Here is a 71543-nt window from a genome sequence, read left to right as displayed (position 1 = left end):
TCTCTCATGAAGATAACTTATGGAGTTATGGAATGATTACATTAATCATTAAAACGGGCATTGCAACCGAATGCTTTTTTAGTAGGCATGTAAATGAACCAAATGCTTAGTTAATCGTGTGGCCGGAAGTTCGATTATTTCCATTTATTTAGTAAACGAAAGAACATGAACAAATTTTGTTGTTTATTTATGTTAATGGTATTTTATGTATTAGGTTAAAAGCCCATTCATCATGTAACTAGCTAGAAAGCCCATGGGCCCAGTTTGGGTTACAATTAGGGTTTGTTACTTGTATATATAGGTGTACTATCTAGTTTATTATCAATCAATATACACACCATTTCTTTACATGGTATCAGAGCTACGGCTCTCGATCCAAACCCTAGCCGCCACTTAATCTGAACCGAACCAGCCGGCCCTAGATCTGAAACAAACCCGTCTACCTCCTGTCCAGATCTCGTAATCCTTTTTCGAGATATATTCCGCCGTCACCCGCCTCTTCTACTGTCACCACCACCCTCCGATTAGCCGACCCTGAAAATCCGCTGCCGCACGCGCTCCCACGCGCCACCCGAAGTCCGCCGCTGCCACCCACGCGCCGCCGCGTGACGGCGCGTGACACCACCTCCGGTCACCGTTTTTCTTCCAGGTTATTTTTTTATTACTTTCCCGACCTTCTTATGCTGTTGGTTTTTCGATCCGGCAACTTTCTGTTTTCTGTTTCTGTACGAGTGTTTGTATTCATTCGGTCAAGAAACTATCAGATCCAATGGCAGAAAAAAAGGCTTCAGAAAATCAGATTGCTCCACGTATTATTAATTATTCAGCTGTTCTTTGCATTCCGGTCAAACTTGATTCAAGTAATTGGGGGCCTCTTTGTTCGGAAGGGTCTTACAAGTGTTGGCAAAGAAGACCATCTCACTACACGACCCGCTGATCCAATCTCCCGAGAATGGCTCATTGATGATAGCGTAATACAGATGGCATTGTGGAATGCCATGGAGCCACAAATACTCACCATTACCCAAAATTTCTCCACCGTAAAAGATATGTGGGAACATCTTTCCTCATCATTTTCTGATAAGGAATCTCTCTCCCATGCATACTCGGTGGTCGAACAAGGAGACTCTTCTTTTACTGATTACTTTACCCGTTTTTCAACAATCCGAGATGAACTTCGCTTCATGTTTCCACCCACTACCAATTTGAAGGTCTAGGAGGAGCGAAACGCTAAGATGGATGTCATGACATTCATTGCCGGTATATCACCTAAGTACTCAAGTGCTCGCCCTTTATTGTTGAGTAACCCTGCTGCCACCTCTTCTATTGCATCAATGTACCATCTACTACGTGAGATGTATGGTCCTAATGAAACTCACCCTTCTACTGATACATCCGCTATGCATGCGTCCACTGGTAAGGGTATTGGCCGAGGCTCTCATCAAATTCACAAAAGGGGAATCGGACGAGGTAGTGGTCTTATCTGTCACTATTGTAAGGAACCCGGTCATACGAAATGGGATTGTCCTAATTGTCCTCCTGGAAGTCAGCCACCTCCTAGACCCAAAGCTCGCATAGCTACTACCGGTGAGGCTTCTGATCCAAATGCTACCCCAGCCTACACGTTTAGCGAAGAAGATTATTGCCGACTCCAGCATCTTCTAGCTTCTCAGACAACTCCCCCTGCTCCAAGCGCCAAAGCTGCCAATTCAGGTACGTTTCCTAGTCTCTCCTCATCTTGGGTTATCGATTCTGGAGCTACTCATCACATGACTGGGAACTCGGGTATCCTTTCCAACCTCCATAACGTTTCCCACCAACCAGTACGCCTCGCTGACGGTTGCTCATGTCCTGTCCTTGGCGTTGGATCCATCAATAATTCCACAAACCTAAACCTCTCATCTGTTTTGTTTGTCCCTAAATTTCTCGATAGCCTCTGTTCAGTTAGCCAACTCACAAAACAAAATAATTGTTCGGCTAAATTTTATCCTATTCACTGTATTTTTCAGGAACTAGGGACGAACCGTCTGATTGGCACAGGTTTTGAATCAGGAGGTCTCTACCGCTTATCTTTTCCGTCACAACCTACAGCAAATATATGTGATTCAAGAATCAAGGAGGAGCACTGTAGGTTGGGACACCCCTCTATAGCGGTTTTGAAGCAAATGAGACCAGATTTACCTTTTTCGTCTTTTAATTTTCATTGTGAGTCATGTCAACTTGGTAAACATACCAGGCGTCCCTATCCCCCTAGAGTGTCTAATCGAGTCTATTTTCCTTTTGAACTTTTGCATTCTGATGTATAGGGCCCTTGCCCTACGAAGACTACTTTGGGTTTTCAGTACTTTATTACCTTTATTGATGATTATTCTCGTGCTACTTGGGTTTATTTGTTAAAATCTCGTAGTGAGGTGTTTTCCACCTTTTGTGAATTTAAGGCTTATGTCAATAATCAATTTAATACATCAATTAAGACTTTACGATCCGATAATGCAAAAGAGTATTTTTCCACAGACTTCTCTTCATATTTAAATTCCCACGGAATTGTTCATGAATCCTCGTGTGCATATACGTCGCAACAAAATGGTGTTTCTGAACGCAAAAATCGACACCTACTAGATGTTGCTCGCACACTCATGTTCCAGTCCCATGTTCCTCACAGATTCTGGGGGGACGCCGTTCTTACTGCCTCTTATCTGATTAACCGCATGCCCACACCTGTCCTTCATGGTAAAACACCATTCTCGATCTTGTTTCCTAATGGCACTCCTTTTCCACTCGAACCTAAAGTTTTTGGTGTGTTGCCTATGTTCATGACCACTGTCCGAAAGTTACTAAACTCGATCCTAGAGCAATTCGTTGTGTCTTTGTTGGTTATTCTTGAGTTCACAAGGGGTATCGGTGCTATAGTCCTTCACTTCATCGATACTTTACCTGTGCCGACGTCACTTTTGATGAGTCATGTCCTTACTTTCTTACACCGCCCACTCCCGTTGCTGAGCCATTCCCCGACCCTGATCTACCCACATCTACACTTATTCCCACTCTTCCTATGCCGAGCGTATCATCTGATCCTCCGGTCTCCACTGCTTCTGATTCTCCCACCATAGACCCACCGACCGGATCTCCACCTTTACTTTTTACATATAGTCGGCGAAGGCAGAATCAGACTTTAGACTCTCCTGATTCTCAACCATCCTCTACTTCGCTACCTTCTGGCTCAACCGTCCCTTTACCTACTCCACCAGCCCCCACCATTCCCGAACCCACTACCACCACCACTTCTCATTATGACCCTCCCGGTGCCCCCTTTCCTGATATACCTATTGCCTTTCGCAAAGAACCACGACACTGCACCCGTTACCGTATTCAGGATTATGTTGGCTACTCTCACTTATCTCCTGAGGCTCATGCCTACTCCACTACCCTTGATTCCTACCCGATTCCCAAGAATGTCACAACAGCTCTCACTCACCCAGGGGATGGCGACAGGCAATGGAAGAGGAACTTGGGGCCCTCAGATCTAATCATACATGGGATCTTGTGACGCTTCCTGTGGGGAAGCGTTTTGTTGGTTGTCGTTGGGTGTTCACGGTTAAGCTACACCCGGATGGTTCGTTACATCGCTTGAAGGCGGGGTTGGTTGCTAAGGGGTATTCTCAGGCATATGGCATTGACTATGAGGGAACTTTCTTCCCGGTTGCTAAAATGCCATCTGTTCGTATCTGTATTGCCTTAGCTGCCATTAATCATTGGCCGCTCCATCAGCTATATATCAAGAACACCTTTCTTAATGGTGTTCTTGAGGAGGAGGTTTATATGGAGCAACCACCGGGTTTTATCATCGAGGAGGCGGCCTCGAAAGTTTGCAGGTTACGACGTTCCTTGTATGGTCTTAAACAGTCTCCCAGGGCATGGTTTGGTCGATTTTCTAATGTTATGGAACAATTTGGGATGACTCGTAGTGCTTATGATCACTCTGTTTTCTTTAGATACCAAAGAGGCAAACGAATTATTGTTGTTTATGTGGACGATATCATAATCACGGGTGATGATGCTGTTGGGATTACCGAACTCAAACAGTTTCTTCAGACTCAGTTTCAGGTCAGCGACTTAGGTCGACTGAAGTACTTTTTGGGCATAGAGGTATCTCGGTCTTCACAAGGAATACTTCTTTCTCAACGGAAGTATGTCCTTGATATGCTGACTGAATATGGCTTACTAGGTTGCAAGCCAGTTGATACTCCGATGCTTCCTACAAGGAAGCTCCTCCCAGAGGAAGGGGATCCGATGAAGGATCCAGAACGATACAGACGTTTGGTTGGTAAACTAAATTATTTGACTGTCACACGACCGGATATTTCCTTTACTGTCAGTGTTCTGAGTCAATTTATGGCGGCACCACACACCAGTCACTGGGATGCTACCCTTCGAGTCTTAAGATATCTTAAGACATCACCAGTTTTGGTATATTATATTCTGATCAGGGTCATTGCCGGGTGGGTGCCTTCACAGAAGAAGGAGATGGTCGGATATCAGTTTTTTCAGACGCAGATTGGGCAGGTTGTCCGATATCTCGACGATCTACTACTGGATATTGTGTGTTTGTTGGAGGAAATCTTGTATCATGGAAAAGTAAGAAGCAACACACGGTATCCCGATCGAGTGCATAATCAGAGTATAGAGCCATGGCAGATGTGACATCAGAGATGACATGGGTACGTCGTCTTCTCATAGAGCTCGGGGTTGTTTCTAATGACTTGATGCGGTTATACTGTGATAGTCAATCAGCCTTTCACATAGCCAAGAATCAAGTATTTCATGAGAGGACAAAACATATTGAGGTCGACTGCCACCTTATCAGAGATCGAGTAGTAGGCACTCAAACAGATCCTCCATCCATTCAACCAGTTCATGTGAAGACAAACTTTCAGCTAGCAGACATTCTAACTAAACCACTCCGGAAAACTCAGATAGATTTTATTTGTAACAAGTTGGGCATGATTAACATCTATGCTACAACTTGAGGAGGAGTGTTAATGGTATTTTATGTATTAGGTTAAAAGCCCATTCATCATGTAGTTAGCTAGAAAGCCCATGGGCCCAGTTTGGGTTACAATTAGGGTTTGTTACTTGTATATATAGGTGTACTATCTAGTTGTTTATTATCAATCAATATACACACCATTTCTTTACAATTTAGTTAACGGACGAACATGATTACATGTCTGTTCGTTCATTTAAGTTTGTTGCCTTATGTTCGTAAGTTCACGTTTGTTTAAGTTCGTTCATTTGCGTTTGTTAATATGTATTTAAGTTTTATAGGTCCATTACGATTTAGTCTAATTTTAATAACCTTTTAGGCCCAACACATTGTTATTTACATTTACTTTTACTTAGTTTTAGTTCGATTATGTTCGTTCATCTATTTCAGTTTTGTTTGTTCGTCTACGTTCGTGAACCGTTCGTTTATACAGTTAATGAACGAACACATTCATTTTCTTAACAAACTAACATGGACAAGAAAACCTTTTTGTTCAATTGTTCGTTCTCGATTGTTTGTTTGGTTAAAATTTAACGTACGGACACGAATATTCTCCGTTTTTCCGGTTCGCTTACAAGCCTAATTATTTATTATAAAAAACTTCTTCATGATATATGATCTTTCCATCATCTTGAATTCAATTCCTCATCCTTTTTACTTCATTTTATTTTCTTCCAACTTTAAAGATCCTGTCTGACTATTGAATTGCTTATGATATGATGTTTAGGTGAAAGAGATATTCAGTTACACTCAAGATGATTTAACTACCGAAGACGTACTAATACTTGATTGCTACACGGAAATTTTCGTGTGGGTAGGCCACAATTCGGTTGTTAAGTCGATGCAACAAGCGCTTTCTATTGGTCAGGTATAATTAGCATTTTTATTGCATACATTCAATGACCCAACATTTTTCAACCCAAATTAAATGTTCATTTAAATGTATATTTTTGCTTAAATCCTTTTATTAGAAAATATGCTTCTTTCATCCTTAATTAATTTGGATAATGTTAAATGTCAAATTATTGTTAGTCATTATTACTTATTGTCTTTAGCCCATGGGTCTATTATAGGTTTGTTTAGGGTATCTGGTTTCCTATATATTGAAAAGCTTCTCCTCCTTTGTAAACACACAATTCAGTGACTTCAGTCTCTTTTACGAATAATATCATTTTGAAATATATATCACTTTATACTTGATAACACGCCACAAAAGAATGTATAATAATCTTTATGAGATGGTAGCTATTTTCTTTGTTTATTTATGTGATTGATGTAATAGAAACTGAAACTTTTATCAATCAGATGAATTTTCTATTTGGATCTTGAAAATTCTCATTTGACAGGCGTTCCTCAAGAAAGATGTTTTGGGAGAATGTTTAGCCATGGATACTCCTTTATATGTTGTTAAAGAAGGGCATGAACCTCCGTTTTTCACTTGTTTTTTTGAATGGGATGCTTCAAAGGCAAATGTAAGTGAAGTTTTGTGATGACCTCATGCTTGTTTTTTGCTTTTTTATAAGATGTTTTAAGCTTGTCATATATATAAATAATCTTGAAGCTTGATACATGTTTGGACTTGTTATGGTAGATGCTTGGCAACTCATTTGAGCGGAAGCTTGCTATTCTCAAAGGCCAAACACAAAAACTCGAAGTAAGCAACTATTCGACATTAATTTAGAGGTGGCGGTTTTAATCCATTCTTTAAATGCGTCGGTTAACTTGGTTTGGGTTCTGTTTTATCAAAATGGGCCAAATAAAACAAAAATAACTAGAAAGGGATTGGTTTGAATGGATTGAAAGTCACCCAAAGAGTTTTTCGTAAATCATTTTAATCAAAGATTTGGCGTGTTTTAGTAATCATAGACTCATAGTTAACAGATTAATAAAATGGGCAAATACTGTAAAAAAAATCAACATTCTTTCTGGTTATTTTTTCCCCACAAAAGTCACTTAAAATTGTGTTTACAGATTGAAGTCCCTTTACATGTAAAATTTCTACAAAATCGTGAAAGAAATTTGGAACCAGTACTTCCAAATTGTTCTAAATAACAATTGGGATAAAAGAAGTATAGAAGACACATAAGAAAAATAAAAAGGACATGTAAGCGAAACTACCGGATGTACTGGTTCCAAGTTTCAAAAAAAGGTTCACACTTTTGTTCAAATTTATCGTGTAGAGGGACGTTAATTAGTAAAATAAATATAAAAGGGACTTTTGCGAGGAAAAAAAAAAAGAAAGAAAGTATGTCAATTTTTTATGATATTATCCCTCAATGAAATTTATAATCTCTTTTAAATTCAACATTATAATAATAAAAAAAAGGATATAAGTTGGAAAAAGATATTCAACCTCTATCAACCACCTAAACCTGTTTTGACCCGTTACCTGACCCGACCATCTTCCCACCACCTCTTGGCATTATTAGATATTTAATACTTCATTATTCTATAAATGCTAAAAGTTCTAATTTTCAGTCACCTTTAAGAAGCTCTCCAAGTGTTCACTCCAAAGAGACAACACCAAACGGGTTAAGAAGACCGTCTCCAATTCCAAACGGGTTTAGAAGATCATCTCCAACTCCAACTTCAAACGGGCTGAGAAGACCGTCCCCTCCTCCTAACGGGTCAAGAAGACCGTCTCCAGTTCCAAACGGGTTGACTAGGAGACAATCTCTTGATTCCTACACTTCTCCTACTTTCTCAAATTCTGATTTTAATAATGTGAATACTCGTCGGTTTTCAAGTCCTCCGGTTCCAAGAATTATTCCATCTGCATCGTCCCCTAATTTTCGTGCAGCAGGTATTTAAGCTTCTTAATGAATAATCTAATTATTATATTTTGTTAAATCTTTACGAAAAGAAGTGGTACTATTTGACTTCTGATATTGAAGTGGAATAAACTCCAAGATCATAAAAGTATTTATGCAATTAGTCTATTTAATATGATTACAAGTTATATTTTTTCTTTTCTTAAAGTCACTTAACACTCTTTTATAAATGTTAACCTTTTTAATTAGCGTGGTTATTATATAGTGAAACATTTTTCTCAACAGTTACCTCCTAGTAACTAAGTTTCATATATATTCCATTTGTGCCTCTTAAATTTAAAAAAAATTATTTCAAACGATGGAACAGTTTTAAAACTTGAGTGGTTTTGTTGGATAAAAGTGTGAACGATTTTAGTGGAACATTGAAGAGACTTGGTTGGTGGTATATTTCCAAGCAAGGGATAAAATCATGAAATAAATAAACAAGTTTCAATAAAGCCACTGTTATTTTTACAACAATGGGACAGTAAATGAAACTTGAGTGGTTTTTAACTTTTTATAGTAAAAGTACGAGTGACTTTATTGGAACAACATTGAAACTTGTTTATTATTTCATGATTTTATTCATCATTGCATATCCAAATTTGCCATTCATTGGATGCATTTATATCTATGCTGATGTGACAATATCCTTGCATGGTATTCTCATTGTCATATAAACACGCGGTGCATTGATGCCATGTGTATGTCCAGTCAGCAGCTGTGTCAAATTTGGGCAGAAATTGACCATATTTGGTATCATTTTTTTGAACTAATTTAAATGTGATTAAATTGTTCAAAGTCATATCATATAGTCGAATCATGAACCTTACTAAATCTCAATAAAACCCAGGTGAATTTGGAACGGGAAAAGTAAGAGGGTTGACCTCAAAAAGTCAAAATGATAATATATATTTTTGTGTTGTGTTATGTACGACCGTGTGTTGGTGACATGAAAATGTTTATCTCTGTCTTTGACTTAGTCTTATAAACGAACAAAATGTTTAGTAAGTTGTTCATGAACCGTTTAGCATAAATTTTGTTTGTATAATAGATGAACATGAAAAAAGTTATTCATTTGGTTAAGCGAACAAAGTTGAACACATGTGTTTATCTAATCATCTATGTTCAATTATGTTTGGTGATATTGTCAACGAGCGAACATAAACGAACACGAACATGTTTATTTTCCTACGAATATGAACAAGAAAACCTGTTTGTTTAGTTATTTGTGTTCTAGCGTTTGCTTAGTTAAAATTAAATGAATGAACACGAGCATACTCAATCCCTGTTCTATCAGTGGGCTCCACTAGTTCCAACTCTATGTGATAAAAACCAAACCTTGCGGAACTTGTTTGAATATTTGTTATTGGAATTATGATCCCAATTCGTTGCATTGGACCAAAAGTTTATGACACAAATCAAATAAAACGGCTAAAAAATTTTAGAATGCAAAATTAAGGCTCAAATTAATTATTTTTGGACTAGTTCTTTTTAGATCCAATTATTTCAAGCCTAAATGCTAAACCAAATAGCGACTCTTAACTGAACCGAAAACATATGTAAAATCAAAACTGGTTGGATTTCCAAAGTTAACTCTTAATAGTTTAAATAAAGTGCTATATTAAGTCTTTTATTTTCTTTTGTCAAATATTTGTTTCGCTAAAAATGGAATATATCATTCATCATTTCATCTTCTTTCAGATATTTAATTCTTGTTTCTTGAAATAGATCAGCTTGTAGATGTAACAAAGATCACTTGAAAGAACTTTTACCAAATCATATAAGTGATAGTTACGTATTAGGAAATGCCAAGTTGACCAATTAATTTTAGATACTTTTCACACACTTCTGTTATTATTGGTGATGGGTTAGTATTGAATGAAAGTATATAATTTGTTACCTTAGTACTACAAAACATGATAGTAATTAGTAAATATACGCTTATATGAGATTATTCTAGCCATTTTTTTATGCACATACACATTTTATATAAAGACATGTCATTTTGTGAACTTTTTAAATTTTTTTACAACGAATTTCTTTTAATTCTTGTTGTCTCAAATGGACTAAACAAAAAAACAACAGCTATTGGTAAAATCTGGGGAGGATGAGATGTTGCTTTATAGTGAGACCCTCAACTCCATATAACACTAGCATATCAAGCAATTTAGGGCTGTTAATTCAGGTCTTATCGTGCTTTACAGATTAGAAAGCCACGCTTAACACAAGTATCTAACATGAATTACGACTTGTTTAACTACTTTAGGTGTCATGACTATAAGACAGTTTTAAGTTTCATGTACCAATAAGAAGAGGTGATGGAGCCTAGTCTACTAATTCCATATACCAATAAGGAGAAATGACAGTTTCAGGTTTTGTGATCTCTTACATAAGTCCTATAATACACTGAATTATGCATTTACCTAGCACACTTTCATGTATGACTTGAACGTTAGAATGATGAAATGCTTGTCATGTGTTTTTCACTAATGTTTCGTTTTTTTAAAAAAGTTAATTGCTAACAATGTCAAAGCTTTCAACATTATTAGCACTCAGACCAGTGTATATTCATATAAATCAAATTATAAATAAATTAACACATATTACTAAATAACACAATTTCTCTTGTTAAGAATGGTTCATTTTGGTTTATCAAACAAGGTAGATAATTTCTCACATATTCGTAGGGTTACTTTATGGTGTTACTCAAAAAATGAATATATTAAAGAGTCAAATAAGAATACGTAGGGCTAGGGTACCTCCACTCGTGTCGTCGGTACCTCGATCCACTTATTTATTAGGATCGATGCTTCCTTGTCAAGATATAGCAATGCAAAGATTAGCATACTTTCTAGTGCTGTACATATGGTGATTTGAAAAGAATTTACGAAAACTTGGATGGATTAAAACATGTTTGTTTAATGATCCAGCCAAAGAGAGAGACTTTTGTTATTACGGGAAAAGTTTGTTTACGGTGACAATATGAAATATATGATTTGTCATTATATGTATATGTAAGTATATATAGGTGAACAAAAATGACATATATGTAACATGTCATTGTATAGTTACAATACCTTTTTTGAATGATATATATGATTTGCCTAATAATGCCTATCCTTATCTGTCACCACTCACAATGTCATGGTCATTGTGATTTATGATGAATTGAAAAATATTAATGACCAAATATTTAAGTATATTTCGTAGAACATTGTGCATCACTTTGTGTTATTACCTTCCTTAGTTATCTCATAGTTTGTTAGGCTAAGACTATACATGGTTCAATGGATTGATTTATTTTCATTTTTTAGAACAAAGAATTTCATTAATAAAACAACTAGCAAGACGCTAGAAAGTTTCTAAACAAACCTACACATTTCCATTTACATTTGCAAACACGAATTCTTTCCTTAATATCTTCAACGCACTTTGTTTCAAAAATTTACAAAAACGTCATACCAACTTGCATATCAGACTTCTGTTTATCTTTTAAAAACACTCCATTTTCTCATATTGCCAACTTTTTTAAATTATCGGGGCCAATGTTATACTTCCAAAACTATGAATAATTTTTATAAATATCTTGCATAATAAATTAATAATTAGTAACGATATAAAATTGAATGAAATTTAAAATCTCCCAAAAGGATATACTCACTTTCCGTTTCTTTCTCAATTCTCACTCTATATTAATAACCACCACCCACCATTCTCCGATCACCGGAAAACATGATTCTCCGGCGAATCTTCACCGTATTCACACTCCTCCATCTCTTAACCTTCACCCACCCAATAAATTCCTCACCTTTCCATAAAAAAACCCACCAAATCAACGGACCCATCAAAACCCTAGTCATATTAGTCATGGAAAACCGCTCATTCGATCACATGCTCGGCTGGCTCAAGAAAACCCGACCCGACATCGACGGCCTCACCGGATCCGAATACAACCACGTCAACGCCTCCGACCCCACCTCCGCAACACTCCACGTCACCGACGACGCCGTTTTCGTCAACTCCGACCCGGGCCACTCCATCCAAGCCATTACGGAGCAGATTTTCGGATCCGGTTCGGGTCAAGAACCGGGTCCTCCTAGACCCGACCCGGCTCCGATGAACGGGTTCGTCCAGCAGGCGAACTCGATGGGTGTGGACGGGATGAACCGGACCGTTATGAGCGGGTTTGACCCGACCCGGTTACCGAGTTACACCGAGTTGGTTAACGAGTTTGCCGTGTTCGACCGGTGGTTCGCGTCGGTTCCCGCGTCGACTCAGCCGAACCGGTTTTATGTCCACTCGGCAACTTCACATGGAGCTTCGAGTAATGTACGGAAAGATTTAATCCACGGGTTCCCTCAAAAAACAATCTTTGACTCGTTGGACGAAAATGCCCTCACGTTTGGGATTTATTACCAAAATATCCCGGCTACTTTGTTTTTTAAAAGCTTGAGGAAACTCAAGTTTGTTAATAGGTTTCATGAGTATGATTTGACGTTTAAAAATCATGCGAAAAAGGGTAAACTGCCGAACTATGTTGTGGTGGAACAAAGGTACTTTGATGTGAAGGCGTTTCCTGCGAACGATGATCATCCGTCGCATGATGTGGCGGTGGGCCAGGCATTTGTTAAGGAGGTTTATGAGATATTGAGGGCTAGTCCTCAGTGGAATGAAATGGCTTTGTTGATTACTTATGATGAGCATGGTGGGTTTTATGACCATGTGGCTACACCACTTGATAATGTGCCTAACCCGGATGGGATTATTGGTCCCGAGCCCTATTATTTTCGCTTTGATCGGTTAGGGGTTCGGGTCCCTACTTTGTTGATTTCTCCTTGGGTTGAAAAAGGCACCGGTAAGTTTTTTTTATTTTTTAGTTATTTATTTCGTTATAATTATGTAAGTGGTTTGAGTGATTCGACTAGTGAACCAGTAATGTGGTCCGGTTTGGTTTTAGAAAAGTGAAAATAGAGTCCGTGTTGACCGGGTTTGAACCATTATCGATGATTTATTGCAGTGATACATGAACCGGATGGACCGACACCGTATTCCCAATTTGAGCATTCTTCTATATCGGCAACGGTGAAGAAACTCTTCAATTTGGATTCCGACTTCTTGACCAAGCGGGACGAGTGGGCTGGTACCTTTGAGAGTTACTTCTACAAACGTAGTACTCCACGCGATGATTGTCCAGGTAAATGAGTCAACATTATCTCAGAACTTAGATCATAAATTTGACTAGAACCCGACACAAGCCTGAAAATCGTGCAACACATAAACTCAAACACGACAGAGAAATTTTATAGGTGTGTGTAGGGATAATATTAAACATGATATATTTAATTTTTTATAATAAATTTTAAACCAAAAATACAAATGCGTAACATTACTTAAGCTTGTGTGTTTTTCATTAGAAAAAAAAGTAGTATTAAGGAACATGCGTGTTTAAGTTAAATTTAAACCTGTGAATTTCATGTTAGTTTTATGTCGTGTCACGAATTCACACCCGATCCTTTTTAACATCAATATTTGAAGTTGTTGAAACATTTATGCAGAGAAACTTCCTGAAATTACGGAGTCGTTGAGGCCAAGAGGCCCGAAAGAAGATATGAAACTCACTGGGTTCCAAACTGAGTTGATTCAGCTCGCATCCCAGCTCAACGGTGATCATATTCTAAATACATACCCCAATATAGGAAAATATTTGACAGTTGGTGAAGCCCACCAGTATGCGCATGATGCGGTCACAAGGTTTCTGGAGGCTGGAAGAGCGGCCATAAGAGCTGGAGCTAATGAATCCAGTATCGTCACAATGAGACCGGCTTTAAGTAGTCCTTCTTCAGATAGACTAATTCAAAGATACTAAAAGTTATGAAGTTAAAAGTTGTATATATATACAAGTTTACAACCTTTTTATATATGAATAGATTGCCAACATTACAATACTCAGTATGTGTGTGTAATGTGTATAGCTTAACTACAACTGCTTCATACCATTCTAGTCTTCTACTTTGAGAATTTGCATAATATTGTTGATTCTACCAGTAATGTCACGACACGTCTAAAAAAATAAACCAAAACTGGAAACTTGCTCCTTTGATTTATGCACATGAAGACTTGATAGAGATGTCTAGAACATAAACTTAGGTAGGAAGCCAGCTTCACTCGGTTTGTAAGACTCATGTGTAGTGTTCTCAAGAGACAAAGCGTCGTTATTAGTGAATCAAGCCAACTTCACTCGGTTTGTAAGCAATCCGAGTTCAAGCTTGACCATAGCTCAGGCTGTTTTGGCTCATTTAAGTGAAACCCAAATTTTTATATCTTATATACTACATTCTCACCTTTTTTTTCCTTATAGTTTACAACTCAAGTGCCAAATTTTGCAAGCCAAGTGCACTAGAGTTGAAAAAAAAACCCGAACCCGAAACCGGACCCAAAATAAATACCCGGAACCGGTTTTTCTAATACCCGGGTTTTTAATACCCGAACCCAACCCTACCCGTAGGGTAGGGATAGGGTATGCATTTTGGCACTAAAACCCAAACCCGAACCCGAACCGGACCCGATTTATATCCGGTAATACCCGAAAACCCGATTTGTACCCGGTAATACCCAAACCCGGAACCGAGGTTTTCCAATACCCGAAACCGGGTATTTCAAATACCCGATGTATACCCGAAAAATACCTTAAAAATACCATAATAATACCCCTAAAAAGTGTAAACTTTTAAAAAATCCCATCTATATAAAAAAAAATACCGGAAAAAAAACCCGAAAAAACCCGTAAATAGAGTTTTTTCAATACCCGATAATAGGGTATTCAAATACCCGGTTTTAGAATACCGGGTTCTATACCCGACCCGAACCCGATGCATAGGGTATGATTTTTAGAGACAATACCAGACCCGAACCCTACCCGATTATTACCAATACCCGGTCATACCCGAACCCGGTTCTATACCCGAACCCGGGTATTTAGAAAACCCGATTTGTGCACCTCTAAAGTGCACTACCCCAACTCTTACACTAACAACTGATTTTATGTGATTTGTTGAACCTTAATAGTGTATTATGTTAAAACTTTATGCTAATCTTAATTTATTATATTATCAATTTATTATATTATCATTCTGTATTGGAATTTGTTTTGATCTTGAAATATTGATTATCCTTGTTTTCTAAATATTTATATGTTAAAAAGGGGTTTAGTTCCTTTTACACTGCAAGTTTCACTAGTTTCACTTAACGAAAGAAAGGAAAGGCAAACAAGGGAAAAAAAAAGGAAATGTTGTGTTTCCGAGTTTCCTTTAATGAAAGAAAAGAAGATTAAAGAAAAAAAATGTGTGTTTCCGAGTTTCATTTAAGAAACGGAGATAACATGGGGGGACTATAATCACATAAAATGCAAACAACATTCAAACTATAACCACCACATAAATATACCTTGTGAATTTACAAATGATCAAGGAGAACAATAGTAAGAATCCCATATATAGTTCAGAAAAAAGGGAACCAAACCAGGATTTACACCTCCATATTTGTAAAATTATCTACACCTAACTTAACCACTAATCTTATTCTTAATTATTGAATCTAACCTCATTTTATCTTAGATGAGAATCACCTTGATCAGACAGCCCAGGTGGCAATATCAGTGGCAACTTCTCTATATACATAAACAACCGCCTTTTGTTTTCTTTAGATATCACACACATATCGACCGTTTCTCCAGCCTCAATGCAAACCCAGAGGTCGCTTGCCGTCACTTCTTTTAGGCTGTCTCTACAAAACGGGCATGATCGTGATCTCTCGTGCCTGGAAACACAAATTTCAACAAGAAATTAGTTTTTGTATTAAATTAAGATATCTGGAGTGTTTTGAGTAGGGTTGTGGCTGTAAAAGAGTCGAGCCAAGCTAAGGTGGGTCAAGCCCGGCTTGTTTATGAACCAAGTCGAGATTGCTCGTTGATCTTATAAAGCCTGGCTTGTCAAAAGCTCGAGCCAGCTCGTGGCTCGTTTACTTATTAAATTTTTAAACTTTTTATATTTTGCATACACATGATTACAGAAATTTGAAATCATAAACCGCAGAATACATATATACTAAAATCCGGGTTACAATTTTAATTATAGGTTGTATTAAGAGAAGTTTTCAATATTTTTCTATCTCTCGTATTTTTTACGAGAACAGAATAAGTCCATTCAATATCCAATTTTAAAGTACAGGAAAATTGTTGAAATGCAATGTTTGTTAATATAGTCTAACATGTATACATAATATGTAAACAAAATTCTCGTTTATTTATAGAACCTAAATGTTACGTAGGAATGTGTAAAACATGCGTAGGAGGTATTCGAGGTAAAGTGACAAAACGCTTAAAAAACCATATAAACATAATAGTCTAATGGTTCTTTTTTTTACGTACGTAACATATACAAATTATGTAAGAAATAGTTCTAATAAATATAAATCATTGATGGAAAAAATTAAATGATTTAGGTTTGTTCTCTATTTTTTTCACAATAGTTTAGTCTTCTATAATATACCTCTCTTGTATACGTATATATAAACTTGCGCTTTAATTTAAAAAAGCAAACAAGCCAGCCACGAGATCAGCTCGTTTACAGGCTGAGCTGATTTCAAACGAGCATTTCTCGGGCTTTGTTCGAGCGAGCAACAAGTTTTTTGGCCAGCTTTTTTTAAGTCATTTTGTAAGGATGGGTCAAAAGAACGGGAAATAGGATACTTACCAATCCTGAAAGCAGTTCAAGCATAATGAATGCCCGCAGTTCGGTAAGGCCACTTTGCTATTCGTTTCTAAGCAAATCCCACATTCGGTTTCTCTTTCAACATCAAAATTTGAAAGCTTCCCCTTATCGGAGCAATCCTTACTCGAATATCTCTTTGAACATATTTCTTTTTGTTTCCTTTCTTCCAACTCGGTTATCCCATTTTGGAGTTGCAATACGGAAGGAAACAGAACATCTGGTCATGTAATAACCACATTTTTAGTGCCATCAAAACCCACATTTCAAAATTTTTAAAATTTGGGATTTTGACTTACCATAAAACTGTTTGATGCTCGCCTTCCTTTCTTGAATGCACATAGTAGTTTTCCCATCAGCAAATGTCTGTTTTGGCCAACATTTTGAAGCTAATTAATACAATGCAGCAAGAACATGATGAATTTAACACAAGGGCGAGAAGTTAATTTTAAAGTGTTTACGCTCAGAGCGTGCATAATAACCAAACCCCAAACTGGCGATTTGGTTTTATGTTTTTTAAAGAAATTGAAATTCTGGTTCAGTTTCAGTTTTGTATGTTTCAAAAACCGAGATAACCAAACCAAACCAAACTGTCTTATATAACCAAACCGGACCCATAAGAACTGGAAAAAAAAAACAACTTTGTTATTGTATTTATGGATTTTAAATTTATTTTTTGAATGTCAAGTAATTTTAAAAAACCTGAATGTTTAGATTGTATTATTGTCTACATTATTATGAAAAACAAACAAATACTATAAAAAAAACTTCATTTTATTTTTTGAAAGTTAAGTAATTCTTAAAAGTTTAATAAATGGGCGGACACAAGCCCAAAAGGTGAAACCGAAAGAATCAAACTAAACCCGTAGTGAAAACCGAAACCGAAGGATTCTCAAAAGACCAACTCATACATACACATACCATATATATGAAAACCCGAAGCAAGCCGAGGGCGCCTGCAATTTTACAATCGGTCCACGGAAAAAGAAAGGAAAACAAATCCACAGCTGGACTGAAAGACAGTCTCATTTGAAGGCATGCTCCATCCTTGTCTCGAGCCGAACTTAAAGCCCTGTATGTATAACATTAATTCATTCAAAAGGTCAAACTAAAGTCAACAATCAAATTTTTTTCACACTACAGTCAACAATTTTAGTGCATCAAGAATTCAAGATTTAACATAATCAATCAGCAAAATTTCACACTAAAGTTAACAAATTTAAACAATTTGTTTAACAATTAAGATACCCAGTAAAAATATGATCAATATTTGGAATCATTTCATCTGCATAACTAACTGCTCATAATCAAGAACTAGGTCAAATTGATTTTTATAAAATCACATTTTTACAAATCATACGTTTAGTTTAGTTTAATAATTTAAATTTAAAAACAAAACTAAGTAACAGTAAAATCACAAGTAAAAACAGGGGGAAAGGGTTAATAATAATATTATTATCAATGAATAATATGAGAAAATAAAGACTTACAGGGTATTAACATGTTGAATATCAGCTTCAAGTGATTTAATTGAATCCTTAAAAACTTTACCAATTACCATCATCAAATGAATATAAGTCAAAGCAGATTGGTCACACTGACTCCACTCCAAGTGCCGAATTCTTATGATATAGATAATATTTTGAATAATGAAATGGGAACAGGAGGTGCTTTTTTTGAATTGATTTATTATCTATCTTGGTGCCAACCCACCGATATTTTTATATACTTTTTGTTTTCATTTAAAATATCTATGTTTATCCATTACTGGACACTAACAAACATCTAATTGGTTCTTGGTTTTTGGGACCAGAGAGACATTGGCACTGTCTGGGAAGTTACCACTTTAACCCTTTTGGATTTGGGTTATGAGATATAATGCCCATATAATCTAATTATGTATGTTTTACGTATTGTTTCGAAACACGACTCATTTTAACCCGTTTATCTTAACAAGCTAAACACTTGGCCTCAAGCATTTTTTGATCAATGACTCTATAGACCTGCTTGTTTCTTTTTGAAAGATTTATGTTTATATAATTTTACACGTATTTATAAAAATATTAAAACAAAAAAAAATAACAGTTTTAACATATAAATAATGCAAAGCGTATAAATTATAATATTAAATTGTAGAGTCAATCCTTATGAGTTTGCTGATGTATTTATTATATGATGATTATGTGCCAGTGTTATAAAATAATAGTGTATTTTGATTAGTTGACGTTGTCATAGTTATACCTAAATACCTAATAATGTCAATGTCTAGATTTTATATGATGTTGTGCCAAATAAATTTGATGGTTTGTAAATAAATTCGTTTCTCCAATAGTATTGTTTTGTAAATAAATGATAAAAACATCACCATCAATGTTCTATATATGCAAGAAACTACAATATTATCAAATTACCTTAGTAACCTATTTTAGAAGAGTCTAATAACTAGGTCAAGACATTTTTTAGTATAATTATCATAGTTGACAACTAGCATGAGTATCTTACTATTTTATGACATTAACCTTATAAAATACAAAGTAGCAACCCTTATTAATGCATACGCCTACTCGTATAATGTCATAATCTTTGTCAATAAAAGAAGCAACACGAAGAACGTGTGACTTTGGTATAAACATTAAATGTACTCTTTTTTTCACTAGTTCCAACAATTTATGAAAAGATAAAATAAAAACTAAAAACATAAATATTTTTTTTTAAAAACTAAAATTGAGGAGTGATCTAAAACTTCATATAGTAAAGATGATTAACTCTAAAATGATGGTAAATGTAACTTAAATAAAGATAAAAACTCAATAAGTTTTGTTAAAACAAAATAAATACTAAATAAGGCAAGGCAAGAATATTGAAAATACCTTTACAATGAGGGGAAGCCAAAGTCAAAGGCGTTTTCTAGTTATTTAAATAATTCAATAAAATATAATATAAATACAAAAGGAATAATACATTCCTAATCAAATAAAATAATTCTCAATCAAACAAGAGAATTAAACGGAATAAAATTAAACAAATTACGAAATAAGTCTCACATCTTAATAATATAAGGTGGGAAATTGGTTTGTGTCAACTTTACGAGGGCAAAACATGCAAATCTGTTATTAGTATAGGCCTACGGACCGAAGGCAGCCCATGGTTTGAATAATGGTATGGGCCCCACCAAATTGAATACTAGATTAATGTAATCCTAATGTTACACGTCGCTATTGTTGTTATCATTAAATCAAAAGTACTATGAATTTAGCCTTCTGGAATCTTTAATGGATTATAATTAATTAAATAGTTTTACAATAATAATGTCAAACAAACATGCAACTTGCACACAACAAATAAACCCCTAAATAAAGGATTTTTCTGAATACTACGTTTAGGAAATTCAATTAAAGGAAAATGAAATGTATTAAAAATAGGAAATTGGTTTTTATTGGTATCAACTATTCCCTTTTGGTCATTGTTGGTCTCAACTAATGAAGTGGCCACTGATAGTCTCAACTTTTAATGTATTTGTTCCTAACGGTCCGCGACTAACAGAATCCTAACGCCGTTAGTTTCAGGTCGCCGGAAAAGCGTTTTTGTTCGGGAAAGTCAATTTTTTTGCCGGAAAACACCACCTGAACACCGCCACCACCACCAATTGACTCACCGCCAACCAACCACCATCACTTAAGCACCATCAACTGATTCCGACGATGGTTCTAGGATTCCATCGACCTCAATAATTAGGGTTTTTACTAGAAAAAAGTTCCTAAAGATACGATACAAAGTTACCATGATGTTTGGGACAAAATTGTTGAGTTTTCGGGAAAAAATGTGTGTTTTCCGGCCAAAAACGTTTTTCCGGCGACCTGAAACTAACGACGTTAGAATTCTGTTAGTCGCGGACCGTTAGGAACAAATACGTTAAAAGTTGGGACCGCCAGCAGCCAATTCGTTAGTTGAGACCGGCAGTGACCAAAAGATATAGTTGGGACTTGGGACCAATAAAAACCAATTTTCCTTATAAATATAGCAATTGAATTAAAATAAATTGTTGAAATAAATTCAAACAACTGATATTAATTGTATAAAAATTCACGATAACGGGGAGTACATATCCCACGAAGGTGCTAGATAGGAAGTATGGTCCATGGCAAATCGATAGCGGGCCATATGTCATTAATTGTATTCTAGCAAGTAGCAACAAGCTAGGTTTGAGTTATGTATCGCCATTTGAAAACTCAATAACATACAACAAAACATTAGTCATTTGAAAGAGTATTTGGTTTTTTGTGTGTGTGTGTTATGTTTTTGTATCGAGCTAGGGAAGAAAGCTACTCGATGTAATTTTGTGGGGTACGATCAAGAGCGTAAAGAATGACGATGTTGTGAGCCGGATTCATGAAGTTAAGTTTGGGCAATATCAGCGAGGATCTTGTTCGCGCAGCCTTCATCCAGGGCGCGCAGGACCCAGAGCTTATCCGGACCCTAACGGGTAAAGATGGAATGCCATCCACATGGGATGGCATCATGACAGCAGCCAAACGCTATGCGGAAACGGAGAAGCAACTGGGTAGAGACCTTCCGCAGAGCACAAACCTTTACACCCAGAGGACGAGAGAGGACAACGTCCTCACCGCCCGATTGAACAAAAAACGGAAGCAAGGCATTTGGCAGTCAAGGGTAAACTTTGACACCTCATCCGGCTTACAGCACCGATTGGGTGAAAGGGATAATGTAAAGCCGCACCGGAACCCCAGATGGACGCCACTTACCAAAAGCGTCACTGACATATTTGCTACTGAAGAGCTCCCATGGCCAAAGCCTCCAGAAATCCGACATCGTCACGATGCTGATCGGAGCAAGTACTGTGACTATCACAGAACAAAAGGCCACAACACTGAAGAATGCATAGACGTAAAAGACATGGTCGAAACATTCGTCAGAGATGGGACGCTCGCGCACCTCGTGGCGAAATAAAAGCTAAGCAGGCAGGCAGGTGCGTGTGGAACCACGGCTGGGGTAAACACGAATAAAAAATCAGCTTCAATAGAGACTACATGCTGCGTAAAGAACGAGATCCCGAAACAGGTGCGTGTCGGCTCGATGGCGCTCCCATCCCAACAACATGGAAGGGAGCTCATTTACACAGTTTGCATGTAAATCAATTCCAATTTGTAAAGAAAAGGCCAAGAGCCACTTCTAATGGAAATGATTCTCTCTAGAACATCGAAGCTGATGATTTTACATTTATACTTTTCTGGACACTAATATGCCGGTTTTCACCGCATAATTACGTGAAGTCATTGCATGGGAAGGCGGTCCTACCCGCACGAACCCAATAACGTGACAAACCTTCACGCAGGTCAGTTGAAGGGGAAAAGTTCAGCACCCAAAAATGAAAGTGCCGGTCTATCCGCATGAATCATTAAGGAAACTGAATAATAACCTGTCAACAACCGCGCGTCGAACGGTTAAAACTATCCAACACTGGACGACATTCACATTACGTGAAGTCGTTGCGTGGGAAGGCGGTCTTACCCGCACGAACCCAATAACGTGGCAAACCTTCACGCAGGTCAGTTGAAGGAGTTCATCCCATTAAATGAAAGTGCCGGTCTATCCCGCATGAATCATTCGAGGGAACTGCACCAACAACCGCGCGTCGAACGGTTCAAAACAAAATTCTTAAAAAGATGAGAAAAACCTACACGCAGGTCAGATAAGGGTAAAGTCTTGCCGTCCTACTAAGTGCAAGTGACGGTTCTACCCGCACAATCACGAAAGGGGAAGCAAAACTTCACACCTATTATCAACCACGTTCAAAGGTTAACTTATCCTCAAAAGGTAAGAGAAACCTACACGCAGGTCAGATAAGGGTAAAGTTTTGCCATCCTACTAAGTGCAAGTGACGGTTTTACCCGCACAATCACGAAAGGGGAAGCAAAACTTCACACCTATTATCAACCACGTTCAAAGGTTAACTTATCCTCAAAAGGTAAGAGAAACCTACACGCAGGTCAGATAAGGGTAAAGTCTTGTCATCCTACTAAGTACAAGTGACGGTTCTACCCGCACAATCACGAAAGAGGAAGCAAAACTTCACACCTATTATCAACCACGTTCAAAGGTTATTATTCTGAACACTTGGAAAATTGCTAATTTAAACTAAGTATGCAAGTCATAAGTTTATAAAGCAAGGAACCCAAATAAGGAAATAACAATCTTATACGCAAAAAGATTAATATTTCAATGATATATTACAACAGTGGCCGGGTAACTACCCGCCTAAAAGAAATCTATACAAAGCTAAGTCTATCCTAGCGGTGGGAAGAGATCTTCAGGATCAGGCTTCAGGGCCACCTCCGCTTGGACCAGCACCGTCAGAGTGCGGCTGCCCAAGGAAAGCCTTAAGGATGTTGAGCCCATCATCAGCAGCAGCAGCTTCATTCACCTTCTCCACCACTGGATGCGGGAAGGCAGCATACTGGTTCACAGCTTGGTCATAAGCAGCTTCAGTATTAACATTGAATAAAGGGAAGTTGGAGGGCGGAAAGCCTCTCTCAGCAAACCCTATACCAAGCAGGAAGCCAGTCTTCTCCCCATCCTCATGAGAAGCGTTGAGGGCTGCGCTCATCGCATCGTCATAAGAGGTCTCTGAAAGGACCCGACGCACAACCTACAAAAGAAAATTACAAGTTAGAACATTTTCTAATTAACAAGCAGAAAGAGTAAAAAAAAAAAAAAAAAAAAAAAAAAAAAAAAAAAAAAAAAAAAAGGGGATACCTGAGGCAACGCTTCTCGAAGCAGCCATTGGAGGGTAGCTTGACTTTCTTTGTAAGCACGTTCGGCTCCGCTTTTATCAAGGTTGGCAAGTTGAACTTCCTTGGCGGCAGCTTCTTCGACGCTTTTGAGTTTCCTTTCAGTACGGTCAAGCACCCCCCTCTGGTCAAGGATCTCCTGCAGCTTCTTGGCATCTTCCATTGCCAAGGCGTCATGAGCATGCTGAAGAGCCTTTAATTTGCATTTAAGCTGCTCATTCTCTTCGCGAAGTGGCTCAGCAACAGCTTCAGCCTTGGCAGCCCTCTCAGTTGAGTTTCGCGCAGTCTCCTTGGCCAGCCGAAGCTGTTCATTCACAGCTTGGGCAGCCTTGGAGCGGGCCTCGAGTCGCGCCTGGACTTCAACCTCGAGGGCCTTGAATGCCTTCTCCTTCTCGGCTGCGGCAGCGGCCAACTGCCGGTTCTCCTCCCGAAGAGCCCGCGCTTCAGATATATCTTTGGCGCGAGCTGCTTTTAACTTGTCGTTTTCACGACAAAGCAGCTCGACGCGGGGCTGCGTTCGGGCCTGGAGAACCCGAAGCTCATTGGTTAGCCTACCCTCTTGGTAGCTAGCCATGGCTTCCCCCAACGCACCATGAGGAGCAGCGTGGCGAGCCCAGTCCACGCACTCCACAGGGGTGCGAAGGGTTGTTCCTCGGCGTATGTTCCATCTTGGAACATACACTTCATTGGAATCCGACACTGCAAAAGAAACAAAAGCAGTTAGGAAAAGATGATAAAAATATGTAAGGGAAAAAGAACCCTACGTACCTGTAGGGTCAATAACAGGCCGATAGCCGCCAAACCCATCCCCTGAACCTAAAGGAAATCCATCCAACAGGTCAGGCAGACGGGAAGGTGGCATAGATCGGCGGGAAGCCTGGCGCATACCTGATGGTCCGGCCGTCGGTGCCGGTAGCGCAGGTATAGTGGCAGCCGCTGTGGCAGCAATGGTTGGCGCCACCTCCTCAGCAACAGTAACCGCCGGCTCCGTGAAAGATGCTGTAAAAATTGCACTCACGGCCGGCGGAGACACCTTCTCAGCTGGAACAGCCTCAGGAAGGCTGGAACCAGCGGAAGCAGGCGTAGACGCCTGGGTCGACGCCTCGGGAAGGCTGACCGAGCCTACCGTCATTGGCGGGGGAATACTTGCTCCAACTCCACCCTGGAATGCGTCAACATCCACACCTGCACAAGCAAAAGTGTTAGAAAAATTTATTTGAAACAACAAATCTAGACAAGAATTATGGGGGTACTCACGGGGTTTCTTGAGCTTGAACGCACGGACGAGCGGGGGCGAACCCGATGGTGCCGGCCTCTTGACACCGGCAACCGTCGTCGTCACTGCCTCCCCGGAGGTAACAGCTACAGCCTCCGGAACGGTGGTCTCCTCACCACCGGGCTTCCCCGCCACCTCTGCATTATCTGACTCCGAGTCAAATAGGACTACCGGGTCGGCCGTAGAGGCCACCCTCTCCTTGCCTTTCCCGACGGCAGCCTTTTTCTTCCACACCAGTGGAGGACCTTTTGCGGATTCCTCAGAAGAAGAAATGTCAACTCCAGCAGCAGGCACAGCATTGAGAGGTTCAGGGTAGAAGATAGGCTTACCTGGCCGTCGGTGGCTCAGGATCTCTTGGCCTGGCGGGTAAACCTCCACGAACCGACCCGCGGTCTGCTCTAAGATGGGCAACTCGTTCTCGTCCAGAGCACGAGTACCCATCCGCGCGGGACCATCTTCCTCCCGCGGGTTCAGGAGCGACTGAAGATCGTTCCCCTCTGAAATCAACAAGAAAGTTAGTAAAAATCGAAGTCAGCAAAATGAAACAAGACGTACCATAAGGGACAGAGTTCGAACCATATTCAAGGACGATCGGAACCTTATCCGCATTCGCCGCCTTCCACACCCGGCTCATCCCCAACATCACCATCGCCGACTCCGGAAAACGGAAAACCGGGGACTGGACCCGGGAAATCTTCGAGAACCATTCCGCCTCCTCGTAGTTGAGGGCGGGAAGGTTCGGAAGCGCCTGGCCATTCTTGAACTTCATGGCGATGGGGATGGCGCGAGCGGATATGAAGAAGAACTCTCTTCTCCATGAGCGAAGACTCCGCTCGGTGGTACAAATCTTTAAACCCTTGATACGGGTTGTAAGAGTGTACCACCCTTGGATGCACCTCCATGTATAGAAGGTCATCAGGCGGTCAACGAGGGGCTCAAGGCCCAGTATCCGGCACACCCACTCAAAGTGCCGGACCTTGGCAATGGCCATGGGGTGCACCTCTGTCAGGTGCACACCGTGCCTCTCTAGTACACGGTACACAAACTTTGTCAACGGAAACCTAAGGTTTCCGTAGACAAAGAATGCAGCATAAACCCCGATCTTGCCACTAGGGGCATCGTACACAGTATGGTGGGGTCCAGGAAACTCAGGCTCGAGAGACTCGAGCATGAACTTCCTGACGATATACTGGTACAGATCGACAGGAAGAGAGCACTGGCATTCGCCAGCAGTCCTCTGGTCATCAGCATCATGAGAAGACATGGTGGAAGAAAGACGAAAAAGAGATTTCAGGGTAATGCTTTACTGAACAGAAAAATTCGCCGGAAATTACTTGAGAAGAAGAGATGAAAGTGGAAAGTGTGGATTGCAAATAACCCTCCCCCCCTTTATATAGTAATCGCAATTAATGCGGTGAATTTAATGCGGAGGAGAGAGAAATCAAATGTGCAATGAAACTATGACACGTGGCAAAAAGCAGACTGGCAACAGCTGTTGACAGGACGTGTGCCAGTAATTTCGCGGCCACGCGCCCGAAAAATCGCGCCCACGCGCCTGAAAAAGCGTCTGGAATGACCATATAATGTCACGTCACCATAACTTCCTGCACGTCCTGACACAGTCAGAAGAAACCGTCGCGCGACGTTTCAGAGGTTTGGACTGTTCCTATCTTTCCACCAACCTTTCGAATTTCAAAATTCAAAATTTAAAAAAAAAAAAAAAAAGAAGCGGGAAAATACCCCCTTTCCTTGGCGAACAAGTAACCATAAGACGGATGCGGGTACAGTGTTAAGGCAAAACCCTTCACATACCTAGCACCCGCAGGGAATTGAAGCCAAGAAAACCTTGGCGAACAAGTAACCATAAGACGGATGCGGGTACAGTGTTAAGGCAAAACCCTTCACATACCTAGCACCCGCAGGGAATTGAAGCCAAGAAAACCTTGGCGAACAAGTAACCATAAGACGGATGCGGGTACAGTGTTAAGGCAAAACCCTTCACATACCTAGCACCCGCAGGGAATTGAAGCCAAGTACCTCGGCAACCAAGTAACTATAAGACAGGTGCGGGTACAGTGTAAAGGCAAAACCCTTCACATACCTAGCACCCGCAGGGAATTGACGCCAGGAATACCTTGGAAGTAAAGTAACCGTAAGACGAGCGCAGGTACAGTGTTAAGGCAAAACCCTTCACATACCTAGCGCTCCGCTGGGAATTGAAACCAAGGATCTTCTGGGCAATGCTTGCGGAAAAGGAAATAACATCCCCGCATAGCGGGAACGTCGAGAACTACGTTGTTTGAAGCTCCAGGATGGAATTGGTGGTTTTAACATAATTGATCACTATGTTCAAAACTACCAAAAACCTCATGGAGAATCCACACAACTGGGACTCAATGCTCCTGACCTGCGAGGAGGTTACAGACCTACCCGCATCATACCCAAAGACCAAGCAGGAAACTCGGGCATTTCTGCAAGTGACAAGGACTTCCCATGGAAAACCTTACAAAACCCTTTTCAAAACCCTTTTAAGTCCAAAAGTTCACCTCACTTTATTAAACACGCATGAGAAGAACATTGGACTGGGGGGACTTGAAGAGGTAGGTCCCAGCAGAGCCCAGTTGGACCCGCAAGACTCACCTTAAACAGGGACGTCTGCGCAGAGACCAACTGGATCCGCAGGACCAACCATGCTCAGAGAAGTGACGTCCTTACGCGCAGTATGCAAGCTGGTCCCGCAGGAAATGCCTCCCATGGTGAAGGACTCCGCCTGTTCCCGCAGCCTCGGATACAAGCCATGAGGGAAGGCCACCCGCGCAGCATGGCTACACGCACTAGGCACTTAACTCTCCCCAGTGTCACCTGAAGGAATGAGCAAAGGCGGGAGGGGGAAAACTCCCGCCTAAATGAGCCAGTCCGTATGATGGAGGATCTTTTGTGTGATACCTGACGAGGTACAGACAAAAGATCTGACCAAGAATGCGACAGTTCACTGACAGCAGCATGGCAGACAGCACGCCACAGCACTGTGACCAATAGCCGCCGCCTACCCACCAACTCCTGCCATACCACGTGCCTAGCCTGTAGTTGGCAGAAGAGGAAGAGTGCACGACACGCCTGCTCTGTGTCAGCCGCTACCTATCCACCACTCACAGGCAGGGCACGTGCATAGGTTACAGTTGGTAGCGTGTTGGGCCGGCTAAACCCCTTGGAAACCTACCTTCGGCTATAAATACCACAAATGGTATGATCATATCTTACTACATTATCATCATATTATACCTGATATCTGCTCTAGCAATCTCTTAATATACTTTTATATTTAAAGAGCAATCTAGTCTGATTCTCACACCGGAGGGTGGTCACAAGGAGGAACCCCCCCCCCCTTCTCAGTGACGAGCTCACGGTGTCTGTTTTGCAGGTTATCAGAAGAACCATCTTCCAAGGGTCTAACCCCTCGTGGGAAACATCTATCTAACCCCCAGGTTACCCGTAATCTGCCCGGGGTCCGGTTAGTGTTTCTTCAATTAGTGAGTGGAAACAACTAATCAAACGTTTAATTGATCAACAAACAATGTAGTAATCAACTTGTGTTGTATTAGGTCCAGAAATGTGTGTTGATATGAGTGAATAGCGTTACAATGAGAACACATTGCTTGTTATTTATAGCCCCTGACCTAACACATTACCTTATCACGTTTAAGCCCACGCGGTCTTCATCCATGATAACTACTTCATCTAAGAGAATTAGAGAACTAACTAATCTCACATTCGAGTTAACTTAAAAATTGTTTTGTTTACATTAACCTTAAATACAACCCAACAATAGTTGTTGTACGTCTTGAAACGTCATAGAAGCCTTGTCATGGTGGTCAGACAATAATGAAACTGTTCTCACCAAATGCTCTAAAATAAAGTCCGAAGACATCCATCTGTGGTACTTGATATGACCATACAAACCAATCCGGCAACTATGGAAAACTGCCGCATGTTAGAAGAACCAATACACCACAAAAACGAAACCCTAGATATAAAATGTGGAGGTTGTTATGGATGATGTTAATGAGCCTAAATCTTGCTATCAAGGAAGGGTCAAACAAGCAGTGACGGAAGAAAAGAATTTTAGGGGTAACCTCCCCCCCCCCCCCCCCCACCAAAAAAAATAAAAAAAAAATGGACCTAATAGCATTTTAATTTTGTAAACAATCTATAGTTAATGGATAAATTCAGTTCTTGAAGGTTGGAAGCGGGTGCAAACGATAGCTGAAGACTGATTTTGAAAATAGTTTATAGCTAATGTATCAATTTTGAAAGTTGGACATTGAAAAAATAAAATGTGTATTGTAGGATTCGAACCTGCACGAGTAAAACCCACCTAACTTTTGGTATGCCAAATTAACACTCTGGTACATTCATTAGATGGTTTTAAACTGCTAAATATATGTACATGTTAGTTTCATAATAATGCTAAAAATCATAAATATTTACACTTCACCGACAAAGCTGAGGGGTAATCTGAGCTACCTCTAAACACCACCTAAATCCGCCCCTACAAACAGAGTCATGGAAGAAGATATCACTCATCAGTGCTTAAAAAGTAATCATATATGGGAAGGATCACCAATAAAACGTCTCACTTAGTGATCACGTTATTCAACACATTATATCAAGATAGTGTATCTTTACAAATCTTCACACATTCACTACGTAAAGATAGTGAAATCTCACAACACTATTTCAGGATAAAGTTTCCAGCCCAAATCAGCAATACAACACTATATCAAGATAGTGTTCCCCTTTCAAACCATCAACATTTTGATGATCAAATCATTTAACAAATCACTAAAACAAACTCTAGTAATGTCCCCTTAATATTACAAGAACATATGAAAGATGTTGTAGAACTTCTTTTTCTTTCTGTTCTTCTTGGATCTTGATCTCTTCTCTAATTGGATGCTTGAATAATGTTATAATCAAGAGAGATGTGTATTTGATAAGGGTGTATATTAGTTAGCTTAAAAGGGGGTGAGGATAAAGGTTGCACAAGCCATCTAGTTATTACCCAAAGCACAAAACAAAGTTTGTGCAATTCGATGACCGATTCGTTCCATGTGATTGATCCTATCAACTATTGATAGCCATCTCACGCGTTCTGATGTTTTGTGATTTGAACGTTGTGAGATGTCATTGTCTACTAATATCGCCTTCTTTACAGATGTTTTTCATGCCACAACATGTCGCAATCCCTTAAACCATCACCCCCTTTGATTGAACCATCTTACGGATGCCTCTTCTGGATGACCATCGCTTTGAACCACACCATTTTAAACAGAATCGAGGAACCATGGATTGCACCAATGTGAACCACTTGTAAACATATGGATCATCCATTTGAACCAGCTACAATTTTGTCTCAGACCAAACCTATGCAGTCATCTAAACAGTCACAACGCTTTAACCAACCACGACCAACACCTTCTAACCGAACCAATAAAACATATGTACACACAACTCTTAAACGAAAAGTTCATTATCAAGACGTCACATTACGCTAATCGCCTTCAGTTTAAGTGAGGGCACCTAAGGTGATTTTACTGTTTAGAGCTCCCACCAAAAGAGGCTACCACTTATAAATCGATTTGAATTTCAGACAAGGGTTGCCATCAAAATTCTCTTAAAAGACTCGACTCACATCTTTGTGTACGAGACAAATCAAACCAAAAGTTTATAGTTAAACGAGGATGTATGCCTGATACATAACATTAAACATCTCTGGAAACAAAAAAAACTAGCATCACCAAGCCAAAAACATAAACACAAGCATAATTATAGAGGTAGTTCACCGCTATCCGCAATTATAACTTTGCTTTTCGGTGTTCCGCTTTGTGTCCCTTCAGCTTCCATCTTGTAAACAATATCCATGCCGGACAACACTTTCCCAAACACAACATGTCTACCATCCAACCTAAACACATTTCATGACCCATTAACAAAAGTTCAAATCCTCTAACCAACAATTAAACAAAATATGTTCAATGATCATGCAAATTACCAGCTGGTTGTGACAGTTGTGATAAAGAATTGTGACCCATTGGTGTTCTTTCCAGCATTTGCCATTGACAATAGTCCTGCATAGTAAAACCACGTTTGAAAATTGTTGTTAACTTTAATGTTTGATTGCATTTTTCTTTTTATAAATTTAATTGAACCTATTAATCGGCCTGGTTCTTTACAAACACAGACAAGAGAATATTCATGTCCGTTTGTTTAGCTTTAATTGAGCAAGCGATCGAGCACAAACCGTTAAACGAACGAGGTTTTCTTGTTCTCATTTGTGTTCGTAAGCTAAGAAAATGAACGTATCCATGTACGTTTATGACTTTATGTTCATTTGTTAATGTTATAAATGAGTGGTTCATTTACATAAAACATAGCAGAGCTAAAACCAGTTAAACTTAAATTGGATGGGTTTGTTTTCTTTCCAAATTGGAAAGAATTGGATGGAAAGGAAAAGAGGAAAGAAAGTGAAAATGAAAAGAAATGAAAGGAAAGAATTCTTTTCCTTTCTCTCCTTAACTCAACTCAGGAACACAGTGTAAATGTGAACAATAATGCTTTGGGTCCAAAAAGTTGCTAAACTAGAGTAAAATTTAACGGGCCTAAAAATTTTTAATTATATTAACGGAACTTAAACGTAAAGTAACCAACATAAGTGAGCGTAATAATTTAAATGAATGTTTACCAACATAAATGAGCGAACAACACATGTGTTCATGTTCGTTCATTTAACTGAATGAACAGAGTTTTCTGTTCATGTTCGTGTCGAACGGATAACTGGACGTTCGGTTCGTTTACATGACCACCGGTTAATCAATGATTTACCTGGTCCAGTGTGCTTAATCTTGAAATTTTCGTCATTGAACTTTTCTCCATAAATAGATTCTCCTCCTCTCCCGTCTCCGAGTGTGAAATCACCACCTTGAATCATGAAGCTTGTGATAATCCTGTGAAACGAGCTTCCTTTGTAGTGAAGAGGCTTCCCGCTCTTTCCAATTCCTTTCTCTCCTGCGGAAAAAAATAAAAAAAATCATATCTGATTGACAAATAGTATCAGTCTGACACAATTGTCCGTTTGCTCACAACGAGCTCACGGATTTGTTTTTGTTACTATTAATGAAAGTTCAAATCAATGTGATCAAAAAAGGTTGTTGGTATTTGAGGACCAACATTCCTTATGACTCATTATATTCCATGTATACGACCGATGTGTGATTGGCATAGGGTGTTACAATTAGCATACCTGTGCATAATGCTCTGAAGTTTTCTGCAATGAAAAGAAATGATAAAATTAGTAAAGAAACAATAAAATCTAGCAAAATGTTTCGTCTATGAAAAGAAAAGTGAGTGAATTAGTAGGCATCATCATAATTGATACCTGCTGTTTTGGGAACGGTTTTTCCAAAGAGACCGAAAACGATTCTTCCTGAGAAACAAGTGCATACAATGAATCTTTAAACCATGTTTGAAATATTATTATATAATAAAAGTTTTAACAAATATTACAATCTCATATATATGCATAATAACATCATCACTTAATTTGTGTACGTAGCTATCTAAATCTAATCACAGGAAATAATAATGACGATAATAATAATAATAATACCAGCGGGTTTTCCAGCAATTTCAACATCGAAATAAACTTTGTGAGTCACCTCTGTCAAATCCTTGTTTGATTTCTTAGCCTGCAAATAATATAATTAGAAACAAAACATCTTGATCGAAGCAGATCCGTACAATTTGACGGTAATAAGTGATGTAATAGATCGATCAAAGTAAACCCTAAGTATGAAATAATTGATGAGATATAGGGATAATATGATGATGATGTTACCTGAGTGAGAGCTAGGGTTCCGATCACAAGCAAACAGCACAGAATCACAGACTTCATTTTCACTCACTTTGTTTGCCGACTAACGAGTCTTCACTTGATGGAGGCTGTTTATATGACAAGTGACGTAACGTAAGCCAATAGGATTCTCACACGTGGATGGTTGAGGTGGTTTGATTGGTTAAGTTACGTGGAGGGGTGTTTGGGTTTAAGGATGTTGCTTGGTTGGTTGGGGGTGTGTTTGGTAATGGTTGGAGTTAAGACAACATTCACATATTTTTACCATATACAATATGTTTGATTTAAGTGAATACGTATGGATGTCACATTATCAGCCAATTATTAGTTTTGGGTCACTTGGTGTATCAAGGGGTGACTGGTGAGTTTTAATATTTTGGTAACTCCAAATGAAGATTATGTTGTTGATTGCTTAGGATAATAATACATATAAAGGTGAATCTACTTTGATATATTTTATAATCGAGATCTATTTTTATCCTCATTCATGTTAAGCTTTTGTCAGACACGTTATTAGAGTGTCATTTTATATCGAATTTAAGTAAAAAATTTTGTCCAAAAATTCAATGATCTTCATATTTGTTTTTGAAAAACTCAAAAAAAAAAAAGTAATGACCTTACAACAAAGTTATCTCATATTTTAAAAGTCTTCATCTCATCGTTGTATCGAATATAGCCAACATCTTTTATTTTATCAAACGAATGACTAGGAATCAATGGATTGTTGTTGTAAGACTTACTTATTCGTTCACGAGTATGTGAGAACTATATTCATGTATGTCTTTTGCATCAACTCCTTTTCGTCAACTTCTTTGGTGCATGTCTTCCTTTTCTTGCGTGAACCCCATGTCAATTAGGAAGCGCCAACTTGTTTAAATTGAGTCATAGTGTGATAATAATAGCATGGAAAATTATATTTGGAGATGACACATTACGGAAGTTTGAAGTCTACATAAATATAAAAGACAAACAGTATGCCGTCTGCACATGTTTGGCCCACCTCTTCCTCTACAAATATGATCCATAGACCGACATACATTTTAGCACCTTATTTATGAAAAGAAGGTGATTTTGTTATATTGATTGGAAGGCCGGCCCAAAAGGTAAAGTTGAAAAGCCCACCCAGAACCCAGTTGGGCCCTGGTCGGATCTCCCGTTTGTTTGTTTGTGTTGTGCTGCTGCCTCACCGTCCCAACCCATCGGCGGCCGGACCACATTGACCGAAAGAAAACTGCTCTGCTCTGCTCTGCTCCGGTGTGTAGATACTGATTTTTCATTTTTGGATTTATTTATTTAGTTTCTGCTTTGTTTAATTGACTAAATAAATTAGGTTACAGTAATAGATCTTCATTTCTTATTCTTATCTGCCTGATAACTTCCTGCTTAATGCTTGCATACACACTGTATCTTATTCAATGTCTTAACACTATTATCAAGTCGACTTCTTAAGTAAATGCCTAAATTAGCCTTATCGAGCCCATCCAGAGCCTCAAAATCAAAATAAAGCTTGTTTTGTTATCGAGCCTTGTGTGAGAAGATTTTGTTTACGATCGTCGAGCCTTTTAACGATCCTTGCGTATTTTAAGTTTTAGCTTTCTCAAAATATATTAAAGTTATTAATAATGTATAATTTAGAAAAATCGACTCGACATTAGGCCTAAAGAGCCGATCCGAGCTTGTTGACATCCCAACGTGTTAGAGTAAGTCAAACGGATAAAATTGGAGAATGTAAAAGAGACTGAAATAAGAAATATATCTGAATGCTGTAATTAGAGTAGATGGTAATCATCAAATCTTTACAGGAAGGAAACTAGAAGCTTTAGAAAAACCTATCTTGGACCTACAGGCCATATACTAATAGACTCTAATTATAACACTAGAATTAAAAGGGAAAAACCGTTAAGTTCAAATCGGGGCTCCAGACGATAGAGTTTGGTGTCATTTGAGTCTCATAAAGATACATACTAATAACCAATATGTTTGTATGGTATTCGTAGGAAAGATGAAACTTGTACAAGGTGTTCTTCGGTCTATTACACCTGCCATTTCGCCTACTTGCCAAAGGTTTTCAATTACCAGAAAATTGGCTACAAGTAGTGCTTCAGGTACTTTCCTGCAAAACAAAACAAATCATTATTGTTGTTGTTGGGGCACATACTATAAAAAAAAAAGAAATATGCTTTCTGTATTTTTCTCATAAAAGTCTTTAAAAAACATTGCACATAAAAAACCAACATACTTTCTTTTTTATCTTATGAAAGTCATTTAACATTTTTTACGCCTTAAAGATTATCCACATGTTAAATTTGCAAAATTGTGATTTGTTTTTTTACTTATTAATACCACGTGAGGAAAGAATTGAGATGATACGTGGAAAGACAAAGTTCGTTTAGTGTTTTGTCTTTCATTTTTCAAATTCAATAAGTTGATAATAACAAATTGTTATAGTGATTTTTATCGCTATTATAATGTAATACGTCAAATAATGTTTTCATGATTGAATATTTTCATCCAATCATAATTAAGGCATAGTTATTAAAAGCCCTTGCTTCTTGCACCTAGCCACATTTTTCACTCGAGGCTCTATAAATGTGCTTCTAGTTGCTAGGCGAGCACTTCGGCATTGTCTATGCCAAGAACATGAGAAGATAAAAGCCGAGCAAAAGAAATGCAAGGAGTGCTATTGAAACTTAGATCTAGGAGAGGTCAAAGGCATTATATTGATACATTTTGTTATTCAAGTTTCGGAATTACCTTTAAATCTTGACTATTTTAGAACTTTTTGTACTGATTAGATGATATTAAATGCTATATAATAGCTTTTTGTTTATTTTATTTGAAGAATGATATTATGTTTTCTTATACATAATATATTTTTTATTTAAGTGCGTTTTTTTTCTCAGGTCCTCATTTTTTTGCGCCTTTCGCCTAGGGCCTAGGCGAGGCCTATGCGCCTTGAGTGTGCCTGGCGCATTTGATAACTATGAATTAAAGGATATTTTCTTTTTTCCAAATTTAACATGTTAAGGGACTTTTATAATAAAAAACAGAAATTATTTGTTTTTGTGCAAAATATTGTGAAGGGACTTTTACGAGAAAAAACAAAAAGTATGTTGGTTTTTTATGGTATTCAGTATTCACTCTTATTATAACTACTGCTACTATCATTATTACTGTTATTTATGTTTCAACTTTTTTTTTCTGCACAGCAATCGAAACCGATGCACATGCCAACTCATCTGAAACCATGGAAGACTTTGAACGAAGCATATTCGGTGATCTTCCAAACAGCACCGTCGGCCCAACTTCCTTTTATCAAAAGTTTGATCAACAGAAAACTGGTAAAGGAATATCTGAAATGATGTCTAGGTTGAATGGTTCTAGAAGATCGGGATATTTGGACGGTCTAGATGACGGTCTGACTACTTTGACCGACGGTTTGGATGGAAAGTTAAAGGATGCTGCTACTTATTTTGAGTATGATGTGAATGAAGTTGAGAAAGAGGATTATAAGTTTAGACCAGACGTCACATTTTGGCCCGGTAATACTTATGATGTTAAGGTATGAACTATGAAGTCTAAGTAGTTTTTTATGTTTTTTTTTTGTACTTTAACAAAGTTTAATAAAATCGTGGGTTTGTTCAGGATCTTGATCTTACTAAACTGGGTGTGCGGAAACCGGCGAAAAGATTAGAGTTTGAAGTATCGACCGAGGAAGTTCTACAAAAAGCTGATTTTAGGGTGAGCAATTTTAATTTATAGTGGTGTAAATGAGCCTAGCCGAGTTGAGCCCGAGCTCTACTAGGCTTGAGCTTGGCTCATTGACTTAGTAGAGCTTGGCTCATTGAAAGCTCTATTTCTAAAGCTTGAGCTTGGCTCGTTTATTATTTATTAGTTAATTTATCTACATTATTTTTGTATATATTTCAATTTTAATTTGATATAGGCCATTATATATACATACACACACATACACGCACATATATATATATATATATATTTATATATATGGGAAAGTTAACGTACAAATAAGCAGAGTAATTATGTAATTACATCATAGAGTAATTATTTGATACTCAAATATATATATATACACACACACACACACAAGCTATTTTTAGGATCGAGCCCGGCTCGTTTCGAGCTCTATTTCTAAAGCTCGAGCTCAGCTCGTTTATTATTTATTAATAAATTTATATACATGTTAATCATTTTTATATATACTTTAATTATATTTTTAGTATATGCCATTTACGTTATATTTTTCATAATTTTGTATATAATAATAGTTCTTATAAAATATATATTTGTATATATGTATTTAATATATTAAATTAACTTTTTTATAAGTAATATGTTCGTTTAGGCTTGTGAGCTAGCTCGAGCTGAATATGTGAAAGCTTGGGTCGGGCTCCTTTATTAAACAAGCTTATTTTTTGGATTGAGCCTGGCTCGTTTCGAGCTTTTAGCGAGCTGATCTCAAGTGGCTTGGCTCGTTTATTAAACAAGCTTACTTTTAGGACCGAGCTCCACTCATTTCGAGCTTTTAGCAAGCGGATATTGAGTGGCTTGGCTCGCTTAGTTAACAAGCTTATTTTTAGGATCAAGCTCGATTCGTTTTAAGCTTTTAGCAAGCTGATCTCGAGCTGGTTGGTTCGTTTACATTCCTAATTTAAAACATTTTCAACTTAGATTTTGCGCATGCGTGCAGAATGTGAAGTTTCTTGCTAACTTGATAACCGAGGCTGGAGTAATCATCAAGAGGAGCAAGGTGAGAAATAATATAATTAGTTATATTATAAAAATATTCAAATCTTAATTACATTTTGAAGTTATTATTCATTTTTAATGTAGACCAAAATTAGTGCGAAAGCCCAGAGAAAGGTTGCTCGAGAGATAAAGACGGCTCGGGCGTTTGGAGTAATGCCATTCACTAGTATGGGAACCAAACATTTTGTTTATGGTAGGAATATGCAATATCTTGACAAAGACTATGAGTATGAAGTCTATGATCACAACTTTGTTGATGATGCTTCTTAAAGCCCGTTTTCTTTGAGCTTCGTGCACGTGTAAGGTTCTATATTCATCACGAGCCGATTCATTTTCCGAATGAAATAAACTTAGGAAACATGGAATGTTTTGTATGATCTGGCCGACTGTTTGGTTTGACCCGGGAAACAATATGAAAAGTGCACACATGCTTCTAATGGATGCACGGAATCATTATAAACAAACATTTTGAGAGAGATTATGTGATATGAATAATTACATAGAGGGCGCAACTGCTTGACAAGTTCTGATTATTTGTGATGTTAATGGATAGTTTCGAAGAATCCGTGTCTTGTTTGTATGTTTTATAAAATAAAGTTAAAAAATTTGGATTATGAGTTTAGGTTTATTTTTAACTGCATTTTTAGTGGAGTAATTTAATGGTAAAAGATCATGTATTTCTACATAAGTACATATTAGTTGATTAAAATAAGTATATAAAGGAACAAATAAAACTTAAAAACAGGATGTCATATTTCTAAGCAAAACAAGATATCATATTTCTATGTATACAGCTGTTTTCAAATTTATTTTTGTTATAATTTAACTTTAACGATGATTTTCATAACTAGACCACAAAGGATTGGAACAGGTTACACAACTGGTAAATATTGAATAATGAATATTGACTCATGACTGATTTGAGTAGGTTTAGTGGATTGGTTGTTTAACTAAATTTTGTTAGTGATGAAATTATTTAAAAATTGTTAGTTCTATATTGCTACGTATTAGTTTAGTAAATATATATAATATTTAACATGATACAAAAAAACAATTTATCATATTTTGGACATTGTGAGTAGCTTTTAAAAAAACTTGGTTATACTTTAACATGATCAAAAGTTGAAGTTGGTTTATGTTGAACCAAACCATTTGTAGTATAGCACGTCAGGTTGAGCACTCTTAAAAACTACTTTTATTTTGAGTTGAGTGGAAAACTGAATATTAAAATCTATATTTAATTTTTTATTTGTTAAAATCTCATATCTCGTTTTAGATTCAATTTTTTCTTTATTTAGGCTTTATATATTTTCAATTTTGCGTATAAATTCATTTTTTCCTTTATTTAGGTTTTCTATATTTTCAATATTGCGTATATGCACGTTAAAAAACAAAAGTAGTTTTATATCTTGTTTTAAATTAGTTTTATATATTTAAATATCATGCGATTTTACAAAATCGGTCTAGCTAGTGGACCAGTAAACCACCAGTTTGATAACAGCTATGAAAATATTGTGTTAAAGTGAAAGGGGAGTTAAAATTTTAAAAAGAATAAAATAAAAGAATTAAGGTATCATATTTTAACATTATGTAGGAGATGATTTCATGAGATAATGAAGTAGGATGTTGTGTATGTTTTGAGCATATTTAAAATGTTAACACAAGAGGCTTTAATGATGAAATTATTTTAGATATTAGTTGGGTAGAAAAAAGTAAGCGTCCATGTCTTCAAAGACACATACATGGGCTGTTTCTTGTCATTTATCAATATTTAAGATCTGGTTAATAATAATAATAATAATAATAATAATAATAATAATAATAATAATAATAATAATAATAATAATAATAATAAGATGATCAAATGATGGTTAAATTTTCATGAGGAGGAGAAATCTTGATACGTCAAATAATGAATAAGATGGAAGGTGTGTGGGCCACAATGGGCGTATCAAAATCAACGTCATTTATGGTTGGATGAATAAAACATGTGAAATCAAATTTTATTTATTTCGATAGTACTTAATTTTCTTCATGGTTACTATCTTTCTACAAATCAAACATTTTTCCTTTTGATCCTAGACCGTACTTTAATATTTTTGAATGTAAATTTTTAAAAAGAGTTTTAAATGGATGCGTGTGCCATGACTGTTTTTAAGAGTGCCCTACCTTGAAAGACAACCGCCATACAAAGTGCGTATATCCGATATAATGACGCGCCAACTTAGGCGACGTTGCTGTTCAGGTTCTTACGGTTTTCGTTAGACGCATTTACCCCTCACTTCTGGGTGCATGTGACCGATGACACCTCCTAGTTTAACTCCCCATTATGGGAGAGAAGAACCAAATTTTGTTCCTAAGTATATTAAAGGATCATTTTTTTTTCAGACGGCAAATTTCTTTAATCATCGTCGTGTGAGACTTGAACTCAAGACCTTTCCCTCCTAAACCCAGGTGTTTGAAGGTTTTGTTTTTTACAGTAGATCACCACTCCATTGGTTTAATGTAGTTTGTATGAAGTTTTTGTAAAATAATGCTGTAGATTTGTCTTTACAATAGTTTTTTAGATTCAAACATAAATAATGATAAAATCCAGGATTATACAAAACTTAATTAAGATATAACCTTTGAAAATAAATTTAAATTTAACGCAATAAAAGCTTTCTAGTGGTTTCAACCGTTCAAGTCCAATGTAACCATTAAAACTAAGTTGCATTTAGTCGTGGAGTGTTTCTTAAACAAATACTTTTCATCAAAACAAACAATCATGAAACAATTCATTTAGAAAATAATGCATAGAGAATATTGAACCTAGTTTTATACTTCATAACCATAATTTAGAAAACATTAAAACGTCTTTATAATCCTTGTTAAACTTTTCTTAAAGATTTTCGAATTTTCAAGCTCATTGCCACCCAACACATAAAATAGTTGTCGGGCACCATCACTATTGGTTGTTGGCCGGTGTCATTAGTAGTCATCGGAGCCACTCATCACCATGGGATGTTTATTTTGTCTAGTTTAAGGTTAGTTAGCTTATGCGATATATTTTGTTGTGGACAATCATCAACTCACCAATGTCCTAGCACCTAATCCAACCTAACCATAAGGGGTTCGTGTTATTCAATGAAGTTAGAACAAGATTCAAAAAAATTGGATTTGGTTTATTAAGACAATAGAATGACCCAAATATTGTTATAAACCACTTTAGTTGTTCATATACGGTAATTTGGATAAACAAGTTTGTATTTTGTAGTACTTCAATTAGGTCATACATATAGTTAAAGTTAGAATGGGTTAATCAAATTGGATAACTAAAAAAAAGGTGTTAAGAAAAGATGTTTGTTTGGTTTTTGCAAGCTCAAAAATGACGAATTACTAAATTGTTTCTTATGTATTTTCATCTAAATATCATACTAAACTAATCTACTATTCAAGTAAGAACCTCTTAAAATTTGGACGCTGAAGACAAGCTATAGTTTACTAGTCTCATTAGTCAGTATGGTACTCCGTATTAACTATTAACGATACATGTGACAGTAACAACTAACGAGCTTACATAGTATACAAAAACTAAACAAAATGACTCAAATCTAGATAACAATTGACGTTGTCCACCTTCACTAGTTGACGCCATCCCACTCACAATCATCGTCTACCATCAACGTCGTAACCACTCATCTCCACCGTTAATTATCGTATAACCGTAGTTTTCTAAATCTCTTTTTAACATGCTTTTCAACTTTTCAATAACCTAATGAATCTAATGAATAAAGAAATAGAAAAGTTTTATACGAAAGTAGAGAGAGAAAGTGAGAATGTTTCCAACTAAATTAATAAATAAAAGTAATATTCCAATGTAAGAAAAAGTCTTTAATTAATTTATTTTTGTAGAGCACATCCAAGACTCAAAATATGAACTTTGAATAAAACCTAAAATTTCGGTTTCTTAAAATATGTAGGTGGAGTAGCTTTTATGGAATTTGGACTAAAAAAATGTCATGTTTTGGGGCAGGCGTGGTCGGTTTTTCAACGTTGTTTGTGAGTGTTTTTCCGCCCAACAACTCTTTAAGACGACTGCTTCTGTCACATAACCCAAACACAACCCAATCTCAACCTTCCAAGTGTCACATAATCTTTATTTTGATCAGTCTGTGACCCAATTAAAGTCACTGCTTCTGTCACATAACCCAAACACAACCCAATCTCAACCTTCCAAGTGTCACATAATCTTTATTTTGATCAGTCTGTGACCCAATTAAAGTCACAGCCATTTGGGACCAAAAAGTGATGGCAAAAGCCAAAAACGTCATCCGAGTACCAGTACGTCCACGTCAGCGGAAGTGGGTCCCAGTTGGAAGAAAATAAGTGGGGCATGATTACGAATGTCAGTCCAGGTTCCAAAGGTCTTCTTCTCTCAAGTCACCACCACACCCATACTATCAAAGTTTGTATTTTTATAAGTTTTTTTCTTAATTTTAAATAATAACTTTTTAAAAATTTGTAAGTTTTGTTATTTTAATGATATGTTATATGCAACCCGTGACGATGATTTTATAATCTTGTGAGTTTTTCAATATCGGCTCGGGTTGAATGTAGAACTCGTTTCGATTGTACGTGGAACCGATTAATTAATAAGTTAGATCTTAAAACCGAATAACACCATAACTAATTAGATATTTAGGAAAGTATTAAAAATCTGAAAATAGAAGCTTTTCAAAATTGAGCATTCTAATCTAAATAATTCCCTACTTGTGGTCTAGTGGTAGAAGGTTTGGATTCTTCACCGAAGACTCAAGTTCGAATCTCACGTGCGTCACATTACGGTGAATATTGACAATGAAATATTTGAGCTGTGTCTTTTGCAGAGGTTGTAAGTTCGAACCCGGAGCCCACCCGGGTTTTCCTCCCACCATGTGTTACGCTAGAGAGTTCTGGCGGCACAACGACTGTCAAGTGGGAGTCGGTGATACAGTTTCCCGGGAGAACACTCAAGCCAAACTCTGAAGCCAACATGGATCAGATTAAGACAACATAGTCGGGTCAGAGTTGGGCATCGGACCTCTCCAATTTCAGAGACTGCGGTAGCTTAAATACAAAAAAGTTGTGGTTTTAAAAAAAAAATCTAATCTAAATATATATATAAGCAGATCTTAAGTTCAAATTAAGGTGACATACTATTAAATTTTTCTTTCTTTTATCTTTTCCTTTTTAAGTAGAAGCAATATCCTATATGGATTGAATCAAGGTAATGAGTAGTAATTGGTTAAGGAATAATAATATGCTGCCTTAATTGACTGGATATATCATATTTTTTAATTTAAATTATATTGCATTGCAACATTTCTTTTAAGGTAAAATACATTTTGTTTTTAGACCGCTAAATCACGTACACTTAATTTTTTTTAATATTTTAACAATCTTTCACTTTCTCATTCCATTATATATTCATATTTAATTATAATAATATTTTTTCATGTTTCTTTCGGTGAAAAAACATGAGAAATATAACACATAACAAAGGATAACTGTTTATTAATCAGGTATACATATTATTTATTTGATGTAAATTATCATAGTATCTTAATAAAAAGACTTAGGTAGTGTTAGATACAAGTTAATAGGTGGTGGTGCTATTTGTTCGTCTTGTGTGCCATTTGTCTATAAAAGTTTACTTTCGAAATAATAAAATAAATAAATAAATGAGAGAATTTGATAAGGGTTATGAAAATACGGGGATGTTTTGGCTATGTTTTGTAAAGGCACCATTCATGCCAGATGGGTAGGATGATGCTATGAACACCACCTCGCTCAAAATAAACCTAGGCGCCATGAAACTTTTCTCCTCTTCACGTTATTTCAAAGGCGTCATAATGTCTGCAACTTATTTTCTATTTCAAGGAAATTAATTGTTCACACTTCACACCAATAAACAAAATCTATCTCAATTATTTTGTCACTTTCGTTTTTTTATATAATTTAATTATTATTTTAATGAGATTGTGGCCATTTATCACATAATGTTTAAATTAACAAATGATTAGTTATCCCACAAGAATTAAAAGAACCAACGGTTACAAATGTAATCCCTTTCCCTCTAAACGGCCTGATCTTATTCCTCCTCCCAAGGCCTTTTATTTTTTTGCCTCTTAATTTCCCATTTTTATCCTCCCAAAATCGATCGTGATTATCCCTCTAAACCTCTGCACAAAGATTTTTATCTCATTTTTAATCAGCCAATGATTTCATATCCTCTAAACAATATTACGATAAAAAAATACATTATTATACTTCCAAAAAGTGGTAATTTTGGATGATTTTTAAATTCTAGTAGTTAAAAGTATTTGATCTTTCATAATATATTTATCATGATTTTTAATTGTATAATGTTGTGAAAATTTGAAAAAAAGTATTTTTTTTAATTTAAGAAGACTTATTTCCGTCAGTTTTAATGAAAACATATTCCATTATATTCCATTAAAACTTTAAAGGTAATAATACTTTTAATTTCCTCATCCATTACATTTTTTTGTATGAAAAAACATGAGTTCAACCTGATTCAAATGGAATTTTTCACCGGGTATTACTGTAAATCGCCGGGTGTCATTTGACAGAGTCTTTTATTTATAGCTAGATTTATGGATGTTCATTGGACCATGTGTTATGGGAATGTCATGTTTGTCTCTTTTGTAGTCGTCATAGTGGAGATTGTGGTCTTGCACGTATCTACTATACATGTGACGCTACCCTGTTGGTGCTTACTTTTGCACAACTCTGATATTGACAGTAGTCCTGGGTGTACTCAATCTCAATGGAATTCTTAAACTATCTGTTACAAGGGCGCCTTTCGATAGTTTTGACCTGGTTTGGTCTGTGCATGAATTCGAGACCATATTTCTTTACCGTCTATTCTATTACCACGTACCAATTACATATGTACCATTTTTAATACCCAAAAGTTTAATAAATTACCCGGCCGGTGCAAGATATCAGTATCATCCATGAAATGAAATTCCACCATGTGTCACCACAAGATAAATGCCGATTAAGGAATAAATATTGTTTCTAGAATTTTCCAACTCTTTTCCAAATTTAAAACCCATTTCATTTGCATTTGAGTTACATTTAGGAGGAGGGAAAAATTTGTAACAAAGACGCCTGTGCCTTTGCCTTTGTCTTCTCTTCGTCTTTTTTGACTCCACCAATTCTTCTCTTCAACTAACTTCATCTTCTTCATCATCAAATCATTACAAATCAAGGTACGTTAACATCTCAATCACTGTTACCCATCTCTTAATTCCACTTCATATCAAAAACCCTTCATTTTCCGAACAAATTAAACCTAATTTCGTTCTTTATACTGATCAATTGATTCAATTAGGGTTTAATTATTCAAAATTTTGAAGCTTTGTAACTGGGTATTGTAGGAACATGTGTACGAGTCAAAATCAAGACAAACCCATAAGCCCAGTTTCAGTTTTGCTTGAGTTAGCAGCATCAGATAGCTTGCAAGAATTTAGGGTATTAATCGAAAAATTAATCGAAGAAGAGGCGTTCGATGTTAACGAGTCGGGTTTATGGTACGGTAGGGCGATCGGGTCCAAAAAGATGAAGCTCGAGGAAAGAACACCTCTTATGATTGCCTCCATGTTTGGTAGCATAGAGGTTTTGAGGTTTATTCTTGGGTTAGCTGGTGTTGATGTTAATAAATGTTCGGGTTCAGACCGGGCCACTGCCTTGCACCTTGCGGTTGCAGGCGGGTCTAGCGCATCTGTTGAAGTGGTTAAGCTTTTAATTGACAGTTCGGGTGATGTGAATTGTTTGGATGTTCATGGGAACCGGCCCGTGGATTTAATTCCGTTCGTGTTTGGGTCTGTGTTCAATGGTACTAGGAAATTGTTGGAAGTTATGTTAAATGGCTACTCTGATGAACAAGATATTATTATGTTAACTGATTTAGTTAATAACAGTGTTGAAGAACACAAGGTGAATAATAAGGTTTCCCCGATTGTAGTTAAGAAAGAGTATCCGGTTGATCTATCGTTACCCGATATGAAAAATGGGATATACAACACGGATGAGTTTAGGATGTACGCGTTTAAGATCAAACCTTGCTCTAGAGCGTACTCGCACGATTGGACCGAGTGCCCGTTTGTCCACCCGGGCGAGAACGCACGAAGGCGGGACCCACGGAAGTATCATTATAGTTGTGTACCGTGTCCGGAGTTTAGGAAAGGGACGTGTAAACAAGGCGATAACTGTGAATACGCGCACGGGATTTTTGAGTGTTGGCTTCATCCGGCTCAGTATCGGACGCGTTTATGTAAAGATGAAATCGGGTGTAGTCGAAAAGTGTGTTTTTTCGCTCATAAACCCGAAGAGCTTCGCCCGTTACACCCGTCAACGGGCTCGGCGTATGATATTTCATCGGTTAGTCCTTTTAATATGGGCTCGTTGTCAATGGTCCCTCAAAGTTCCACACCACCGATTACTCCAGTTGCTTCGTCTCCTCGAGGCGGGCTTTTTTGGTCAAACCAGTCAAACCGGTTGGATCTTGAAACTGAGTTGATGATGGTGGACTGTTATCGTCAACAGCAGCTGATTGATGAGTTTGCGCGCGTTAACTCGGGTTTTAACGAGTATTTTGATGAGTACGACACGGTCAATGGGTCACCGCGCAAAAGTGTTGACCTTTTGGGTTCTGGGATTTCACTCGAATCGAGAATTAGCCCGTTACACCAAAACATGAGGATGCCGTCACCATCATCGTTTGGAGCCAACCAGATTATGAATTCGAGAGCGGCTGCATTTGCAAACCGGAGTCAAAGTTTTGTTGACCGTGGGGCGGTCAACCGGCAGTCAATGGGGCCTTCTAAGCTATCAGGTTGGGGGTCTCCCGACGGGAAGTTGGATTGGGGTGTACAGAAAGACGAGCTGCATAAGTTGAAGAAATCGGTTTCGTTTGGGGTGCATAGATCACACGATTCATTGCCGGCAACTAATAATAACAATAATCGGGATACCGAAGTTACATTTGATGAAGAGCATTTTTCGGCATTGTTGGAGCAGGAGCAGCTTGCTTAGTTATGGCATCATTAATCGCCTTTTAACATGAATTATCGGTGAATTTTGACGATTTATTTCGAGAAGCTTCAGAAGGTTGAAAGCATCCATCTGATCATATGATTACAGTTTATAAGTTCATTTTTTGTTTTTATGTATTTCATTGTTATTTATTTCATTTTGAATAAGTTAAGACTTGATCTTGAAGTCTTCTAGTTCTATTTAATGGTGTATATGCCAATGTTTTTACCACTTATATGTCAATATATTGATTAAAGTTTTTACTGTTTTAAGTTTTTGATGCTTCTTATGTCAATTAAATGATACCTGGAACATGTTATAATAAGGTCATTTGGCTGGAAAATCTCCAATGGGCCTTGATGGTACGTTTTGTATTACTTCATTATATATATATCCTTTTTAAAAACAAATTCCATATAACAAAGCAAAAAACCCCTCATACCGAGAATATAGCAGGGGCTGGCAACAACACTGAAACAAACGACGACTTACAAAGGCAAACACTTCCATCTATCCCAATCTAAATCCAAACGTTTTGATCTATTTTAATCCACAAATAACTTAACACTTTAATATCTCTAAGGATGTTTTCAATCCTAATGGGCTTGTTTTCAAAATTAACTTGTTTCGAGCTCTCCAAATACACTAACAAGTCACTAAATGATACCTGGAACATTTGAATGCTTCTGTTCGCACATCACAATATAAAATACCAAGAAATGTAAAAACACAAAGGGAAGTATTTCCAACAGTTTTAACAAGACTTATACAACCATATATATATATGAGGATTTCCATTGCTAACAAGATTTTATAGGTAACTAACAGAGAGTCGATAGTGTTCAAATACCGATCATCTTTTCTTAAATCCATACTTTTTGCGCTCATAAAACAAATCCGTTTTTGCACTCCCCAAATTCACAATTTTCGGGCACCCATCTCGATCTTTCTCCTGTTGCGTGCACTCTTTGCAATAATACGCATCGGAAATACCAACCCCTCCACATATCACACATCGACCCTCAAATGACCCGTAGTTACACTCGTCGCACACGCGCACAAGCGTACACGGACGCACATAAGAGTCACAAACAACACATTTTCCATCATCTTTTTCACAAAGCCTTCCAATTGCGATCCCGGGCTGCTTTCGGCACATTATAAGATCAGGATGATGCTTTGCCATTTCCCTCAACCTGCAGTTATCAAGATTCTATTAAAAATAGAAATATACTAAAATTCTAATATTTTCTTTTAACAAAACCACAGAGGTGTGTATGAAACAGAAAATATACTGATCTATATCCAAACCCAAACAAAAACTGACATTTTAGTTTTATATTTTGTGAAAAATGAAATTTTGGTGCGGTTTCAGTTTTGCCTGTGACTAAAACCGATGTAACCGAACCTAAACTGAAACCAAATTCAGGGATTTTCGTATTTAATTTTGAATGTCAAGTCATACAGTGTAACTCAAAAAATTATAGTTCAAAGGTATGATAATCAATTAAACATTAATTAAGAAAAAGATTAGCACCAAATATTTTTCGACACAAAATTTTTAAGCGCAAATGTTAAAACTGAAACCAAACGGTTTTAAAAAATTCAAAAACTTAGCGTTCAGTTCTTCATTGATTTGAGCTCAAAACCAACCCATGTACACCCCTGTGATTATCAGTTTAGAAAATAAAAATAAAAAAAACTTTAAAATGTATGCTTGCAAACAAAAAGATAAAACACTATATCATTATTAGTGTTTGGATCAAATACAAATGACTTTTATTGTGAAAATTGTATAGATAGCCATAGTAATTATGTTAACACTATGCTAATTATCATTACTCAATAACTTTTAAACTAGATATTTTCTTTTTATAACATAACTACTATATAGTTTTAAAAACTATAATTACTCTTATATTTGTATGTTTAGTCAGTTAATTTTATTTGTACGAATCCCACCCGTAATAATCATATCATATCATATCACTAATTGTTATGCTAGTCGAACTACTATATGCATCAATACAACGTATATATAAGAAAAACAAGATGCAATTTGAGAGAAAAGCTAACCTGTTGAGAACACCTAATTTGGGGAGCTTGTTCCAATTTTGTGCTCTTCACTAATTAATCAAAACCATATATATACTTAAATACAAGATGAACCGACAACAATTAGAATCATGGAGACTTGCCAACTACTTACTTGGGGACTACTCCAATAAAGTTTTATTCCACGCTAACCGACTTCAGGCCCACTTTATTACTGTATGTCGTAGGCCCTAACCTTAATATGTGTCACCGATGCTCTTATATTTAAAACATCTTTATGTTTTTATGTAGCACTCGTAAAAACATCCCTCCCTCTTGATATATAAATTTTTCAATTTTGATTGATTTTAAGTTTTAACCGAATAAAGACTAATTGACGACTAGCCGGTATATAAAGATTGTTAACAAACAAAGTACAAGAAAACATCCTTATTTAAAAAGCCAATGTTACATAACAATACATTTGACTCATTAATTATACGTTAATAATATCACAACAAAATATAAGAAAATAACAACCCATCAACTCTTAAAATACATAATCATCATAACTTAAAACAATCATAAACCATTAGCCCTGAATCACAAGCTCAGCAGCGGATCTATCCACCATTCGCGGCACGTTGTCAATAATGTTCGGTCCTAACTTGACCGAACCACCCATACCCGTGTTCTTCTTGTAAGCAGCATTATGGACCCCAAGTGCAGCCCGGCCCGAAGGGTCTAGATTGTTAGACCAAGAAGCATCCCACTCGATGGCCTTCGCGGTGCTGCAAGCTATACTGGCCCCACCCGGGACGGTCAACTTAGCAGAGTTTTGTGGGAAAAACCGCTCGAATATTGTTCGATAATAATAAGCTTCTTTTGTAAAAGGTGTGTTGTGAGGGAATATGTTCCCTGCACGAAGCATCATCTTGTCGGTTACGTATTGCTCAGCGTGAGCTTTGAGCCCGTCGATCCAGCTATACCCGACTCCGTCACTAAACTGTTCTTTTTGTCTATACAAAATATGCTGCAAGGCATACACGAAGACCGTTAGACGAGGTAATTTAATATGGTTAAAAAGTTAAAACGGGTTTAATTGTCGAATTAGTTACCTTTGGTAAATATGGTTGTTCTTCGTCATCAAAAGCCCGTCGAAGAGTCCATTTCTCGATCCGTTTTTGATCCATGTTGATCTGCATATAATCATGTAAAAGTATATTAGAAAAACAATTTACTTCTCATTGAATCTAAACAACATAATAAAAAGTAATAAAAATATAGCATTAGTAAGCTACCAATAAGACAGTAATAAATAAAACACCACAAGACGAGAAAAATAACAAAAGTTATAATCAAATAAAAGTTCTTAGTGTCATACCATTTTAGCTTCAGGGTCGATGCTCATGGCAACGTTGATAAATTCTTTATCCAAAAACGGCACCCGGGCTTCCAACCCCCACGCGGATGTGGACTTGTTGGCTCTCAGGCAATCGTATTGATGAAGCGCTTTGATTTTGCGACAAGTTTCTTGATGGAACTCTTCCTTGTTGGGTGCCTTGTGAAAGTACAAGTACCCGCCAAATATCTCGTCCGACCCTTCACCCGAGATAACCATCTTAACACCCAGAGACTTGATCTTGCGCGACATAAGAAACATGGGCGTACTTGCCCGGATTGTAGTCACATCGTATGTCTCGATATGGTAAATCACATCTTCGATTGCATCGATACCATCCTACAAAATACTTATAACATAAGAAACCTGTACAGTTGTTCCAGAAGTTAGCAGACTTTTATATTTAAAGTACCTGTACGGTGAAGTGGAACTCGTGGTGCACGGTCCCCAAATAATCGGCTACTTCTCTAGCCGCCTTAAGATCGGGTGAACCCTCAAGCCCGACACAAAATGAATGAAGCTGAGCTCCCCACTGCTTAGCCGCCTTAGTACCAGCCAAATAACGAGCCGTTATAGCCGCCACCAGCGACGAGTCAAGCCCACCCGACAACAAAACCCCGAATGGGACATCGGTCATCAACCGTTTGATCACCGCCTACATTAACCATGTCACATAACAATCAAACAACCCATTTTGATCACTAATTGTTATTACTATTATTAGAAACTCACGTTTTCAAACGCACGACGTAGGACAAGCGGGTCATAGGGTGTAGACGGGATAGCCTCGGAGAACCACGTCGGATTGTACCAACGTCGAAACCCGCCGGTCTTGCTGGAGTAGAGGTGTCCCGGTGGAAACACCTCAAAATGTTCACAATCATCGTTCAGTCCTTTTAGTTCCGATGATATCCAAACAGAACCTATATATTTCATTAAAAAGTAGTATTTACATCGATACAGATATGGAAAATAAATATTATAAAACTTGTTATAGTTATTTGATAATAATTATTACCGTCAAGTCCCCAACCGATGTAGAGTGAGGTGATCCCGATGGCATCGCGAGCAGCGATGTAGGTGTTGTTGCGGGTATCAAGTAACACAAAGGAAAACATGCCGTCCAACATGTCCACGAAATCTTCGCCATGTTCTTCATACTGTACAACGTTAATTAATAACTTTAGTTTTAGTTACATAAGAAACGCCAAAGTTTAAATATTTGTTAGTGATTGCTTACTAAGTGAGCGATAACATCGCAATCACTGCCGGTTCTGAACTTGTGACCAGCGGCGGTCAAACGTTTCCGGAGCTCCTCATGGTTGTAAATCTCGCCGTTGACCTGCGTATTCCGACAAAATTGACTTCAAAATCGAACGAGTTGAATCATATAAGACTACGTTATACCACCAAACCACTAAGTCATGAATAATACTCCATTAGATTGTTACAAAATAAATCTAAAAGCATTAATATAAATGTCACTTTAAAGAAAATCACTCATTTGTTTTAAAACACCAAAATCTCTCTTAGAAACTCAAAAACTAACCTAACAAAAAAACCCAGAAAACTAATACATGTTATCCAAGGACGTGACATCAAACTAACCGTTTCACTGATTCACTGATCATCAGTCGAGCCAGATTTAATAACTAATGAGATCACATACAAAAATTGTATATGGGTATCTAATACAAAATAGAACTTGGAAATAATATTTTGCTATAAGTTTACAATTTTAAGTTTAATAAATTACTAAGGCTTTAACTACTGTATGAAGTCTTAAGCAATAAATTATTCACAAAATGAGATTTAAATAAAAGAACTTGTTCTCAGTTCTCCCCCTCAGTCTAGTTCAACCGGTTCAAACGGCAAAACATTGTTTAATTAAACACAAGAAAAACACGTGTCTAGTGGAGCAATAAAACAGAACGTCCCCAGTTTTTTAAATAACACAAAAACCCACCAAACAAGAATACTTAAAAACACATAAAAATAAAATCATCGTCAAATTATTACCACTTTTTTATTTCTAAATTACTTATTTTTTCCCTTTATCTATCATTCCGTATAATTTAAAGTCAAGCCGGGCCCACTACCCTTCCATGAAGGCATGAATAGAAGCTCATGTGTATGAAGGGCTACTCTTAAGTCATAACAAATTCACAATCTCTATAATAATAATAATAATAATAATAATACCCACCGTAACAACCACGGTTTCATCCTCGTTAAATAGCGGTTGGTCACCGGAAGCAGGGTCGATAATTGCAAGCCTCTGATGGGCCAGATAATTATCACCGTGCTGATAAAGCCCACTCCAATCTGGGCCACGGTGCTTCAACCTATAACCAACAAACAAATAATATTAACAGGTTAAATGTTATGTTTAACTAATATTCCAAACAGCAGCAGCAGGAGGAGTAGTAATAATAATAATAATAACAACAACAATAATAATAATAATAATTTGTGTAAAACAGCATTTATATTGAAATAAAAGGCAAACGGAAAACATGCCTGCGAGAGAGCTCGAGGACACGAACTCTTTTGGCCTGAGAGTCGTCGGAGCAACCCAACACAGCTAGTATTCCACACATGACTGCCGGAAAATAGGAGATATTATTATTATTATTATTATTATTATTATTATTATTATTATTATTATTATTATTATTATTATTATTATTATTAATGTTATGAATGAATGGATATGATGATGATGATCACTGCTTCATTCGCCGCGTATTTATAGATGATTTTGGTGAAGGCCACCTTTGTCTTTTTTTGATTATTTTATTGTTTTCTGAATATTAAATTGGATAAGCGGCGACTATTCTCAGTGGGTTGTCATTTCTTATTTTCTGTTTTTGGATAAACATGATTTGATTGTATTATGTGACATGTAACATGTTTAATGTGTCATAGGTGATTGTTACGTGAGGTAAATATGCAGATTTAAATCAATCACAATATCTTCTTATATTTTCCAAGGTGTTATGAGCTATGGTGTTTGGATTAATAACACGTGTATGTGAAACGATAGCAACGTATTCAAATTTACTCATGTTTCTCTTTATTTTCTTAAACGCGTGTTTAAATTGTTCTTCGGACTACCTTATCTCGCTCATCTGTGATTAATACCCATCATTGCGTTTTGAAAGTTTGAGAGTGCGTATTTGCAACGCAACGCAAATCTAATACGGAATTTACGGTTTTGGGTTTAGTTTAAACAAGTTTGGATCATTTTCATATCGAATATGTTTAACTAAATGGGTTGGTTCATAATTTATTGTTTTGATTTTTCTTTCTTTTTTCTTTTTGTAATTAAAAATACGTGTTCATATCACACCAATCCACGTACACCTTTTGATCATGTATGCACTCATCAGTTTAATATTAATGTTAATTTGTTTATTGAACATAAGATTGTCTAAAAAACTCGTGGCTTGAAGTTTGTTGAAAAAATCTCCTAAAAACTCGTATCTCAAAGTTCGCTTGGAAAATCTATAAGGGAAAAAAAACTCGCCCAGGCTTGGTATAAAACCGAGCCCGAGCCAAGGTAGCTAGCTAGTTTGCTCGACTCAAATTATTTTAAACAAAGAATCCCCCATATAATACTCTTTCACCTTCTTGAACTGAATTATGTATTCGGTTGAACTTATTGTGTACTGTGTTGAACTTGTTTTGCGTATTTTTATAGAGAACAACGGTTTTTGTCCTTGTGGTTTCACCAAATCTGTTGTTTTAGTTTAATAGTTTCAAATTTGCGGTTTTTCGTTCAATAGTTTGTTTTCACTTGCAACTAAACCCGACCCAACTAACCTTGTTAACTCCGGTCGTTAAATCTATTAGTGAGCCCCTAAGTGATCGCGACTTGTTTGTGTTCAGATCATACTTCAAATTATTACCAACTTGTTAATTAGTTGTGTATATGGATGAAACAATCTACATACATAACATGGAGAGGAATAATTTGAAAACCTTTTCGGTTGTAAGAACTTTAAAAACTAAATATGTACCACAAGTTTAATTAATTGTGAAATTGGTTTGTTAATGAAATTAAATAAAAATAAAAAACTAGAGGAGGAGAAGGAAATAATATTTTAAAATGGCTGAAGGCTATTTTGATAAGTTACCTTTCAACCATCATTTTTTTATATTAGAAAAAGTCAAAGCTAATTATTGTTCAAAAAAAGTAAATATATTTTCACATATATCTATTATTTATTTTAAACACATAGTAAAAAGACAAGATATTCATGAAAAAGAAAACGATTAATAAGCAAATATGATATTACGTAATATAGTTCATAGTACATATTATGAAAAAATAAATTTCTTACCCTAACTAGATAAATTATCCAAATTACACAAATTACAAAAGTATATAAATTACCCAAATTACTACATAATACACAAAGGACTTAAATTACATCTACACTAATTACACAAAATACTCAAATTGCATTAATTACCCAACCACAAAATACACAAAATTAAATAAATTACCAATTACTTATACTACACAAGGTACATAAATTATAAAACACGAAAAATATATATATATATATATAAATATTACATAAAATATACAAATTACTCAAATCCTCAAATTACAGAAAATATACAATACATAAATTACATAAATCAAATATACATATTACATAAGTTACATACAATACACATATTTTCATTTCAAGCTTAATATGAGAGTGACAACCACCGATAGTCTCAAATGAGTAACATATCTTCCCTTCATATAATATGCTTCTATCAAAATTTAAAATAAAAAGATAGAAGTTTAATATTGTAATATACAACATATTAAAAACAACCGGTGGGTTGAAAAAAATCTTTTAACATGAGAGTAAAGAGGAGTTAATTTTTAAGCTAAAAAATAAATATTTTTTATAGATGACTTTGAAACGGTGAGATCGATTACACTTTAAAGCACACTTAAAAATATGATAACTAAATAAAAATGAATTACTCATGAAAAACTAAAATGACAATATAAGAGGGAAAATTGAAAGAGCATTATGATTTAATTGATGGATGATGTGTTAGGAATAGAGAGAAAAATCAATTTATCATAATAACCTTTTGATTTTTTTAAGTGAGTTAATGATATGGTTTAATTGATTCACACAATTAGTTCTAAATGTCTTAAAACTAGGATGGGTTTTAAAATGAAATCAACTCTAACATAACCATATGTTCACTTCGTATTGTGATTTTTCAAGGTCTTCATAAGGGGCCTCAATGCGGTAGTGTGGGAATATCATGTGTATTGTTGGTGAATTGTTAGTAAAATCTGAATAATTTTTAATAGTTTATAGGCTAGCCTTATAATTATCTCCATATTATTAGTTAATCCAACATTGATAACCTCATCCAGAATTGGTGGGACCTACCTACATTAAGACAATTACTAAATTACCTTCTTTTAGGGGCGGACTCATATAGTTCTGATCGAGGTCCCGGGACACCAATGTTTTAAAAAAATTACTTAGAGACGATATATTAAATATTGTAATGACCTTATAAAAATTAATACTTAGAACCCAAAGTATTAAGTCTGAACTAGTTTAGTGGAAATTCCCCTGTTTTTCCTTTAAAAGATTGCAGGTTCAAGCCTCATCACACTTCTTTTTTGTTGTTTTTTTAATTTTAAAATCCTAGTCTTAGTTATTCAGTTAGGGTATTTATGTTTTTCGTTAGTTTCTCTCATATAGTCATTATCACTATGCAACATATATAATGTCAACATGGGTTTTGCATATTCTTTTATTATTTATCTTGTGTATGTATATTATAATTAATCATTTATTTGTGTTATAGTTAGTTTTTCATGTTTTGGTCATTTATGTAAGACCAAAACATGAAAAATGAATTAAAAGTGTATGTTCTATCTAGTTTCTAATCTAGATTCTTTTTACTTACTCGCTTCCAATGACACCATAGTTTTATTGTTTTATTATGTTTCTCGCCTAGACCCGACCCGAATAACGATCGACTCGAAAATTTTGTAAACTGAATAAATCGGGACCCCAATGGCAAAAAATCCTGGGTCCACCACTGCCTTCTTCGTTCGTGATGTGACACTACCCTAGGAAGCACAACCATGCTCGATAGAATCCAATTTTTTGCATGCTATTCTTTTTCGTTTCTTTATCTGTGAACTTCTATAAATAAAGGCCGAAGCTGCAAACAACCTACACAACTCAAAGGAAGATTAAAGCAAACAAAACAACTATTTAAAAACTTGCAACTAGATCTTTGCTTATACCAAATAAAAGAAGAGGATCTAATGTCACAAGCAATATCTTCAAACTTCACCTCTTTACCTTCAAAATTTTTTTTATTACGGGCATTCCAAATACACGAACAAACAATAATAATAATATTAATACCATGAAAAGCCTCCTTGTCCTTTGGACATAGACCCACGTTATTATGAACTTCTAAAAGGTCCCGTACCGAAAACGCGAAGAAAGACGGGGATTTATAACAAGAAATTAAAGCGTTCCACGCCTTCCCGGTTACCGGACAACCAGTGTAGATGCGCTCTGAAGACTCATGCCCGACATTACATAACACACACAACAAATCCAACAAGGGAATGTTTCTGGTTAAAAGAGCCGAGTCGGTAGGAATTTTATCCATTTCCTATCTCCAAGCGTGAATATTGAATTTAGACTAAACCCATTTACTCCAGTTGAACACGTAATTGAGGTTGTCGTCATTGCTAGTAATTAGTACTTTTTTGACAAAACTGACCAAGAAGAACCCCGAGGATCCCTTAGACAAGACCAAGAGTCGGACCCGACTTTACGGTTGGCAGCCGTTAAATGCCCGACGCATGTTTCCCATTCTTTCAATTCATGCGAGGTGTTGGGGTTTAATTTCCAATCCCATTTCCAACAGATTTGTTCCAAAAAAAAAAAAATACCTCGTTATTTACATCTCTTGTTCTTTTCTAGTTGATAAAGCCTTGGCAGAATCTTAAATATTAAAATAATACGTGAACTATTTTATTTTAAGATCATGGAGGTGCTAGGTTTCTACTTACCATGAATTTGTAAACACAAAATTTTAATCTTAAAATATATTATCAAAAAAGTTAACTGACGTTTTAAAAGACAATGAAAGTTGAAGGGTATTTCAAAAGAGTTTAATTAAATAAAATATTAATTAATAGTTTGAAATTTCAAATAATTATCTAGTTTTTGAATGGACTATTGGTTTTTATTGGTCCCAAGTATTTCATTTTTGCCGGCGCTGGTCCCAACTATCACTTTAACTGCCAACGGTCCCAACTTTTCACATATGTGTCTGCCACCAGTCCACGACTAACCGAGTACTAACTCCGTTACGTTTTAGATGACGTGTCCATCCTACGTGTTAAAAAACCTTGACGTGGCTGCCTGCGTGTATATTAATAACAAAAAACCCTTCTCCTCCTTGAATATATAATAATATCAGCAGATGACAATCGATCGATATCTCCAATCGATCGAGAACCCAATCGATCAAGAACAACCCAATCGATCGTCTACCGCTCACGCTCCGGCGGCTTACTCGACGTCCAACACGACATCGAAGCGTTAAAAGCCTTCGACGGATCCTACTGGAAGTCTTTATTCAATTCACGCATCGGCAAGACCACTTGGCCATACGGGTCGGGTGTCTGGTCCAAAAAAGAATGGGTCTTGCCCGAGATCGATTCCGACGATATCGTATAGGCTTTCGAAGGTAATTCGAATATGTTCTGGGCCGAAAGGTTTGGGAAACAGCATTTGGGTATGAATGATTTGTGGGTTAAGCATTGCGGGATTAGTCACACGGGTAGTTTTAAGGATTTGGGTATGACTGTGTTAGTTAGTCAGGTTAATCGTTTGCGTAAAATGAACCGGCCCGTTGTCGGGGTGGGCTGCGCGTCGACCGGGGACACGTCGGCCGCGTTGTCGGCCTACTGCGCGTCCGCAGGTATTCCGAGTATTGTTTTCTTGCATGCGAACAAGATTTCCATGGCGCAGTTGGTTCAGCCGATTGCGAATGGGGCGTTTGTGTTGAGTCTTGATACGGATTTCGATGGGTGTATGCAGTTGGTTAGGGAGGTTACGTCTGAGTTACCGATTTATTTAGCGAATTCGTTGAATAGTTTGAGGTTATAGGGGCAAAAGACTGCTGCGATCGAGATCTTGCAGCAGTTTGACTGGGAGGTGCCGGATTGGGTTATTGTTCCCGGGGGTAATTTGGGGAATATTTACGCGTTTTATAAAGGGTTTCATATGTGTAAAGAGTTGGGGTTGGTTGATAGGATTCCGAGGCTCGTGTGTGCGCAGGCTGCTGGGGTTGTTCTTGATCGATTGGGTTCTCGATCGATTGAAGATATCGATTTGGGGATTTGTATTAAATTGTCATCTGCTGATATTATTATATATTCAAGGAGGAGAAGGGTTTTTTGTTATTAATATACACGCAGGCAGCCACGTCAAGGTTTTTTAACACGTAGGATGGACACGTCATCTAAAACATAACGGAGTTAGTACTCGGTTAGTCGTGGACTGGTGGCAGACACATGTGTGAAAGTTGGGACCGTTGGCAGTTAAAGTGATAGTTGAGACCAGCGCCAGAAAAATGAAATACTTGGGACCAATAAAAACCAATAGTCCTTTTTGAATTAATGTATTATAGTTTGTTTATAAAGTTATTTAATATGCAACTGTCATCTCAAGAGTTGAATTTCCTAAAATTGGTATTAGAAAGTTAACAGACGTTTTTAAAGACAAATTTTATGTTCATGTTCTTAGGCTTAATTTTCAATAACTGGTAACAGAGCCATGACGTTCTGAGAGTCGTTTCCGAGAAAGGAGAGCAACCTCGTTAAATGTGTGTGTAACACCCCGACCAAAGGCGGATTATACATCGGGGCGCCACATATTGCTTCATTACTCGCGACACTATTGGTGTCAATATTTATTAATACACATTTTATTGCGCACGCGCAGCGGGGAAAATAAAGAACATAAATCAAACATAAATCAATATATTATAAATTATAACATTCAAACAACATTAACTTGTCTTGATACATTTTAATTCTAGGTCCAAAAGTAAAAACGTCCTACGTGTCCACAAGCTCCAAAACAGCTACTGCAAACCTGAACATGTGTTAAAATAAACGTCAAACACTTGCGTGTTGGTGAGAAATCAAGTTTAATACAATACATAGATAGCCATAAATCTGCGCGCAACACGTGTATGTCTGGTGTTTAACAAGGGTGCAATCAGATTGTGATCAAGCCTAGATAGATCATAGCTCATAGTTCATAGTTCAATCCGTGCTCCCAATTGAGCACAAAAACGAGAAAACATCTGTGCAAGTGTAAACAAAGAAAACCGTAAACGATAGGTCTCCCGTGTTCATCTAATGGTACCATGAAAACTTCGGAATAGGCCGAACAAAGCGGGTAATGATACACACATACAAATAAACAGCCAAGTAAACGTCCTCAACACATGGGATACTGCGCGACTAAAGTTCATAAACAGTTTAAGACTCAAGTTTTGTATGAACACATGAACATCCCAAAGCATTTAAAATAAAAAGGGATTAGATACGAGATAACTCACTTGATAAAGATGCGATGATAGATATGCAAGAATCAACTCTTAAACAAGCAAAGTTAACCTATAATTAAAGATTATTGTTTTAATGATTTGTTTTAAGTCTTGATATAAGTTAGCATAATTAATAAGTAAATTATTATATATAATATATATATTACCGGAAGAGCAGGGCAGAACAGGGAGGAAGACGGAGGCTGAGAGGGAGGCGACCGAGGATCAACGGCAGAGAGCAAGGAGGAACAGGAGAGTTTAAGTGCTTTGTGTGTGTAGTGTTAGGAAATTAACATTATTATTTATAGGGAAACCCTAGGGAACACAATCCCTAGAAAAGGGGAAAAGATCTCAAAAAGCAAAAGATTCCAAAAGCAAAAGATATGGCAGCAAGGAAAAAGAGAAAAAGGCTGACAGGATTCAGAAAAAGGCATGGGAGAGGACAGATAAAGTTACTGGTTAAAGCATGGAAAAGCAGATCTCAAAAGATAATGTCAGTCACTTTTTCTACCAACCAATGGGGTTGGTACGCATGCTGCGCCGAAAGTAACTATTCAGACATTAGATAGGTTAGGTCAACAGCTCAGAAGAAAAGACATGACAAAAGCAAACGGCTAGAATAAACAGAAGATACAAGGGTTAAGCGCGGGAAGGCTGAGTGCGCGAGCGCGAAGGCTGGCACAACAATTCTTAGCGCACTGCGGGAAGAATCACAAATCCTTAGTGTGCTGTGTGAAGAACTAGAATTCTAAGCGCATCGCGGGAAGAACATACATTCTTAGCGCATTGCGGGAAGAACATTCATTCTTAGCGCGCTGCGAGAAGAGTTCTCTTCACGCATCGCAGGAACAAGATGTCTTCACGCAGGCTTCCATGTAAGGAGTCGGGCGCGTGGAGCTGCAGACATCCTTAGGCGGGAAGAACCAAAGGACAAGCAAAGAGTTAAGGAAAAGGGTTCAAGGCTTAAGGGCGGGACGGCGACAAGAGGGAAAAGAAGGCGGAAAGAGAGGAGAGGGACGGAACGGCGGAAAGAAAGAGAGAGAAAGAGGCGGGAGGGAAAAGTATATTATTATTATTAAAAGTAAAATATAAGTATAAATATTAAATAATAAAAGAAAGAGATCGGGTCAGAGAAACGGGTACCTGGGTCGGGTCGGATCGGGTCAGATGTCACAGTCTCCCCTACTTTAAGAAATTTCGTCCCGAAATTTATCTCGAAGTAGGTTGCGCAGAGAACAGGTGCGGGTACTTGATCTTCCCTTTCCCATGTAAACTCGGCTCCGCGCTTGGACTCCCAGCGAACTTTCACGATAGGGATACGACTGCGCTTGGTTTGCTTAACCTCGCGATCCATAATCTCAACAGGCTTCTCAACGAAATGCATAGTTTCATCAACTTGAACTTCATCAAGTGGAATGCGAAGGTTCTCGTCAGCTAAACACTTCTTGAGATTGGATACATGGAACGTTGGATGCACATTACTGAGCGCGGGCGGCAGGTCAAGTCTGTAGGCAACTTTTCCCACACGCGCGAGAATCTTAAATGGTCCAACATATCGAGGAGCAAGCTTACCTTTCTTCCCAAAGCGGACAACACCTTTCCAAGGCGACACTTTGAGGAGAACAAGATCACCAACTTGAAATTCGAGAGGCTTTCGCCTACGATCTGCGTAACTCTTCTGTCGGCTTCTGGCAGTCAGCAGATGATCACGGATCTTGGCGATTTTATCGGTTGTCTCTTGAACAAGTTCGGGTCCTGTGATTTGAGTTTCACCCACTTCGCTCCAACAGATCGGGGAGCGGCACTTACGACCGTAAAGTGCTTCAAATGGGGCCATACCGATACTGGAATGATAGCTGTTGTTATAAGAGAACTCGATCAAAGGCAGGTGTGAATCCCAATTACCTCCAAAATCAAGAACACAAGATCGGAGCATATCCTCAAGAGTTTGAATAGTTCGCTCAGACTGACCGTCAGTCTGAGGATGATATGCCGTACTCATGTCCAAGCGAGTTCCTAGCGCAGATTGGAGAGATTTCCAAAAGCGAGATATAAAACGGCCATCGCGATCGGATATGATGCTCAAAGGAGTACCATGGCGGCAGACAATTTCCTTGACATAAAGCTGCGCGAGTTGCTCAACACGGTAGTTTTCACGAATGGGCAGAAAGTGAGCAGACTTAGTCAATCGATCCACTATTACCCAAATGCTATCATGTTTGCTTGCTGTCAAAGGTAACTTGGTAATAAAGTCCATCGCTACACATTCCCATTTCCACGTAGGAATTTCTGGTTGTTCGAGCAAACCAGATGGGCGTTGGTGTTCAGCTTTTACTTTAGAACAAGTCAGGCATTTAGCTACGAACACAGCAATATCCTTTTTCATACCGGGCCACCAATAAGTTATGCGCAAATCCTTGTACATCTTATCAGCGCCAGGATGAATAGAATACCGAGATTTGTGCGCTTCACTCAGGATATCAGCGCGAAGATTCTCATCAAAGGGAATCCAGATGCGATTGAGATAGCAGAGAATTCCACTCAGATTAGGGACAAAATGTGCTTCCGCGCCACACGCTAACTCGGCGCGAAGATTACCATTACTGAGGGATGCGCGCTGCGCGTCACGAATACGCGATTCAAGGTTGCTTTGAATCGGCGCGAAGTGAAGCTGGGTGCGCGGCAAGATACAGTTAAGCTGGCAGGGTTTTCGGCTGAGCGCATCGGCTACCACATTAGCCTTACCAGGATGATACCGTATCTCACAATCGTAATCGCTGATGAGTTCGTTCCATCGGCGTTGCCTCATGTTGAGTTCCTTTTGATCAAAGATATGCTGAAGGCTTTTATGGTCAGTGTAGAGGATGCACCTAGTACCATAAAGGTAGTGTCTCCAGATCTTCAAGGCAAAAACAACTGCACCAAGTTCGAGGTCGTGAGTTGTATAATTCTTTTCATGAACCTTAAGTTGCCTTGATGCGTAAGCGATAACCTTGCCTCGTTGCATAAGAACACAACCGAGACCTTGGTTGGATGCATCGCAATACACGACAAAATCATCATTACCCTCAGGTAGCGCAAGAACAGGAGCTTCACACAACAAACGCTTGAGCGTTAGAAAGGCTTCTTCTTGCTTCGAGCCCCAAATATACGGTTTACCTTTGTGCGTTAGAGCTGTTAAAGGCAAAGCGATCTTCGAGAAGTTCGAAATGAAGCGCCGGTAATAACCAGCTAAGCCCAGAAAGGAACGGATCTCAGAAGGAGAGGATGGCGTAATCCAGTTCTTGATTGCTTCAATCTTGGATGGGTCGACATGAATACCCATCTTGTTAACAACATGACCAAGAAACTGTACTTCATCAGACCAGAATTCACACTTGGAAAGCTTAGCATAGAGCTGCTCGGTTCGAAGCTTCTGCAACACCAACCGGAGATGTTGCTCATGCTCGGCCTTGGTCTTAGAATACACCAGAACATCATCGATAAACACAATCACGAATTTATCCAAGAAGGGCCTACACACCCGATTCATTAGATCCATGAAAACGGCGGGTGCATTGGTTAGACCGAAGGACATGACCAAGAATTCAAAATGGCCATAACGAGTTCGAAAAGCAGTCTTCGGAACATCTTCATCGCGGATGCGCAACTGGTGATAGCCAGAGCGGAGATCAATCTTCGAGAAACAAGAGGCACCTTGGAGTTGATCAAAGAGGTCGTCAATACGCGGTAAGGGATACCGGTTCTTAATGGTGAGTTTGTTCAACTCGCGGTAATCAATACACATGCGAAACGATCCATCTTTCTTTTTAACGAACAACACCGGAGCACCCCAGGGCGAAGAGCTAGGGCGGATGAATCCTTTAGCAGTCAACTCTTGAAGTTGGCTTGCCAATTCTTGCATCTCAGCGGGCGCAAGACGGTAAGGAGATTTAGCTACGGGGGAAGCACCAGGGACAAGATCAATACGAAACTCGACTTCACGAGCGGGAGGGATACCAGGAAGATCATCAGGAAAAACTTCAGGGAAATCACGCACAACAGGGATATCGCGAAGCTTCTTTTCTTCAGCAGGTTTAACCACATGGGCTAAGAATGCAATACACTTCTTCCGCATGAGTCTTTGGGCTTCGGCGCAAGACATAAGTTTAAGACCACTGGAAGGTTTTTCGCCGTAAATATGAAGATCACCATTTTCTCGAGGTATGCGAATCAATTTCTTGGCGCAAATAACTTCGGCGCGATTCTTCGAGAGCCAGTCCATACCAATGATAACATCAAAGCTTCCAAGAGGCATGGGGATGAGGTCGATCAGAAAATCGTTTTCGTTAAGGTTAAGCGTACAATCTTTAATCACTGAGTTTATTAAAACAGTTTCACCATTAGCCAATTCAACTGAAAAATCTTCTTTTAAGTCATCGCGCGGTCGCGCAAGCTTCTGTTCGAAGGCGCGAGAAATAAAACTTCGATCGGCGCCAGTATCAAAAAGTACAGAAGCATAAAATCCGTTAAGCAAAAATGTACCATTAACTACGTCATTATTCGCTTGCGCTTGGTGCGCGGTTATATTAAAAGCTCGTCCACGCGTCACTTGGTTTGAAATCTGGTTCACCGGATTCGCTTGTGTAATCTGAACTTGTAGTCTCGGGCACGCGTTCCGGAAATGACTGGGATCACCGCAGTTAAAGCACGACCTGGGTCGTGGGTTTTGGTATGTTGGTTGTGGGTTCTGCGGGTAAACTGGTGGTGTTGGCGCAATTGGATTGGCGGGAGGGACTCTACAGAACTCAGCAGAGTGACCAACGCGGCCACATCGGTTACATTGACGACACGGGGTTTGGGTTGGGTGGTGAAGTCTACAGGTTGGGCAAAAGGGTTGATTTCCTGTGTAAGGTTTCTTAGGTGGCGGGGCAGGGAGTGCTGGATTGGTTAAGGCATAGTTGTGAACTACAGGGGGAGTTGGGTAGGCTGACAGTGGGTTAGGCGTGTAAACTGGAGGTTGATAAATGGGTTGTTGGGTAATGGGCGGGTTGGTAAGCGCATAGGCCTTGCGCCTGCGCTTGAGGTTGTTACGGTTTGAGGGTTCTGGTTTGGTTTCTGTTGGTTCAGGGGCAGTCTTGGTGAGTTTGGTCTTCTCAGTTCCCCGCAGGAACAGGGTTCCTGCTCTGACATGGTTGTCGCTGAGCACAGCGGCCAACTCAATGGCGTCAGAGAGGGTAACTGGGTTTCTGGCCCATACAGAATCTTGAATTTCCATGGGGAGACCCCCAAGGAATTTCTCTATGGCTCGGCGGGAAGGGGTAACAAGGTGAGGGACCAGCAGGCTTAGTTCATGGAAGCGCGTCGCGTACTCGCGCGCTTCACCGCTGTATTGCTTAAGATTCCAAAATTCCTCCTCCAGGCGCTTAATTTCGTTGGGAGGGCAGAATTCTCGCGTAAGAATTTCCTTGAATTCCTCCCATGTCATGCTAGAAGCAGCCTCTGCGCCACGCGCATGAGCTACTCCATTCCACCATGTAAGCGCTCTGGATTCCAGGACACTGGAAGCATATAGGGTTCGTCTGTCTGAGGGGCATTGGGTGTGAAGGAAAGTGTTTTCTATTTTCTCAAGCCACTGGAGCATCACGGTGGCTCCTTCAAGACCTGTGAACTTTGGAGGGTTACCCGCGTTAAAGGACTTAATGTTATAACTCGAGGTGTTGGTATTGTTTTGGCTCAAAGCTTGGGCTATTGCGGCGGCCATTTCCTGGGAACGTTGCTGTCTACGCATGCGCGAGGCTTCTCTTCTCTGAAATCGGCGAGATAGCGGAGGCATTCTATAAAAATTTTAATTTTAGTTAATATCTTGGTTTTAGCGCAAAGTTTTAATCTTATAAAGCTTGGTTTCACGGAGTCAGTTACAGTCAACAGTTAAAGTAAAATAAATGATCCTAAATGCAGACTTAATAAAGGTAACAAATTCGAATCAAGAATCGACAATTCATGTATCACCATGACTTTCCGAATTCCCAATTTAAAATATACGAGCAAACGAGTATTGGAGATTGACGATTCATGTATCACCATGACTTTTCAATCCTCAATATAAAACATACAAGAAAATGAGTATTGGAGGTTGACAATTCATGTATCACCATGACTTTTCAAGTCTCCAACCTCAGAACATAATCGTAAATGGAAATTGAAAATCAACTATTCATGTATCACCATGACTTTTCGGATCTTCAAATCCCAACAAACGAATACGCAAGAAAAATCAATAAAAATCGAAATTCAGCAAAAATCGAAATATCGCGAAATAAGACATAAAATCATATACTGCGCAAGTGCGAGCATATTCATAAATAACGAGTAATTAACAATAAGCGCGCAAACATGAGATTTCTCTCATGCGCGAGAAGGGACTCTTAGGTATTCTAGGCCGTTACGTCTAACCACCTATCCTAAAGTCAACGAGCTCTGATACCAATCTGTAACACCCCGACCAAAGGCGGATTATACATCGGGGCGCCACATATTGCTTCATTACTCGCGACACTATTGGTGTCAATATTTATTAATACACATTTTATTGCGCACGCGCAGCGGGGAAAATAAAGAACATAAATCAAACATAAATCAATATATTATAAATTATAACATTCAAACAACATTAACTTGTCTTGATACATTTTAATTCTAGGTCCAAAAGTAAAAACGTCCTACGTATCCACAAGCTCCAAAACAGCTACTGCAAACCTGAACATGTGTTAAAATAAACGTCAAACACTTGCGTGTTGGTGAGAAATCAAGTTTAATACAATACATAGATAGCCATAAATCTGCGCGCAACACGTGTATGTCTGGTGTTTAACAAGGGTGCAATCAGATTGTGATCAAGCCTAGATAGATCATAGCTCATAGTTCATAGTTCAATCCGTGCTCCCAATTGAGCACAAAAACGAGAAAACATCTGTGCAAGTGTAAACAAAGAAAACCGTAAACGATAGGTCTCCCGTGTTCATCTAATGGTACCATGAAAACTTCGGAATAGGCCGAACAAAGCGGGTAATGATACACACATACAAATAAACAGCCAAGTAAACGTCCTCAACACATGGGATACTGCGCGACTAAAGTTCATAAACAGTTTAAGACTCAAGTTTTGTATGAACACATGAACATCTCAAAGCATTTAAAATAAAAAGGGATTAGATACGAGATAACTCACTTGATAAAGATGCGATGATAGATATGCAAGAATCAACTCTTAAACAAGCAAAGTTAACCTATAATTAAAGATTATTGTTTTAATGATTTGTTTTAAGTCTTGATATAAGTTAGCATAATTAATAAGTAAATTATTATATATAATATATATATTACCGGAAGAGCAGGGCAGAACAGGGAGGAAGACGGAGGCTGAGAGGGAGGCGACCGAGGATCAACGGCAGAGAGCAAGGAGGAACAGGAGAGTTTAAGTGCTTTGTGTGTGTAGTGTTAGGAAATTAACATTATTATTTATAGGGAAACCCTAGGGAACACAATCCCTAGAAAAGGGGAAAAGATCTCAAAAAGCAAAAGATTCCAAAAGCAAAAGATATCAAAAGATATGGCAGCAAGGAAAAAGAGAAAAAGGCTGACAGGATTCAGAAAAAGGCATGGGAGAGGACAGATAAAGTTACTGGTTAAAGCATGGAAAAGCAGATCTCAAAAGATAATGTCAGTCACTTTTTCTACCAACCAATGGGGTTGGTACGCATGCTGCGCCGAAAGTAACTATTCAGACATTAGATAGGTTAGGTCAACAGCTCAGAAGAAAAGACATGACAAAAGCAAACGGCTAGAATAAACAGAAGATACAAGGGTTAAGCGCGGGAAGGCTGAGTGCGCGAGCGCGAAGGCTGGCACAACAATTCTTAGCGCACTGCGGGAAGAATCACAAATCCTTAGTGTGCTGTGTGAAGAACTAGAATTCTAAGCGCATCGCGGGAAGAACATACATTCTTAGCGCATTGCGGGAAGAACATTCATTCTTAGCGCGCTGCGAGAAGAGTTCTCTTCACGCATCGCAGGAACAAGATGTCTTCACGCAGGCTTCCATGTAAGGAGTCGGGCGCGTGGAGCTGCAGACATCCTTAGGCGGGAAGAACCAAAGGACAAGCAAAGAGTTAAGGAAAAGGGTTCAAGGCTTAAGGGCGGGACGGCGACAAGAGGGAAAAGAAGGCGGAAAGAGAGGAGAGGGACGGAACGGCGGAAAGAAAGAGAGAGAAAGAGGCGGGAGGGAAAAGTATATTATTATTATTAAAAGTAAAATATAAGTATAAATATTAAATAATAAAAGAAAGAGATCGGGTCAGAGAAACGGGTACCTGGGTCGGGTCGGATCGGGTCAGATGTCACAGTGTGGCTGAGAAGAGAGAGCATGAAAGCCGAAGAACTAAGAAGATGAGAAGTAATTAAAGCAGGTCACAGGTGATAGAAGGCAGTAAGTCGTGATCATGTGAAGCAGCAGGCGTGACTGTGGGAAGCAATGTCTGGTCATTTGAAGCATCAAGCGTGATCATGGAGAGCTTTAAACTGTAATAAGATTGCCATAGGTTGATCGCACGGTTCTATCTATGTTTTGAAAGCAAGTTCGTTTTAGTAAGAAAACCTTATTGTTAGTGGGTTAGTAGTAAGAAAACCGGTTAACAAAAAGGGCATAAATAATGGAATTGGTACCAGGTATTGAACACGAACTCAAAACCCATATACGTTAATTTGGCTAAGCACCCAAACACGAATATTATTATTATTGAGAAACTTCATAAAACTCAATTACCCAATTACATTCTCTAACCCCAAAGCACGGGTATTTATAATCTAACCTATCACGTTTAAACTACAACTAGGATTGCAAAATATTATGACATAATAATTATACTAACAATTAAATCTAAGCACATTTAATTGTCTATAATTATCCACTCCATATTTAAATCATGTTACTTAACCTTGCACGCCAAGTAACGCCTTTAACCAAAATTCCCAACAATCACCCCCGGAATTTCGAACTCGAAACCGACAAGTCTTAAACTCCAAGTAATTCCCGCATCTCCTTGAATTTGATTCTTCCAAGAGTCTTCGTCAAGATATCGGCACATTGCTTAACACCGCTAACTTGCTCGACGCTAACTTCTTCACGATCAACACATTCTCGAATGTAGTGAAACCGAGATTTAATGTGTTTGGTCCTTCCATGGAAAACCGGATTCTTCACGAGTGCTATTGCTGATGTATTATCGATACGTAAAACCACTGCTTGAATTTCCTTGTCGAATAACTCACTTATCAAGTCTCTTAGCCAAACCGCCTGACACGCGGCTGCGCTTGCCGCCATGTACTCTGCTTCACACGATGAGAGTGCAACCGTACATTGTTTATGAGAAACCAAGTAATTGGTGAAGACCAAAGATAAAACATGTGCCCAGTAGTGCTTCTGCCATCGTCTTGGTCAATGTTATGGCTACTATCACTATAACCAACTAACACGTTTTTCCCACGAGTGTAAGAAATACCAAAACCGAGAGTACCTTGAATATAACGAAGAATTTGCTTTATAAGAGTTGCATGAGATTGCTTCTTGCTTTGCATGTACCGGCTTACGACTCCGACCGAATACGCCAAGTCGGGACGAGTTTGTAAAAGGTACCGGAGACACCCGACAATCTTTCGATATCTCGTAGCATCAAAAGCTTCTTCTTTTAACTCGCCATGTAGGAACGCAGATTTAACATCAAGGTGATGCAATTCCCAACCTCCATTAGATACGAGAGATAATAATAAACGAACCGTTTCGAGTCTAGCCACTGGTGTGAAAACCTCGTCAAAATCGACTCCATGTTGCTGAACAAAACCTTTTGCCACGAGTCTCGCCTTGTTTTTATTAAGCGAGCCATCCGCGTTTCTTTTAATCTTGAAAACCCACTTTAAACCAATCGCCTTTGCACCACGTGGTAACTCAGTCAACGTCCACGTATTATTTTTATTTATCGAGTCAATCTCGATACACATTGCTTTCACCCACTCCGGTTTCGATTTTACATCATTAAAGCAAATCGGTTCATCATCAGCAAGCAATAACAAATCTTCATCGATTATACTCCAGTTCCAACTTTGTTTTTCATCAAACACCGTGTCACCCGCTCGACTCACAACAATTTTCTTAGTCGATGGACTGTATAAATGATACGCCGCCGAACCTTTCTCGCTTCCAAGATAAACTAGACGAGTCGAACGATCGTCTAACTTCTTAATATTTCCCGCAACTATTTTTGAATACGCAACACATCCAAAAACTCTAAGAAATTTAAGATCCGGTTTCTTTCGTTTTAATATCTTATACGGTGTTTTGTCTTTTAACGCTCGAGTTGGAATTTTATTAATCACGTCGGTTGAATGCCTCACCGCTTCACCCCACATATAATTCGGAACTTGTCTCGCTTTTAATATGCTCCGAGTCATATCCAATATCGTGCGATTCCGCCTCTCGACAACACCGTTTTGTTGAGGTGTATATAGAGCGGTTAAATGCCGAATAAACCCCTCGTTTTCAGAGAACCGATTGAAATCACGAGAAGTAAATTCTCCCCCTCGATCGGTTCGAAACGTCTTGATTATCTCACTATTTTCCGCTTCCACCATGGCTTTAAATCGCTTGAAGGTGTCGAAAGCTTCACCTTTTTCCTTCAACAGAAAAGTCCACATGAAACGAGAAAAATCATCTATCAAGACGAACACGTACCTATTTCCGACTAAGGTACTAGGAATAATGGGCCCGCATAAATCTCCATGGATTAGTTCCAACGCTCGGGTTGCTCTAAAAGTCGCTGACTTCGGAAACGGTTTCCTCGTTTGCTTCCCGACTAAGCACGAGTCACAAATTTGATTTTCTTGATCAACGTTAGCATTCCAACGACCATATTATTTTTCACCATTTGTTTCATAGACTCGAAATTTAGGTGTCCTAGTCTCGCGTGCCAAAGCCAATTCTCGCTATCAATCCGGGCTTGTAAACACACGGGTTTCCCCGTCTTTAACTTAATCGTATAAAGACGATTCTTGGATCGAGTAACCCGCATCAACAATTTTCCTTGATCATCATACATCAACAAGTAATCATCTTTCATACGAATATCACAACCACTTTCCGTTGCTTGCCCAAGACTAATAATATTACTTTGTAAACTAGGAATATAATAAATGTCGTTCAATAATTATTGCTCCCCCGTTTTACCGACTAGCAATATCGACCCTTTCCCGCATATATCCACATAAGACCCATCTCCAAATTTAACTTTGCCACCAACACACTTATTTAACTCAGAGAAAAAAGATAATTACCCGTCATATGGTTGCTCGCACCGTTATCCAAATAACACAAGTCTTGTTCATTGGAACCACCCTCGTAATCTTTTGGTATAACCTTCTATTCATTCAAGTACACTTTTTCTTGAATGCACTGCACCATATAGAGGGACGGGTCTTTTTCTTTTGCTTCGGCCAAATATGCTTGTCTTTCTTTCCTTCGTAAAGGACATCTCGAAACGAAGTGACCAAATTCATCACAACGAAAGCATTGAACTTCCGAGTAATCCTTTTTAACCTTTCGTTTATCCCCTCCTCCTTGTGAACCACAGTTCTGACTCCCATGTCCACCACCACGTCCTCGATTCGAACCTTTCTCCCTCCTCCTACTCGATTCGCGTGAAAACTGATTCGAACTCGAAGAGGATTCAGAATTATTAAACAAAAGTTTACCTTCTTCAGAACGCAACACGTGTCCTTTGATACGCTCCTCATAGGTCTTTAGCCTCCCGACAACATCCTCAAAACCGACTGTTTTAAGGTCTAACACTTGCTCGAGGGATGCTACAACTTGGATAAACCGGCTTGGTGGGCTTGTGAAGAATTTCTGAACTTTCTTTCTTCATACGGTTGCCTAAGTGTGGCTGCTTTAGAAGAGATCGCGGTTATTCTCGAGGCA

At 38.0% G+C, this 71543-nt stretch overlaps 5 protein-coding genes and 4 pseudogenes across 7 annotated transcripts in view; 5 read left to right on the top strand and 4 right to left on the bottom strand.

The window, feature by feature from the left end:
- LOC143555079 (villin-1-like) overlaps positions 1-7857 on the top strand; it is a 16127-nt pseudogene extending 8270 nt beyond the window's left edge. Inside the window, exons 18-21 of the transcript XR_013139145.1 lie at positions 5772-5912; positions 6391-6516; positions 6636-6698; positions 7523-7857. The product of XR_013139145.1 is annotated as a villin-1-like (transcript). The remainder of the gene's footprint in view (positions 1-5771; positions 5913-6390; positions 6517-6635; positions 6699-7522) is intronic.
- Positions 7858-11365: 3508 nt separating this feature from the next.
- Positions 11366-13802, top strand: LOC143555090 (non-specific phospholipase C1-like). The gene is made up of 3 exons (XM_077044719.1): positions 11366-12712; positions 12875-13051; positions 13413-13802. Exons 1-3 carry the CDS (start codon positions 11590-11592, stop codon positions 13721-13723), a joined length of 1611 nt encoding a protein of 536 aa, XP_076900834.1. The 5' UTR covers positions 11366-11589; the 3' UTR covers positions 13724-13802.
- A 1469-nt stretch (positions 13803-15271) lies between these two features.
- Positions 15272-18224, bottom strand: LOC143555096 (E3 ubiquitin-protein ligase AIRP2-like). The gene is made up of 5 exons (XM_077044725.1): positions 18113-18224; positions 17544-17694; positions 16922-16988; positions 16608-16842; positions 15272-15672 (listed from the first exon to the last, which is right to left on the bottom strand). The coding sequence occupies exons 1-5, from the start codon at positions 18184-18186 to the stop codon at positions 15462-15464; spliced, it is 738 nt and encodes a 245-aa protein (XP_076900840.1). The 5' UTR covers positions 18187-18224; the 3' UTR covers positions 15272-15461.
- Positions 18225-30421: 12197 nt separating this feature from the next.
- On the bottom strand, positions 30422-32800 carry LOC143555070 (peptidyl-prolyl cis-trans isomerase CYP20-1-like). The gene is made up of 7 exons (XM_077044704.1): positions 32602-32800; positions 32374-32452; positions 32143-32190; positions 32008-32031; positions 31590-31772; positions 30760-30835; positions 30422-30672 (listed from the first exon to the last, which is right to left on the bottom strand). Exons 1-7 carry the CDS (start codon positions 32656-32658, stop codon positions 30534-30536), a joined length of 606 nt encoding a protein of 201 aa, XP_076900819.1. The 5' UTR covers positions 32659-32800; the 3' UTR covers positions 30422-30533.
- Positions 32801-33848: 1048 nt separating this feature from the next.
- Positions 33849-38077, top strand: LOC143553381 (uncharacterized). The gene is made up of 6 exons (XM_077043389.1): positions 33849-33870; positions 34614-34721; positions 35826-36178; positions 36262-36357; positions 37328-37387; positions 37471-38077. Exons 2-6 carry the CDS (start codon positions 34619-34621, stop codon positions 37654-37656), a joined length of 798 nt encoding a protein of 265 aa, XP_076899504.1. The 5' UTR covers positions 33849-33870; positions 34614-34618; the 3' UTR covers positions 37657-38077.
- A 6445-nt stretch (positions 38078-44522) lies between these two features.
- LOC143555060 (zinc finger CCCH domain-containing protein 66 pseudogene) lies at positions 44523-46742 on the top strand (annotated as a pseudogene). The gene is made up of 2 exons (XR_013139144.1): positions 44523-44645; positions 44814-46742. The product of XR_013139144.1 is annotated as a zinc finger CCCH domain-containing protein 66 pseudogene (transcript).
- A 407-nt stretch (positions 46743-47149) lies between these two features.
- LOC143553370 (PHD finger-like domain-containing protein 5A pseudogene) lies at positions 47150-48115 on the bottom strand (annotated as a pseudogene).
- Positions 48116-48939: 824 nt separating this feature from the next.
- Positions 48940-52563, bottom strand: LOC143555053 (asparagine synthetase [glutamine-hydrolyzing] 1-like). The gene is made up of 9 exons (XM_077044686.1): positions 52427-52563; positions 52113-52251; positions 51147-51248; positions 50925-51066; positions 50639-50829; positions 50319-50561; positions 49889-50245; positions 49623-49703; positions 48940-49537 (listed from the first exon to the last, which is right to left on the bottom strand). The coding sequence occupies exons 1-9, from the start codon at positions 52504-52506 to the stop codon at positions 49097-49099; spliced, it is 1776 nt and encodes a 591-aa protein (XP_076900801.1). The 5' UTR covers positions 52507-52563; the 3' UTR covers positions 48940-49096.
- A 4393-nt stretch (positions 52564-56956) lies between these two features.
- LOC143556038 (threonine synthase, chloroplastic-like) lies at positions 56957-58802 on the top strand (annotated as a pseudogene).
- Positions 58803-71543: the final 12741 nt, after the last annotated feature.

Source organism: Bidens hawaiensis, unplaced genomic scaffold (assembly GCF_021521415.1).
Source record: "Bidens hawaiensis isolate Kalapana, Puna unplaced genomic scaffold, B.hawaiensis_p1.1 tig00001032_1, whole genome shotgun sequence".
NCBI lineage: Eukaryota > Viridiplantae > Streptophyta > Magnoliopsida > Asterales > Asteraceae > Bidens > Bidens hawaiensis.
Note: the sequence above shows the minus strand (reverse complement) of the source record. Positions and strands in the feature narration are given on the sequence as shown.

Coding starts and splice junctions, on each gene's coding strand:
- LOC143555090 (XM_077044719.1), top strand. CDS start 11,590: ATGATTCTCCGGCGAATCTTCACCGTATTCACACTCCTCCATCTCTTA. Junction 12,713..12,874: donor TTGGGTTGAAAAAGGCACCG/GTAAGTTTTTTT, acceptor GATTTATTGCAG/TGATACATGAACCGGATGGA. Junction 13,052..13,412: donor TCCACGCGATGATTGTCCAG/GTAAATGAGTCA, acceptor ACATTTATGCAG/AGAAACTTCCTGAAATTACG.
- LOC143553381 (XM_077043389.1), top strand. CDS start 34,619: ATGAAACTTGTACAAGGTGTTCTTCGGTCTATTACACCTGCCATTTCG. Junction 36,179..36,261: donor GTAATACTTATGATGTTAAG/GTATGAACTATG, acceptor GGGTTTGTTCAG/GATCTTGATCTTACTAAACT. Junction 37,388..37,470: donor TAATCATCAAGAGGAGCAAG/GTGAGAAATAAT, acceptor TTTTTAATGTAG/ACCAAAATTAGTGCGAAAGC.
- LOC143555096 (XM_077044725.1), bottom strand. CDS start 18,186: ATGATGGTAATTGGTAAAGTTTTTAAGGATTCAATTAAATCACTTGAA. Junction 16,989..17,543: donor TTCGGGTTTTCATATATATG/GTATGTGTATGT, acceptor TGGCCAAAACAG/ACATTTGCTGATGGGAAAAC. Junction 16,843..16,921: donor GAGCATCAAACAGTTTTATG/GTAAGTCAAAAT, acceptor TTACATGACCAG/ATGTTCTGTTTCCTTCCGTA.
- LOC143555070 (XM_077044704.1), bottom strand. CDS start 32,658: ATGAAGTCTGTGATTCTGTGCTGTTTGCTTGTGATCGGAACCCTAGCT. Junction 30,836..31,589: donor GATTAAGCACACTGGACCAG/GTAAATCATTGA, acceptor TTTACTATGCAG/GACTATTGTCAATGGCAAAT. Junction 30,673..30,759: donor ACAACTGTCACAACCAGCTG/GTAATTTGCATG, acceptor AAATGTGTTTAG/GTTGGATGGTAGACATGTTG.
- LOC143555053 (XM_077044686.1), bottom strand. CDS start 52,506: ATGTGTGGAATACTAGCTGTGTTGGGTTGCTCCGACGACTCTCAGGCC. Junction 50,830..50,924: donor CATCGGTTGGGGACTTGACG/GTAATAATTATT, acceptor TGAAATATATAG/GTTCTGTTTGGATATCATCG. Junction 50,562..50,638: donor TACGTCGTGCGTTTGAAAAC/GTGAGTTTCTAA, acceptor TGGTTAATGTAG/GCGGTGATCAAACGGTTGAT.